Source organism: Salmo salar, chromosome ssa09 (genome assembly GCF_905237065.1).
Source record: "Salmo salar chromosome ssa09, Ssal_v3.1, whole genome shotgun sequence".
Taxonomy (NCBI): domain Eukaryota; kingdom Metazoa; phylum Chordata; class Actinopteri; order Salmoniformes; family Salmonidae; genus Salmo; species Salmo salar.
The window spans coordinates 61,885,322-61,942,552 of record NC_059450.1 but is presented as its reverse complement, the minus strand read 5'-3'; the positions used below and the strand labels follow the sequence as shown (position 1 = coordinate 61,942,552).

Here is a 57,231-nt window from a genome sequence, read left to right as displayed (position 1 = left end):
GGTATTGTCATAACCAGATAAATGTCAAAGAGAATGGCAAGCCCTCTTGAATTGTCTGGATAGTAGGAATAGACAATGAATAATCTCAGACAAACTTGTTCATTCAGATCAATTCCAATTATTCTCCTCTCTCACACACACAAAAACGTTGACCACACTTTGAGTCAGTGGGAGGCTTCTGACCAATCCTGACATAGGGGCTGCAGCAAGAGGTCATATGAGCTGACCCCACACATTCTCCCTCCCCTCCCCCCTAAAAGTGAGAACCTTACTATGAAGGAGTTCTAAAGTCATTTGGTCTGTCTGTCTGTCTGTCTGTCTGTCTGTCTGTCTGTCTGTCTGTCTGTCTGTCTGTCTGTCTGTCTGTCTGTCTGTCTGTCTGTCTGTCTGTCTGTCTGTCTGTCTGTCTGTCTGTCTGTCTGTCTGTCTGTCTGTCTGTCTGTCTGTCTGTCTGTCTGTCTGTCTGTCTGTCTGTCTGTCTGTCTGTATGCGTGTATGCCTGTGTGTGTGTGCCTGTGTGTGTGTGCCTGTGTATGCCTAGATGTGTGTGTGTGTGTGTGTGTATGCCTGTCTGTTAGCTTGCATGTGTATGTGTGTGTCTGTGGTGTGTGTGTGTGCGTGCACGCCTGTGTGTGTGCATTTGTAAATGAGTGTGCTTGCGTGTGTATATAAGTCTGCTTGTGTCAGTCACAGGCTCATGCTTTGAAGGCTGGGAGAGTGCAAGTGTGTGTGACGCTGAAACAGCTCTAGCTGCTCCCGCCACAGGCGTCCCTTTTCCGAGGGCCGTTGGCCGGCTGGCCGGAGCGTGTGAAAGCAGATAACCAGGGCAAATTTCATGACTCACACACTTCCTGTTCTGTGAAGTTATATTAAAGGCTGCAGAAAAAACACCACATCTCTGATGTTTTGGCTCCAAATCGATTGCTACACATTGAGCATGTTGGCTTCACCCTTGAAAGTGTTCAAAGGATCGGTACCACGGCCCTAATGTGCCTGGAATAGAAAAATGATATGATCCATGGCTGGATTGCTTAAATAAACAGCCCTGTTTTCTAACAGTCTTGTCTTCAGCCATGTGTTGTTATATTGAGTATTCACTTTTATTGTAGTCTTGTCACAAATATATGGACGGGTTGGTTGTTTAGCAACAAAACCGACTCGTGTGCAACTATGAGGTAAAACAGATGGGGTTGGCTTAGACTGTTGACAACATGTAAACTATATTTAGTCCCCAAATGTTTCTTGAAAACATAAATATGTTTGCACAATGAGCACTTGCTTTCTCTCAAATACATTGTTACAGTTGTTGGTTAGCTAACTAGCGAATTTTAGCCATATTAGCATAGACATGACATCAGCCAAAACAAGACATGGAATCAATTACAAGATACAACGAGCTGAAACGAGCCACCTACGATTCCCCATTTGGCAGCTTCTTGTCATTGTTGCTAGCTATCTGACCATACAGAATCATAACAAGGAACGTCTTCCAGCCACATCAAACACGTTCATAATGTTTGTGACGTTGTCAGCTAACCCGTCTACAGTAATGGGCAATTGCCTATTAGGGATGTGCACTAAGTGTCTTTTGGGTGCCATTGGGCCGGCCATATGTAACCAGCCAGGTCACCGTGATAGAAGTCAGTATTTGACGTCCATCCATGTCTGAGGATGTCGGGAGAGGACCTGGAAACCGGCCACTAGGGGCAACAGTGAGCGCTGTTACCTTCAACAAGGTTTTGGTCTTGCTAGGGCGTTGTGGGTGGGGATGGTGAAAGGGAGTAAGCATCTGATTCTCTGATTCCAAAGGTTACAAGTTTGAATCCAGCGTTAGAAAGTTGTTTTAGATATTGCTGTTTTAAGCCTATCCCAAACCTTAACGCTTCAAAGTTAATGCCTGGGCTTAAGATTTTGGAGTTAATGCCTAAACTTAACCCTAACCTTAAAAATTCTGAGTTAATGCCTAAATTGAACCTTAACCACTTCGAAATTTGATGTTTGGAACAACTTCGAAGTTAGATGTTTGAGAAACATGGATTAACATGTAATTCTGACGTGAGACTGTGAGAGCTAGTTGATGTATCAAGGAGTCTCAGAGTGCTGATCTGGTTTTCGTTTTTCCTTTTAGATCAAAATAAATATGAGCACATGGCCAGACGGGACGTGTGACACTTGAAACAAAGGAACCCTGCTCGTGTGGTGTCACTCTGCTTCCTGTGATTGATATAGGTCACAGCAGGGGCTTCAAACAACAACGATAATGTCTGAATAAATGCTTGAATGGATAGATGTGTGTTTCTTATGTCAGTGTGATGTACTGTAGTTGCTGTATGACCTGTGATCCATTTCATTGGAGGGAAAAACAGAGACAGAAAGACTTGTTTAACATGTCATAGGAATGTTTTAACGTCTGCTGTACATGATAAGACAAAACAAACGGTAATCCATACGTTATTGAAGCAGCTCAGACGAGCAGAAAGAGGATAACATTACATTGACTTTGCTGGTAGATGGGAGGAGTTATGCCTTTACGGTGTGAGGAGTTTTTAAACCTGAAACAAACTTTTGAAGACACATTTTGCATAGAGGTTGAGGTGAGAAAGCTGGTCACACTTCCTTTGAATATCCATTTCATAATGCATTTTAAGCACATCTATAGTGCCTTACTAGCAATGCATTATGAACAAAAAACTGTTGTGTCCCTCCATAAGAAGCCTAAAAAACCTATCTTAGAGCTATATTATCCAATGAACACACCTCCTACTGTAACTACCAATATCTTCCTCTTCATGTCCCTTCATGTTAACTTGACAAGCCTTGAGTCTTACCCTCATCTGAGTCATGTTCAGACACCTTTACTTTACACTGTCTGTCTGCTTTCTGCCCAAACAGCGTCACTCACTCCTCAATGTTCCTTTTTCTGTCACCTACTGTAACATTATATAATTGGCTATTACCTCTACCCCTACTGTCAGCCGCCCAAAGATTCTCTGACAATTACTTTAATACAGAGCATACTTTCATGCTGATTTAGAATTTTATCTAGGATACATTTCCTAGAAGGACAAAAATCTAATATTGTAAAATTGATTAAAACAAGTAATTATCGACTATGCATGAGCTTGCCTTTAATGTTATTCCTGTCAACAAATAAATGGTAAAAACATACATTTAAGAGAAATTCCAAGACAATACGAATACAACCCTTATTTGAACTGAGACATACCAGACACACTCACTTCACTGTCTAGAGGCCCCCCCCAGAGGCCAACCTAGGCAGTTGAGGTTGTCAGGCATTGAGTGGTGTTCTATGTCTATGGCTCAATTCCAAACCAAAAACATGTTCCCTTGCCCCAGGCCCTGACATTGTTTACTTACCCTTGCAGATCTGCAAATCATTGCAAGCTACATGTCGGAAATTACACATTGTCAATGAAAAGACCTACCCAGATCTTTACGATCATCAGAACAAGGGGAATCAACAAGGAGAGAGGGAAGGGAGCAATGGATAGTATTGGAACCCAGCCCAGCAGGGACTTATGCGCTCGAGCTATATGTCACAGATGGTAGGATCTCAGGGAGTTGATGTAGGAAATCCACTGAGTAATATTGATCTGTGGAAACATCCTCTCTATGCCTGATATCCACAGGATGTCCACTTCCACCGGGGTCTGCAGTGAGACAAAGCTACTGGGATCTCCAATAGTACCTACTGCCCTCTGACAGACACCTGCTACATGGACCACACCTTTCCATCTCTCCATCTAGATTCTACACTACAGCATGGTCGTACTGCAGTGAAACACAATGTCTGGTGATACTGCATGACTAATCTAATCATATAGAAATGTTTTGTTGTTTTTATACCAGTATATTAAAGTACGCATATGCAAAAATGTATATGGTTTGTCATGGCATGATGTACGCAATTAGATTAGATTGTTATTAGTAAGGATGATTATTATCTCAATAAATAAAGATTTCCATAAAAAAAATGAGGTTTAAAAAGGATTAATGCGACAGGGTGTTTATATTGCTTTATATTGGTTTAGACCACTTGGCAATTCAGATATAGCAACTGTCAGATGTACTATCAGACAACTATTTAGATAAAGAAAATCTTGAAGCGACTTTAAAATACTTCAAATTATTTAAGGCATGCTTGATTTAGCATGGAGTTTGCACTCCAATATTCCATTGGTTTTATTGTGAACATAATCAAGTGCACCTCAAGTATTTGAATGTATTTGACACAGGTCTGGAGAACTGTGACAACCAACCCATGTCTCAGTTTCCCCTACTTTATTGCCCAGCACTATGAAAAGCAGGAAGTGCAAGATATGAGCATTACAGAGAGTTTGTCTCACAAACACTAAAGGATAGTTCATCTTTTCACAAGCAAACATATTTCAACCCGCTTAACATGATCACACCTGGACTACAGTGCCTTCAAAAAGTATTCACACCCCTTGACTTTTTCCACATTTTGTGGTGTTACAGGCTGAATTTAAAATGGAGTAAACATAGTTTTTTTTATCACTGGCCAACACACAATACCCCATAAGGCCAAAGTGGAAATGTTTTTTTTTGTTTGTTGATTTTCTTACAAATTTATAAAAAATGAAAAGCTGAAATGTCTTCAGTAGTATTCAACCCCTTTGTTTTGGCAAGTCTAAATAAATTCAGGAGTAAAAATGTGCTTAACAAGTCCCAACATAAGTTCCATTGACTCACTCTGTGTGAAATAATAGTGTTTAACATGATTCTTCAATGACTACCTCATCTCTGTACCCCGCACATACAATTATCTGTAAGGTCCCTCAGTCGAGTAGTACATTTCAAACACAGATTTAACCACAAAGACCAGAGAGGTTTTCCAATGCCTCACAAAGAAGGGCACCTATTGGTAGATGGGTAAAAAAAAGCAGAAATGTAATATCCCTTTGAGCATGGTGAAGTTATTAATTACACTTTGGATGGTGTATCAATACACCCAGTCACTACAAAAATACAGGCGTCCTTCCTTACTCCGATGCCGGAGAGAAAGGAAACCACTCAGCGATTTCACCATGAGGCCAATAGTGACTTTAAAACAGTTACAGATTTTAATGGCTGTGATAGGAGAAAACTGAGGATGGATCAATAACAATTAGGTACTTCACAATGCTAAACTAATTGACAAAGTGAAAAGAATGAAGCTTGTGCAGAATAAAAAATATTCCAAAACATCCATCCTGTTTGCAACAAGGCACTAAAGTAACACTGCAAAAACTGTGGCAATGCAATTACATTTTTGTCCTGAATACAAAGTGTTATGTTTGGGGCAAATCCAATACAACACATTACTGAGTACCACTCTCCATATTTTCAAGCACAGTGGTGGCTGCTGTCACACCCTGATCTGTTTCACCTGTCTTTGTGATTGTCTCCACCCACCTCCAGGTGTCGCCCATCTTCCCCCATTATCCCCTGCGTATTTATACCTGTGTTCTCTGTTGGTCTGTTGCTAGTTCGTCTTGTTTGTTCGAGTCAACCAGCGTTTTGTGGCTCACCTTCTGCTTTTTCTAGTCTTTCATTCTTGCCCTCCTGGTTTTGCCCTTTGCCTGTCCTGACTCTGAGCCCTCCTGTCTGCCCACTCTGCCTGTCCCTGAGCCTGCTGACCTGTACCAATGCACCCCTCTGGATTACCGACCTCTGTCTTACCCAGACCCTGAGTCTGCCTGTCGTCCGGTACCGTTGCCCGACCTCTGGTTTTCTGACCCCTGCCCGTCTTGACCTGTCTATTGCCTGCCCCTGTTGGAACATTAAACTATTGTTTATTCGACGTGGTCTGCATCTGGGTCTTCCCTTCATACCTGATAGCTGCATCATGTTATGTGTATGCTTGTAATCGTTAAGGACTGGAGACATTTTCAGGATAAAAATAAATGGAATTGAGCTATGCACAGGCAAATTCTTAGAGGAAAACCTGAGTACCTCTGCTTTCCACCAGACGCTGGCAGATTAATTCACCTTTCAGCAGGACATTCAGCATCACAATAACCTAAAACGCAAGGCCAAATCCACAGAGGAGTTGCTTACCAAGAAGACTGAATGTTCCTGAGTGGATGAGTTACAGTTTTGACTTTAATATGCTAGAGAATCTATGGAAAGACCTGAAAATTGTCTTCTAGCAATGATAAACAACCAATTTGACAGAGCTTGAAGAATTTTGAAAATAATAATGGGCAAATGTTGCACAATCCAGTTGTGGAAAGTGTTTTAGACTTACCCAGAAAGACTCACAGCTGTATTCACTATTACATTTACATTACATTTAAGTCATTTAGCAGACGCTCTTATCCAGAGCGACTTACAAATTGGTGGATTCACCTTATGATATCCAGTGGAACAACCACTTTACAATAGTGCATCTAATTCTTTTAAGGGGGGGGTTAGAAGGATTACTTTATCCTATCCTAGGTATTCCTTAAAGAGGTGGGGTTTCAGGTGTCTCCGGAAGGTGGTGATTGACTCCGCTGTCCTGGCGTCGTGAGGGAGCTTGTTCCACCATTGGGGTGCCAGAGCAGTGAACAGTTTTGACTGGGCTGAGCGGGAACTGTGCTTCCTCAGAGGTAGGGAGGTGAGCAGGCCAGAGGTGGATGAACGCAGTGCCCTTGTTTGGGTGTAGGGCCTGATCAGAGCCTGAAGGTACGGAGGTGCCGTTCCCTTCACAGCTCCGTAGGCAAGCACCATGGTCTTGTAGCGGATGCGAGCTTCAACAGGAAGCCAGTGGAGAGAGCGGAGGAGCAGGGTGACGTGAGAGAACTTGGGAAGGTTGAACACCAGACGGGCTGCGGCATTCTGGATGAGTTGTAGGGGTTTAATGGCACAGGCAGGGAGCCCAGCCAACAGCGAGTTGCAGTAATCCAGACGGGAGATGACAAGTGCCTGGATTAGGACCTGCGCCGCTTCCTGTGTGAGGCAGGGTCGTACTCTGCGAATGTTGTAGAGCATGAACCTACAGGATCGGGTCACCGCCTTGATGTTAGTAGAGAACGACAGGGTGTTGTCCAGGGTCACTCCAAGGTTCTTAGCACTCTGGGAGGAGGACACAATGGAGTTGTCAACCGTGATGGCGAGATCATGGAATGGGCAGTCCTTCCCCGGGAGGAAGAGCAGCTCCGTCTTGCCGAGGTTCAGCTTGAGGTGGTGATCCGTCATCCACACTGATATGTCTGCCAGACATGCAGAGATGCGATTCGCCACCTGGTTATCAGAAGGGGGAAAGGAGAAGATTAATTGTGTGTCGTCTGCATAGCAATGGTAGGAGAGACCATGTGAGGATATGACAGAGCCAAGTGACTTGGTGTATAGCGAGAATAGGAGAGGGCCTAGAACAGAGCCCTGGGGGACACCAGTGGTGAGAGCACGTGGTGCGGAGACAGATTCTCGCCATGCCACCTGGTAGGAGCGACCTGTCAGGTAGGACGCAATCCAAGCATGGGCCGCGCCGGAGATGCCCAACTCGGAGAGGGTGGAGAGGAGGATCTGATGGTTCACTGTATCAAAGGCAGCAGATAGGTCTAGGAGGATGAGAGCAGAGGAGAGAGAGTTAGCTTTAGCAGTGCGGAGAGCCTCCGTGACACAGAGAAGAGCAGTCTCAGTTGAATGACCAGTCTTGAAACCTGACTGATTTGGATCGAGAAGGTCATTCTGAGAGCGATAGCAGGAGAGCTGGCCAAGGACGGCACGTTCAAGAGTTTTGGAGAGAAAAGAAAGAAGGGATACTGGTCTGTAGTTGTTGGGATCGAGTGTAGGTTTTTTCAGAAGGGGTGCAACTCTCGCTCTCTTGAAGACGGGAGGGTCGTAGCCAGCGGTCAAGGATGAGTTGATGAGCGAGGTGAGGTAAGGGAGATGGTCTCCGGAAATGGTCTGGAGAAGAGAGGAGGGGATAGGGTCAAGCGGACAGGTTGTTGGGCGGCCGGCCGTCACAAGACGCGAGATTTCATCTGGAGAGAGAGGGGAGAAAGAGGTCAAAGCACAGGGTAGGGCAGTGTGAGCAGGACCAGCGGTGTCGTTTGACTTAGCAAACGAGGATCGGATGTCGTCGACCTTCTTTTCAAAATGGTTGACGAAGTCATCAGCACAGAGGGAGGAGGGGGGGGGAGGGGGAGGAGGATTCAGGAGGGAGGAGAAGGTGGCAAAGAGCTTCCTAGGGTTAGAGGCAGATGCTTGGAATTTAGAGTGGTAGAAAGTGGCTTTAGCAGCAGAGACAGAAGAGGAAAATGTAGAGAGGAGGGAGTGAAAGGATGCCAGGTCCGCAGGGAGGCGAGTTTTCCTCCATTTCCGCTCGGCTGCCCGGAGCCCTGTTCTGTGAGCTCGCAATGAGTCGTCGAGCCACGGAGCAGGAGGGGAGGACCGAGCCGGCCTGGAGGATAGGGGACATAGAGAATCAAAGGATGCAGAAAGGGAGGAGAGGAGAGGAGGATTGAGGAGACAGAATCAGGGGATAGGTTGGAGAAGGTTTGAGCAGAGGGAAGAGATGATAGGATGGAAGAGGAGAGAGTAGCGGGAGAGAGAGAGCGAAGGTTGGGACGGCGCAATACCATCCGAGTAGGGGCAGAGTGAGAAGTGTTGGATGAGAGCGAGAGGGAAAAGGATACAAGGTAGTGGTCGGAGACTTGGAGGGGAGTTGCAATGAGATTAGTGGACGAACAGCATCTAGTAAAGATGAGGTCAAGCGTATTGCCTGCCTTGTGAGTAGGGGGGGAAGGTGAGAGGGTGAGGTCAAAAGAGGAGAGGAGTGGAAAGAAGGAGGCAGAGAGGAATGAGTCACAGGTAGACGTGGGGAGGTTAAAGTCACCCAGAACTGTGAGAGGTGAGCCATCCTCAGGAAAGGAACTTATCAAGACGTCAAGCTCATTGATGAACTCTCCAAGGGAACCTGGAGGGCGATAAATGATAAGGATGTTAAGCTTGAAAGGGCTGGTAACTGTGACAGCATGGAATTAAAATGAGGAGATAAACAGATGGGTCAGGGGAGAAAGAGAGAATGTCCACTTGGGAGAGATGAGGATTCCAGTGCCACCACCCCGCTGGCCAGATGCTCTTGGGGTATGCGAGAACACGTGGGCAGACGAGACTATCTAAGGTGATTCTAACATTTATTGACTCATGGGTTTGAATACTTATGTAATAAAGATATTAGTGTTTTTAATTTTTTAAATTTTTTTTTACAAATGTTAGAATTTTGTGTAAGTCATTGATAAAATATGACAATGAAATCCATTGGAATCCCATTTTGTAAAAAAAAGTCAAGGGGTGTCGATATTTTCTGAAGGCATTGTAAATTGGTTTGAAGTGGCTGAAAGGTGAGTTTTGTGGTCCAACAGGGGACATTCAATTGACACCCTATAGTTCCTCACTCAGCAATACTAAACCATGAATAGCAGTCTCTCCTAAACTGGCCATCTTGACATGACTCCCTTTAATTGTTTACTGTGAAATTGCACACTGGTTGAAAGGGCCATGTACTGGTGGGCCTACGTGCCGGACAGGTTGAGATATCAAGCATATACACTGAGTATACCAAACATTAGGAACACCTTCCAGATATTGAGTTGCACCGTCCCCCCCCCCCCTTCACTTGGATTCACCTGATCAGTCTATGTCATGGAAAGAGCAGTTGTTCTTAATGTTTTGTATACTCGGTGTAAATGTACCTTGCATTCCGTTTTATGTCCATACAACCATACACCCGTTAACAGCCAACTGGCCACCTCCAACCTCCCTTCCTCTGCCAATTATAATCTGTAATAAGGAAGGCACGTTCAAACCCGTTCTCACTCTAATAAACTCTGCCGAAAACTAATCTGCCCACGCTTCCATTCCAACATCCCTGCTCATTACCAGGCGCAGTGGGAGAACCACTGTGTGCGACACGGTAATCCAGGATGGAAGGTGCCACGATCACACTGTCATTAATAGAAAGGTAAGGCGAGACACACAGGGGATTGGAAGGATGGAAGACGGATGTGACTCACAACACATAACCGCAGATCAAATGCTTTGGTGTTCTCTGAGGGAGAATATGATGTGGTTCTCCTGAAATGGCCTAACAAAGATGTGTTCTCTTGACATGGGTGTAGGCAGGCCTACCATTGAGGCCTAGGCCTAATATGACATTTTCCATTAACATGTTCCTCGCTGAATCAAGTATGTCTGTGACCCATTTCTGGACTTCACTTAGCCTACTTGACTTATTCTTAGTGGGGGCAAAGGGCTCCAGAAAACCCTGGTCTGGCCGGTTTCCTTGACATCATTCCAGTTGGTTCCTGCTTTCTTCATCTCTTTCCTCATTCTACCTTCTCCATGACTTCGCCAACCTTCCTTTTGCTGGAGCTGTGAAGAAAAGTTGGGACAAAAGTTCCATTCTTAATAGGGCTGTATGCTTTAAAAATGTATAGGGCCACTTTTATTACTAGGAGTAGCTACACACACAACCCCTAGTCCTTGAGGAGCATGCTCAGTCTGTTGATGAACTCATATAGCCAGAAGAGGGCAGCAAAACTAGTCAAACCAATTAAAACGGTGTAATGAGTCATATCATTTGAGAAGTTCTGTGAGCTTCAGTGTATGGGTCATTTGAAAATGTCTTAGTTAACTGTGCTTGAAATTAATTAAACCACATAATCATCATCAATGATTTGCATTATAAACACGTTGTGAACATTGTAAAACGACACAATTTCTATGTGTTCATGTTATGGCTATTTCATCTAGAGAGTCACAACAGTGTGCCATGGTCACAGAAAACGTTGCCTCACTCGGTTGGACATGCATTCTGGAAATGTATCTTGTATCCTTCGGGGTAGTGAAGCAGAAAGGTCAGGCAAAATGTATTTTATCCTCTCTAAACCGATACATTATATTGCCACTTTCCCACAGCACAACCCTGTGACAGCACCTGATGTTTTTTGGTTGAAGCTCTCCTCGACTAGAAATGATCACAGTCGTTTACCTTGTTCAATCACACATCATATCACCCATTCTCATTTTTATTGAAAATGTCCCCCTTATTAGGAACATTTTATTCGGAGTAGAGTAATTCTGTGATGTATGGCAGAGTTACAGAGTTTATTGTGTAAATTGTATAGAGAACGAGGCTATATTATCCATCCTGTTTGTGGTGAGTAAATAGTTCTGTTATGCTCCTTGAAGTTCCCTGCTAATATACAACCAGCAGATGGCACTCTACTGGAACAAACCAATGACCATATGGAACATGCAGACAAGCTGTATACCGTTCCTTAATTGCCTTGCAGACTTGGGAATGGGAAATTATTGGAGGAGTTTAGCTGGGATTCCACAATTACAGGGTCTAACCATAAAGTACACATAGAACACCCATTTGGAGTTCATATAAAAGCCTATTCAGTAAAGTTCACACTACTGCAGGATTTCCAAAAGCAACCCCGCTGAGTTAGCTAAGTGCTACCCCATCTATCCGTCTAGGCATAGTTAATGTGGACCGCAGAAGGTTTTGGAGTGTTTCGCTTTTTCTTTAAAGGGTGCTAGATGGAGGCAGATATTACATTTTAGTTTCAATTTGAGTTGGATCCACATCATGTCAAGGTTTATTTCCTGTTCTGGTTTGTTTTCCTAGGACAAAAATTCAACACAACATGTGCTATAGTAGAGTGTCATAGATTTGTTATAAGAATTCAAAAGAGAATGTCCATTGAAAGCGCTTCAAGAACTGGAGACTTGGTCTGTGTCTGAGAAACAGGCCCATAATGTCTAATCAAACAAAATACTTTGTTACTACCTAGGCTGACTTATAGCTGTTTCTCTTTTCTGAAGGCCACACATTAAGGCACAAAAAAGTAAATACTAAATTCAATTAAAATAATACTCATCTTAACCCTAAGTACATATTTTGGAGGGGAGTAAGTAAATCATGTTGATATGAGGGTGGTCAAGGCAGCACTTGAATTCTTTTGCTAAGTAACAATATTCTGTACATCTGTCAATACTCTCTAGGAGTGGTGAAGTCAGGCGCAGGAGACCAAATATGCACTAGCAGAGCATTTATTCCTGAGTCCAAAACCCCATGAACAGGCATGTAAACCAGACTAAATACTCCACCCAAAAGGGCCGGAACACAGTCCAGAAAGAAACGCCAGTCCACATAAGACAAAGAAAATATAACGCAACCCCAAAACCACGACAGGTAAAACAAAACAATCCCGCACGAACCCAACCTGGTAGGGCGAGACTAAATAACCCACTAATGAACCTAACTCAAAACAGGTGAAACACAAGACAGACAAAACCAAACGAAAAGGGAAAACGGCATCGGTGGTAGCTAATAGACCGGCGACGACGACCGCCGAGCGCCACCCGAACAGGGAGAGGAGCCACCAGTACGGAGAGAAAAAATAAATAAATGAATGAAATGTATGCATTCACCACTGTAAGTCGCTCTGGATAAGAGCGTCTGCTAAATGACGTAAATGTAAATGTAAATGTAACCTTTCGGTAGAAGTCGTGACAACATCCAGGAGAAGATTCTAAAATTAGATAACACCAATCACATTAATTCTCTCTGACTCTCCACATTTGAGTAATGTGTAATCTTGAATCTCTAATTTTCAACCTATACCTCATGTTGAGTATGACATCTTCGGTTCTGCACGATCTCTGTACAATTCCATCTTAGTGCCACCTCAAGTACCCACAAAGAGGTGCTCAGTACAAACAAACGCAAGTGCATAACGGCAACACTGTATGTAGATTCCCCTATGGTCCACTTGAGCGTCCATCATGGTTCAGGTCACGAGCAGAGAAGGAAAAAGCAATACATCAAGTGTAATACGACCCCGACATTATTTATTTTTTCCTTCCCTCACTTTTTGCTGGAAAATCAAGGGGCCTTTCTCTCTCCGTTTATCTTTCTCTTTTTCTCTACCCCTCTCTCTTTCGTGTCAACCCCATCCGCTCCTGCCCCTCTCTCTCTCTTGATATCAGAAAATAACTGAATACATTTGTGTTAGCTGATGTTTCCTTCTACGGCTCCTCTCTCACTCCCTCCGTCTCTCACACCCTGATGAATTCCCTATCCCAGCTGTACAGAAAAAGTCTCAGATGCCTGGCATGCCTTACCAGAGCAGCTGGCTACTCACCCAAGGCCAGGGCCACACACACACACACACACACACACACACACACACACACACACACACACACACACACACACACACACACACACACACACACACACACACACACACACACACACACACACACACACACACACACACACACACACACCAAATCAGTTCATCCTCCCTTGGACTCTAGCAAAATGAACACAACTTAATGCCTTTTTGATTCTCCCAATTTGAGTTGACCCTAAACCTTGTTCTTTTTTAAAGCATTTTAAGGATCACTTGAAGCGAAAGAGTGCTTTGCACTTCTATTATCCCGAAGGAAAGAATGAACACAAACCACGCAGAACAAGTTTTGCAGGGTCCTTGATGTAATGAGCTCAGGCAGAGGGTCATATAGGTTGCATGCTGGGTCAGGATTATTCTTAAGGCCGGGGTCTGAGGATATGGTTACGGGCATTTCCACGAAAAGGCCCCTTGAGCACTAACATGTGAAGTTCATAGGAGCACATCAAATTTGGTGTCAAATGAAAGGTAAGAGTCTATTATTTTTTTATTTTTATTTAGGTACATACGCATTTTTTTTAAACAATTTTCCAAATTTGGTCGTGTTTAGTGTGTAGCTCATTAAAATAATAGCCAGTGTGTAGAATAACACCAAAACATGCAAAGGAGGATATTACATTTGTCTACCTTTGTGAACCTATTCAGGATACATCACCATGAGGATAATGACATTCAAATAAATAAAATAAAAAAGTATTTGTCACATGCGCCGAATACAACAGGTGTAGACCTTACCGTGGAACGCTTACTTACAAGCCCTTAACCAACAATGCAGTTCAAGAAATAGAGTTAAGAAAATATTTACTACATAAACTAAAGTAAAAAATAAAATAAAAAGTTACACAATAAAATTACATAACCGAGGGGTACCATACCGAGTCAATGTGCGGAGGTACAGGTTAGTAGAGGTAATTTGTAATTATGTTAATGTAAATAGTCCGGGTGGCCATTTCATTAATTGTTCAGCAGTCATATGGCTTTGGGGTAGAAGCTGTTAAGCAGCCTTTTGGACCTAGACTTGGCACTCCGGTACCTCTGTTGTCTGTGCTACTGCAGGGCAAGTCTATGACTTGGGTGACTGGAGATTTTTTGGGACATCCTCTGCCACTGCCTAGTATATAGGTCCCGGATGGCATGAAGCTTGGTCCCAGTGATGTACTGGTCTATACGTATTACCCTCTGTAGCGCCTTACGGTCGGAATGCCGAGCAGTTGCCATACCAGGCGATGATGCAACTGGTCAGGATGCTCTCAATGGTGCAGCTGTATAACATTTTGAAGATCTGTGGCTTCCAGTTGAGCAATGTAGAAAGAAGTCGCACGAGGTCTCTCCAACACCTTTTTGTAAATAATCTTCAATTTCGCCTAATTTCATACTTCCAATGATATCAAAATTAAGTTAGCATGAGCAAACCAGTCACACGCTTTGGAAAATCAACAGATCTTTTTTTTAAACTCCACCAAATCAACTTCAGCTAAAATGGCTCCCATGCCACCTTCATTGAAAGGCTTCAATAGCCAATCCGGGCAATACGGCTAATCCGATAACAAATCACGTGAAAGTTTGGGAGAAGAACTCACCGAATTGCTGAATAACTCACTGGCGGCTGCTCTGGCTTCCATTCAGGCAACCGTGAGAACCAACTGTAGTTCTGTGGCATCTCACACTACCACACCGGCCCGAAGTTGAGATCGGGCTGTCGGGCCACAGCGACCAACTCACTATGCTGGAAACCAGGATTGACAATGTGGCCGCCGCCGCCAACAAGTCACTGCAGCAACAAGTGGAAGACTTGATTTCATGTTCAAAATGCCAGAATATCCACATGATTGGGCTGCCAAGAGGATTCTGAGACAGGATCTCCAACCCAGTTCAAGGAGGATTTGGGCGATAAGGCTTTTCCCAATCTTCCTGAACTCGATAGATCCCACCGCAGCCTTGCACCAAAACCTAAGCCAGGTGGCCAACAGTGCCTAATCATAGCACGGTTCCGCCGATACAAAGAAAAGGAGCTCGTCCTTCGGTGGGCAAGGGAACACGGCGACATCACTTTCCAAGGCCACAAGATCAAGTTCTACCAGGACTTCATTTCTAGCTTTACGAAGAAACGGGCCGCATTCAATGACGTCAAGTCCACTCCCTACAAGAAGAGAATCCGCTTTGAGATGATTTATCCTGCCCGTCTCCGTGTTACCTTTAAAGATGACGTCAATTTTTTTTAAACTCCTTTAGAAGCCGAGTTCTTCTACCGACAGCGCATACAGTTGAAGTCGGAGGTTTACATACACCTTAGCCAAATACATTTAAACTCAGTTTTTTCACAATTCCTGACATTTAATCCTAGTAAAAAGTCCCTGTCTTAGGTCAGTTAGGATCACCACTTTATTTTAAGAATGTGAAATGTCAGAATAATAGTAGAGCGAATTATTTTTTTCAGCTTTTATTTCTTTCATCACATTCCCAGTGGGTCAGAAGTTTACATACACTCAATTAGTATTTGGTAGCATTGCCTTTAAATTGTTTAACTTGGGTCAAACGTTTCGGGTAGCCTTCCACAAGCTTGCCACAATAAATTGGGTGAATTTTGGCCCATTCCTCCTGACAGAGCTTGTGAGCTCACAGAGCTCGCACATGCTTTTTACGTTCTGCCCACAAATTTTCTATTGGAAATATGTGAGCAGAACTGAAAAAGCATGTGCGAGCAAGAAGGCCTACAAACCTGACTCAGTTACACAAGCTCTGTCAGGAGGAATGGTCCAAAATTCACCCAACTTATTGTGGGAAGCTTGTGAAAGGCTACCCATCCAATGTGCTTCTTCTTGAGCCACTCCTTTGTTGCCTTGGCCGTGTGTTTGGGGTCATTGTCATGCTGGAATATGCTGGAATACCCATCCACGACCCATTTTCAATGCCCTGGCTGAGGGAAGGAGGTTCTCACCCAAGATTTGACGGTACATGGCCCTGTCCATCGTCCCTTTGATGCGGTGAAGTTGTCCTGTCCCCTTAGCAGAAAAACACCCCCAAAGCATAATGTTTCCACCTCCATGTTTGACGGTGGGGATGGTGTTTTTGGGGTCATAGGCAGCATTCCTCCTCCTCCAAACACAGCGAGTTGAGTTGATGCCAAAGAGCTCCATTTTGGTCTCATCTGACCACAACACTTTCACCCAGTTGTCCTCTGAATCCTTCAGATGTTCATTGGCAAACTTCAGACAGGCATGTATATGTGCTTTCTTGAGCAGGAGGACCTTGCGGGCGCTGCAGGATTTCAGTCCTTCACGGCGTAGTGTGTTACCAATTGTTTTCTTAGTGACTATGGTCCCAACTGCCTTGAGATCATTGACAAGATCCTCCCGTGTAGTTCTGGGCTGATTCCTCACCATTCTCATGATCATTGCAACTCCACGAGGTGAGATCTTGCATGGAGCCCCAGGCCGAGGGAGATTGACAGTTCTTTTGTGTTTCTTCCATTTGCGAATAATCGCACCAACTGTTGTCACCTTCTCACCAAGCTGCTTGGCGATGGTCTTGTAGCCCATTCCAGCCTTGTGTAGGTCTACATTCTTGTCCCTGACATCCTTGGAGAGCTCTTTGGTCTTGGCCATGGTGGAGAGTTTGGAATCTGATTGATTGATTGCTTCTGTGGACAGGTGTCTTTTATACAGGTAACAAGCTGAGATTAGGAGCACTCCCTTTAAGAGTGTGCTCCTAATCTCAGCTCGTTACGTGTATAAAGGACACCTGGGTGTCACGATTGTCGTTGGTAATGGAGGACCAAAACGCAGCAGGTATGTGTAAGCTCATCTTGATGTTTATTAACTCAGAATGAACGTACAAAAATAACAAACAAGAGAACGAATGATCAACAGACAGTCTGGCAAGGCACAAGGCTAAACACAGAACAATCTCCCACAAATACACAGACAAACACACCCAACTAATATAGGACTTCCAATCAAAGGCAACACCACACAGCTGCCTTCAATTGGAAGTCCACCCCAATTAACTCAACATAGAAATAGATCAACCAGACTACACATAGAAATACATCAACATAGACCATAACTCAAAACCCCGAAATAATAAATCAAACACCCTCCTAACTAACACACCACCCTGAACCACATAAAACAAATACCCTCTGCCACGTCCTGACCAAACTAAAATGACAATTAACCCTTATACTGGCCAGGACGTGACACTGGGAGCCAGAAATCTTTCTGATTGAGAGGGGGTCAAATGCTTATTTCCCTCATTAAAATGCAAATCTGCTTATAACATTTTTGACATGCGTTTTTCTGGATTTTTTTGTTGTTATTCTGTCTCTCACTGTTCAAATAAACCTACCATTAAAATTATAGACTGATCATTTATTTGTCAGTGGGCAAACGTACAAAATCAGCAGGGTATCAAATACTTTTTTTCCTCACTGTATAAATATATATATGTATGTACGTGTGTGTGTGTGTGTGTGTGTGTGTGTGTGTGTGTGTGTGTGTGTATGTATATATATATATATATATATATATATATACACACAAAATGTATATATATATATATATATATATATATATATATATGTATATATATATATATATATATATATATATATATATATATTTTTTTTTTACTTTTTTTTTATTGTAAACGTTATTATTTTTTTAATGGACATTCTGAACTACTGTGGTTTACATTGGCCTTAACTGGTGATGTTGGTCACTGATAGAGCCCTCTAAGGACGTCTTTAACAATTTACCAAGACAGGGTCTAACCCCTTGCATAGCCTGCTGGTTAATTTCAAATGTTTTTATTATTCAGGCCTGTGGCATCACCTAGTGGCCGACATTCATATTACGGCCATTGAAATGACAGATTGCTGTTAACATTTTTAAATAACTGAAGCTGAAGGTTTATACTCTTTGTTTAAAGTGTGACCAAAAACCAAATTGTAGACTTGCCTACTACCATATTTTATTTTTGAATTTCAATGGTGTATGTAACTTCTTTCCGAGGTCGGTTTGACGCCATTGCACATGTTTAGAGTAATCAACGGATGCTGGGTAAGAGAGAATTCCTGCTGCTCGTCTCGTTCATAATGACGAGTTTAAGATTTGTATTTTTTCCTTTTGTTTTCTTTGAATGGTATTGTACTATCACTTTTATTTAATTTTTGAGTATGTTGGGGGTGGTTGGGGGGTGGGGTTATGTTGGCATTATCCAAAGATTCTTGTGCTCTTGTGTCTGTTTCTCTAAGGGATTTGAGTTTTATTTTTTTATTCAAAGTTTTTTTTCATGCTGTTCCTCTCTCAATGTCACGTGTGCTCCCTCTCCGGCCTCTAGGTCACCAGGCTGCTCATTATGGTGCACACCTGTCACCATCATTACGCGCACCTGTGCATCATCAGACTCACCTGGACTCCATCACCTCTCTGATTACCTTCCAGATACCTTCCATGATTCCTGCTTACAAGCAAGAATTAAAGCAGGAAGCACCAGTGACTCGGTCTATAAAAAAGTGGTCAGATGAAGCAGATGCTAAACTACAGGACTGTTTTGCTAGCACAGACTGGAATATGTTCCGGGATTCTTGCGATGGCATTGAGGAGTACACCACATCAGTCACTGATTTTATCAATAAGTGCATCGAAGACGTCGTCCCACAGTGACTGTACATACATACCTCAACCAGAAGCCATGGATTACAGGCAACATTCGCACCTGCTAACCCGGAAGCTTATAAGAAATCCCGCTATGCCCTCCGACGAACCATCAAACAGGCAAAGCGTCAATACAGGACTAAGATTGAATCGTACTACACCGGCTCCGACGCTCGTCGGATGTGGCAGGGCTTGCAAACTATTACCGACTACAAAGGAAAACACAGCCGAGAGCTGCCCAGTGACACGAGCCTACCAGATGAGCTAAATAACTTCTATGCTCGCTTTGAGGCAAGTAACACTGAAATATGCATGGGAACATCAACTGTTCTGGATGACTGTGTGATCACGCTCTCCACAGCCGATGTGAGTAAGACCTTTGAACAGGTCAACATTCACAAGGCCGCTGGGCGAGACGAATTACCAGAACGTGTACTATGAGCATGTGCTGTCCAACTGGCAAGTGTCTTCACTGACATTTTCAAACTCTCCCTGTTTGAATCTGTAATACCAACATGTTTCAAGCAGACCACCATAGTCCCTGTGTCCATGAACACTAAGGTAACCTGCCTAAATGACTACCGACCCGTAGCACTCACGTCTGTAGCCATGAAATGCTTTGAAAGGCTGGTCATGGCTCACATCAACACCATTATCCCAGAAACCCTAGACCCACTCCAATTTGCATACCGCACCAACAGATCCATAGATGATGCAATCTTTATTGCACTCCACACTGCCCTTTCCCACCTGGACTTAAAGGAACACCTATGTGAGAATGCTATTCATTGACTATAGCTCAGCGTTCAACACCATAGTGCCCTGTAAGCTCATCACTAAGCTAAGGACCCTGGGACTAAACAGCTCCCTCTGCAACTGGATCCTAGACTTCCTGAAGGGCCACACCCAGGTGGTAAGGATAGGTAACAACAAATCCGCCACGCTGATCCTCAACACGGGGGCCCCTCAGGGGTGCGTGTTCAGTCTCCTCCTGTACTCCCTGTTCACTCATAACTGCACGGCCAGGCACAACTCCAACACCAACATTAAGTTTGCTGATGACACAACAGTTGTAGGCCTGATCACTGACAACGATGAGACAGCTAATAGGGAGGAGGTCAGAGACCTGACCATGTGGTGCAAGGACAACAACCTCTCCCTTAATGTGATCAAGACAAAGGAGATGATTGTGGACTACAGGACATAGAGGACCGAACACCCTCCCATTCTCATCGACAGGGCTGTAGTGGAGCAGGTTGAGAGCTTCAAGTTCCTTGGCGTCCACATCAACAACCAACTAACATGGTCCAAGCACACCAAGACAGTCGTGAAGAGCGCACAACAAAACCTATTCCCCCTCAGGAGACTGAAAAGATTTTACAGCTGCACCATTGAGAGCAACCTGAGGGGTTGTATCACAGCCTGGAATGGCAACTGCTCGGCCTCCGACCGCAAGGCACTACAGAGGGTAGTGCATACGGCCCAGTCCATCACCGCAGCCAAGCTTCCAGCCATACAGGGCCTCTATACCACGCAGTGTCAGAGGAAGGCCCTAAAAACTTGTCAAAGACTCCAGCCACCCTCGTCATAGTCTAGGTCCAAGAGGCTTCTAAACAGCTTCTACCCCCAAGCCATAAGACTCCTGAACAGCTATTCAAATGGCTACCCAGACTATCTCCCCCCCCCAACACCACGCTGCTACTACTCTCTGTTATTATCTATGCATAGCCACTTTAACAACCCTACCTGCATGTATATAATTATCTCGATTACCTCGACACCGGTGCCCCCACACATTGACTCTGTACCGGTACCCTCTGTATAAAGCCCTGCTATTGTTATTCACTGCTGCTCTTTAATTATTTGTTTTTCTTATCTCTTAATTTTTTTCCCCAAAAATGTTTTTGTTGTTATTTTCTTAAAACTGCATCGTTGGTTAAGGGCTTGCAAGTAAGCATTTCACTGTAAGGTCTACACCTGTTGTATTCGGTGCATGTGACAAATTCAATTTGATTTGATATATATGTAATTCCCTTCGGTTCCTTCCCCCAGTTGTTATTGTTTCTGTTCCAGTGTCATGTCTGTGTTTCTTGTTTTGTATTTAGTTGATTTCATTTATTAAAACACTCGCTCCCTGAACTTGCTTCCTGACTCTCAGCGCACTCTTTGCGCTCAATCTCTCTTTTCCTCTTTCTTCTTCATTTGACTTCTCCTCTTATAAGGATAAGTGTCTAGTTCAACAACAAGTCAGGATGGTATTTTGGGGCTTCCAGTCAGACTGGTGACACGGAACATTCGCGGTTGTGGGGGGCAAATTAATCTCTCCAGAGTATTTTCCCATCTGTAGAGCCTAAATACTGATATCGCATTTCTTCAAGAAACGCACCTACAGTACGTGTTAACGACCATACTTGATCGCGAAGAGCAGGGGTTGGACAGGTTTTCATTCTAATTTGAATGGCAAAGCCAGGGGAACAGCAGTAGTGATTCACAAATGAGTACAGTTTTCACCCTTACAGATCATTTTAGGTCCTGGAGGACGTTTATACAATAGTTAGTGGCACCCTTTTCCAGACCCCTGTAGTACTTGAGAATGTTTACGCCCCTAACTGGGATGACCTTAGATTTATAACATATTTTTTAGCCTCTCTCCCTAGTCTTGACACCCACCGCCTCATCTTCAGCGCGGACCTTAACTGTGTTATTGAACCAAGACTCGACCAGTCTAATCCCAGAACACTTACTCTTTCCGGGATATCAAAAGCTCTTTCTACATTATTCATGTCCCAAATAGGTTGTGTCGATCCATGGCGCTTCCTCCACCCGGTCACAAAGGACTTCTCCTACTTTTCTCATGTTCATCAAGCCTACTCACAGATAGACAATTTTTTTTTTAGATAGAGCCCTTCTCCCCTCAGTTAAAAGTACAGATTATTCTGTTATTGTAATTTTGGACCATTCACCCACATTAGCTTTTACTCCGAATGCAAAAATTGTAGAATTGGAGATTTAACATGGCCCTATTGTCAACAAAGAATTCTGTGACTTTATTTCAACCAGCATAGACTAATAAAAATGACGATACCTCCCCCTCTCTTATTTGGGAGACTTTCAAATAATTTCTTACATTGCTCATTATGTCAAAATAAACTGAAACGTCAAGAATTGGTGGGCTCAAATCCAGGCAAGAGTTGACCGCCAATATTCAATTTCACCATCCCCTGAATTATACAAACAGAAGCTGAAACTTAACTCAATTTAATCTGCTTTCCACTGATAAAGCAGAGTATCTGTTGCAATGAACAAAGGGGACGTACTACGAATATGGTGACAAGGCCAGCCACCTTATCACTCAAGTATATGACTCTTCCCGTAATCTTACAAGTGATTCGTCTAATATTAATTCAACTTTTGTGTCATTTTATTCTAACCTCTACAAATCCGAACCCCCATCAGATAATACGACTATGGACAACTTTTTTTTAGATAACTTAGATTTGGATATATATACCTTTTTCAATGTCTTCCGATCTTTCTGCCGCAATCATTTTTTTTACCTAGTGGATAGGCTCATCAGTCATTTTATCTGGGCAGGCAAATCACCTAGAATACGTAGAGCAATACTTCAAAGAAGGAGAGAAGATGGAGGATTGGCACTTCCAAATGTACTGCTGTACTATTTGGCAGCCAACATTCAAAAGACTATGGTCTGGTGTAATGCTCAAAGTACCAACTGGTGCTCATTAGAAGCACGTTCCTGCCAATCTTCCTCTATTTCTGCTTTTACTTGTGCCCCACTGTCCTTGTGTCCTTCAAAGTATACTGGAAACCCCATTGTGCTCTCTACTTTGAAGATTTGGAGACAATTTTGTCAACATTTTAGACTTTCTGCCCCTTCTCATCTAAGCCCTATTTTTAACAAGCACCTATTTTTACCCTCAACTCGACCAGGCTTTTGTTTTGTGGCGAGAGAGAGGTTAGGTATGTTTCAACAATTTTTTATTCGATGGGAAGTTTGCCAGTTTTAATGATCTCATAGCTAAATGTAATCTGGCTCATTCTAATATTTCGCTATTTTCAGGCCCGTAACTTTGTTCGCTCTCATTTTCCCACCTTTCGTCAAATACCTCCCAAGACATTGCAAAATTAGTTTTTGTCCCTGCCGTGGATGACTGGTGGGAGGAGGCTCTTATTAGGGGTAACTTCACATCCTCATGTGCTCGGTTAAGTTTAATTCAGTTTAAGGTCTTGTACAGAATTCACTACACCAATGAAAAACGTTGTAAATTCCTCCCAGACACAAATGACACGTGATAGATGTTCAAACCACACTCATATATTTTATTCAAGTTCTAAGCTGTCTGAGTATTGATCATCCTTTTTAATAATCTCTCTAAAATTCCAGATCTTGACCTCCAGCCTAGTCCTTTGATAGCTATATTTGGAGGTCCATCTTTGTTGCCTAGTCTCACTAAAAGTAAAGCAGACATTGTAGCAATTGCTTCCCTCATAGCCCGCCGGCAGATCTTGCTTAATTGGAAATCCTCCAAACCTCCCACTGTATCAGCCTGGATGAAAGATCTAATATCTTTTCTACACTTAGATTTTTTTTACACACTTTGGGAGGTTATACTGATAACTTTTTCTTGAGATGGCAGCCTTTAATTTCCTTTTTTGAACAGTTGCATTCTATTGATCAGGAGTAAGTAATTTTGGCCAACAGGGGATACTACCACATATCTCCAACCCAAAATGTATTTGTGTGTATAGTGTGTATGTTATCATGTGTGTGTGTATGTGTGTGTCTGCGCCTGTGTATGTTTTTCTTCACAGTCCCAGCTGTTCCATAAGGTATATTTGTATCTGTTTTCTTTCAAATCTGATTTTACTGCTTGCATGAGTTACTTGATGTGGAATACAGTTCTATGTAGTCATGGCTCTATGTAGTACTGTTTACTGACCATAGTCTGGACTTGGGTACTGTGAAGAGACCTCTGGTGGAATGTCTTGTGAGGTATGCATGGGTGTCAGAGCTGTGTGCTAGTAGTTTATTAAACTGACAGCTCGTGCATTCAACATGTCAATACTTCTCACACATGCAAGTAGTCAATCTCTCCTCTACTTTGAGCCAGGAGAGATTGACATGCATATTATTAATGTTAGCTCTCCATCTACATTGTGGCACTTGACCACACGACTGGACAGGAGTCCAGGTAAGACAAAACTAGGGCCTGTAGACCTGCCTTGTTGATAGCGTTGTTTTTACTGCAGTGAGCTAAACCAGGGTCACACAGAGTGATTCTGGTAGTCTTAAACAAATCTACTCTGAAACAAAGTATACACCTCACACATATGGTTATCAGCAAGAACAACAAAAAAGAAGAGACCTGTACCATGTCAGATATAGTGTGGAAATGTATTCAATTTGCATCCCAATATTACACTTTATATACATCATAGAAAACTGAAATATAACAAAACTGTTTGACATAGAATTTTTAATTTATTATATTTTGTATTTATTATGAAATTATGAAAAATATTCGTAACAGTACACCCATAAGGCCACCGAAAGCGATTTTAGTAATTGACAGCAGGAAAGGGCTACGAAGGCAGAGTAACACTTTATTATGGACAGACTTCTCCCCAACTTAGCTACTGTTGGATCAATATGTTTTGACCATGACAGTTTACAATCCAGGGTTACTCCAAGCAGGTTAGTTTCCTTAACTTGCTCAATTTCCAGATTATTTATTACAAGATTTAGTTGAGGTTTATGGTTTAGTGAATTAGTTGTCCAAAATATAAAATATAATTGTGGACGAACTGTGCGAGGGGATTTATACTACTATCTGTACTTATTGATGGCACAGACGCTGTTTCATCCATTCCTACACTTAAATTACCCTTGCCTAACGATTGCGTCTGAAGCTGGGCTTGCAGCACGGCTATCCTCACCATAAGGCGATCGTTCTCCTGTATATTATGAGTACAGTGACTGCGATTAGAAGGCATAATGTTAATATTACTACTTAGCTTTGGCTAGCGGAGATCCTGTAGAACCATGTCCAGATAAGGCGTACGGGGTGAAAAAGTTGAATGAATAAAGTTGAGCGAGGGAATAAAAAATTACAAATAAAACAATAATTAAAAAGTAAAAACCGCGAAGTTGGCAGGTAGCAAAGTAACGTTTGCATCAAACCGCACAGCAGCACGTAAACAAGTCCAAAAGTTGTGACCGGAAACGACGCTCAACAGCTAGCTCAACAGCAAGCACAGGTCAGCTGTTTGAGCCAGTAAAGGGTGCTTTGCTATTCTTGGCTACCGTCATTTTTCTTCCCTCCAGGCCTGAGGTCACACACTTTCCTGTAGGCTTAGATTGAAGAGATGGCAAATAGAAGTGGCAATATCGTCAGCTATCATCCTCAGTATTTTTCCATCCGAGATGTCAGACCCAGGTGACTTGTCATTGTTGATAGACAGCAATAATTATTTCACCTCTTCCGCACTCACTTTACGGAATTCAACATTACATTCGGCTGTGCAGCCAGACTTATTTGTCATTCCTTTTGCCTCATCCCTACACAGTAAAATGTTACATTTTCATCAATCAAAGGGGATTTAACAGTTTTTATAGTCAATTGTTGCACGCTTATTAGTAACTGGAATAAGCAATTTCATAAATGTGTCAAGTGCAGCGTCTGGTTGCTACTCAATACACAAAACAAACCAGTAAATATTCTTACATATTCAACATGGAAATCACGACAAAACTTCTTATAGGACCTCTTATACACTATGTTAGGCCTAGCCTTTGGTACTTTGGTTTTCCTAGATGTGGTTACTATATTATGATCACTACATCCAATGGATTTTGATACTGCTTTAGAACAGATTTCTGCTGCATTGGTAAAGATGTGATCAATACAAGTAGATGATTTCATTACGGTGCTGTTTGCAAATAACACTTGTAGTTTGACTGATAATAGTAATGGTTACAGTTAATGGTTACAGGTAATGGTTACAGTTTGGAGTTTTACTTTAGATCAATCAGAAAATATGTCTCTATGTCGATCAAATCAAAATCAAATCAAATTGTATTTGTCACATGCGCTGAATACTGCAGTTGTAGACCTTACAGTGAGATGCTTACTTACAAGCCATTAACCAACAATGCAGTTTTAAGAAAATACCACAAAAAAAGTATGAATAACAAAAAATTAAAGGGGGGGGGCAATGCAAATAGTCTGCGTTGACATTTGATTTGCTGTTCAGGACTCTTATGGCTTGGGGGTAGAAGCTATTTAGGAGCGTCCTGGACCTAGACTTGGCGCTCTGGTACCGCTTGACGTGCGATAGCAGAGAGAACAGTCTATGATGGCTGGAGTCTTTGACAATTTTTAGGGCCTTCCTCTGACACCACCTGGTATAGAGGTCCTGGATGGCAGGAAGCTTGGCCGTGGTGATGTACTGGACCGTACGCACTACCCTCTGTAGTGCCCTGCGGTCGAAGGCCGAGCAGTTGCCATACCAGGCAGTGATGCAACCTGTCAGGAAGCTCTCGATGGTGCAGCTGTAAAATCTGAGGTCCAATGCGAAATCTTTTCAGTCTCCTGAGGGGGAATAGGTTTTGTCGTGCCCTCTTCACGACTTCCTCGGCGTGCATGGACTATGTTAGTTTGTTGGTGATGTGGACGCCAAGGAACTTGAAGCTCTCAACCTGCTCCTCTACAGCCCCGTCGATGAGAATAGGGGCGTGCTTGGTCCTCCTTTTCCTGTAGTCCACAATCAGCTCATTTGTCTTGATCATGTTGAGGGAGAGGTTGTTGTCCTTACACCACATGGTCAGGTCTCTGACCTCCTCCCTATAGGCTCTCATCGTTGTCGGTGATCAGGTCTACCACTGTTGTGTCATCAGCAAACTTAATGATGGTGTTGGAGTCGTGCCTGGCTGTGCAGTCATGAGTGAGCAGGGAGTACAGGAGGGGACTAAGCACGCACCCCTGAGGGGCCCCCGTGTTGAGGATCAGCGTGGCGGATGTGTTGTTACCTACTCGTACCACCTGGGTGCGGCCCGTCAGGAAGTCCAGGATCCAGTTGCAGAGGGAGGTGTTTAGTCCCAGGGTCCTTAGCTTAGTGATGAGCTTTGAGGGCACTATGGTGTTGAACGCTGAGCTGTAGTCAATGAATAGCATTCTCACATATGTGTTCCTTTTGTCCAGGTGTGAAAGGGCAGTGTGGAGTGCAATAGAGATTGTATCATCTGTGGATCTATTGGTGTGGTATGCAGATTGGAGTGGGTTTTTGGGATAATGGTGTTGATGTGAGCCATGACCAGCCTTTCAAAGTATTTCATGGCTACAAATGTGAGTGCTTCGGGTCGGTAGTCACTGCACTGACAAAACACCACCTCAGCTCCGTTCCAACATTGACTTTGTGGGATTTTGCCTCTCAGTCGAGGTAATTTCCCCACTCCACCCCAACACTGAACCAATCCACCAGATCCTAAATCCAACCTCTGCTGCCCAGGTAGAGCTCTTCAACCGGACGCTCAAGAATAGCATCAGGGCCCACCTCGCACAAGGGTGCACGTTTGCCACCAGGCTGCTCCAAACACTGTTGCACTACCGTGCCAAGCAGCACTCCACCAAAGGGGTCTCCACAGCATCCCTCATGCTGGGACGTGAGCTGCAGCTGCCCCTGGAAAGACTCCGCCCTTTTTGCCCTCCTCTGGCTCAACCACCCGTTCACAATGCTTGGGCCACAGTCGTGGCCCACCAACAGTGGATGAAAAACCATTTTGACAAAACACGGTGGGTTAGGCCACCAGTCATAGCCGCCTCTGACTGGGTCCGGATCAGATGGCCCAACCTCATCAACAAGCTCCAGTCCTTCTGGTCAAACCCTGTTCAGGAGAGACGGCAGCTTGTACCAGTCACATTCCATCTCTCAGACAGTTCACGCTGACATGCTAGCGGTCTTCACAAAGTGCAAACACCTCCCGGCCCAGGGGTTAACAAGCCCAACCCTGCAGCATTACCAGCCGCCTGGCTGGACGCCTCAGCGGCTCTGCCACCTCTGCCTCAGCCTGCTGTACAGTAGAAAAGTGATGTTATTGTTACAGTGTGTGACTCTGGGGTTATGTTCTACCCTACCCTCCAGGATCTGTATTGTTCAGTTGACGTTAGGATTAAAAGAGTACAGTTTAGCTCTGCCACTTGTGGTCGCATCTATCCTTCAAACTTAAAATTACAATTTTCACAGTTACGGGAAGGCGCATCAGTACACCACCCTGAATCCCAGAATATAATTGTGTGAGGAAGTAAAGTTACTCAAGTGGCTATTTGCTAATTAACTTGTACAAGGTTGGCCAATTGGGATTTAAATCCAGGACTCATACGCATCCCAAAACTGTGTTAGCCCACAGAACTAAAGCCTAGGGATTAGCTCAGGAAGCTAATGCAAGTCTTCAGGTCTCAGGTGAGGTTACTCATCAGGCGAGCTTAGTTCACCGTACCACCTCTGTTACACAGACACAATAATGCAATATGTGCAGAAAGAAATAGTACCTCTGTATCACACACTGATGACGACAGTATTTATTTCTACATCAGGTGATATTTCCTCCCCCTGTCAAATCTAGGACAAGGTTGTGGGAGTCCACTCCATATTGGATGACTGGATGAGGTAAGACAGAATGCAAACATTCAGTCACATCATCAAGTCAAAGGTACTGTAGACAACTCAAGCTCAGTCTGCATGTCTGAATGTGTGTCTCTGTCTGTCTGTGTGTGTGTGTGTTTCTTTTCATATGGTTGGTGAAGGGTGAAGCTACACTTCAAGAAATAAAATCAAGAGTGAGTATCAATGTATTACAATAGGAACTGATAATATATAGATAGGCCTATTTCCAGGCTAAGGTTCAACCCAGTCTGGCCAAATAATCATGCCCACTTATTGGCAAGATAATAGCTGCCAGGGTACACTCTGATTAGGCTGCTTTCCGGTGATCTGCCAACTCTTGTCTTGGGAAACATCACAGTTTGATTGCAAGAGTTCAGATAAGTTCAGCCCACTGCGAACATACGCAGGTGCCAACTGGTCGAGCAATGCATAATGATACTCCAGCAACCTTTCCACAGCCTACCACCCTACTAATAGGACATAACTCTAACTAATGTAGCGAATTTAAGGGACATCCAGGACCAGAATAGAACCAGAAATGTATAATGCCCTATGAAGCAAGTGTTAAAATTCCCTGTATGAAATGATCCACAAGGGTGTAACGACTTGAGAATCCATGCAGGAGTTCCTTATTCAGGTTTGGCCCTCAAGGCAGAGTTACATCTGTAAGGTCGAATGAGACTTTACCACTTATGATGGCATAATATGCATGTGCTCGTTAAGTGGTATAGTCTCATTCCACACTCTGCCTTGGTGACCAAACCTGAATACGGAATCCCTGCATGGACTGGTGAAGTCGTTACATCCCTATGGAGCATTCCATACAGGGCAGTATAACACTGGCATTATAAGTTGCAAACCTTGCAAAAATACATAACTCTTGCGTAGATTCGTTACACCCCTGTGGAGCATTTCATTCAGGGTATTATAACATCCACATTTACGGCCAGGCTTTATAATACCTTATGAAGCAAACTGTTATAATTTACTAGCAATAATGCTCTTTGGATGTTGTAATGTACGTTTATATGCAGTGTTATTAGCACCTGTTATGCATGGCTTATAAGGCATTAGGAATGTGCTCTAATGCAGCATGAAGAGGGTTTGCATATGAAGTGTTACCAAATGTTGATGCACTATTAGAAGGAAAGGAAACTCGGATTCATGTGAAGACTTATTTTTGCTGCACATTTCCCAATAGGCTGTAGTAAGCATGTGCAGTCTCAGTGACTGACACACAGGCCTTACAGTGATGATCTGCTGTACTTGGAGAAGTTAACTTAAAACGGGCTTTAGGACCTTGAATCCAACTCCTTCGTGGAGAGGGCGTATGCCGGCTCTAGGTGGAAGGCATATAGCCGGACATTCGCATTTATTTGGGAGTTTCTGGCAGTGGCAAGATCAATGCGAGAAAAGAGTTGTTGCTGAGATAGAGAGAATTCAGTTAAATATAACACATCGTCAGAATATAATTTTGTCTCCGTTTATAGGAAAGCTCACAGAGAACATGTCGGTGTTGGCTCTGCAAGAGTACGAATTTGAGAAACAGTTCAACGAGGACGAAGCCATACGATGGATGCAAGAAAACTGGTAGGCTGTATAAAATATAATATTGATGTTGGAATGATTGTTGGTGTATATGTAGCATAATGTCATCATATTATAAATAGAAACAGGAATTTCATTAATAAGAATAATATAGCCTATGTTTCTGGATGCTGCTAACGTCAAGTTTGCAAATAGTTTATGGTCTGCTTATAGGCTATCCTATAATAAACGCTCTTATGAAGTTAGAGTATCGTCCGCACACAGTAGTTTACCATGTTCACAGCATTGTTATGATGCATATATGCCTGCTGTGCATTAGTTACAATGAATCAAGGAAGGGTCCCTTGGTGTCAGTGAACTGACTGATCATAGCATCTTCTGATGTGACTTTCAGTGATTTGTCAGTGAAGAGAAGTAGTATGTTTATTTTAGGCATCTTACATTCACTGCTGCCCAATAGCTTGTGTGACAACTGGCAGGCTATGAATGAAAGAAACCTGACGTTGGAAGGCGGGGTGCTGACAGAGGTAGACCGTTAGTTTATTACTATTATATCTAGCCTACCGTCCGTCGCGCTCCGGTTTGGAGTCGCTAGGCACGTTTCTGTGGCCAAACGGTCAAAATAACTAAACAAACGTGCTCATTCTTTGAAACAGAGCGATACGTCTATGATGCTAACCATTACAACCACATTCCTAAAAAGAAGGTGATCAAATTATAGCCAAACATGAAACATAATAATGGCACTGCCCGGGATAGGCTATATGTTCATATTCTGGACATATGCTCACCAAAAATGGTTTAAGATCTTATCTCTTATCTTATAAGCAGGTTATGCTTAATCTGCAATCACACCACCCTCTTAATATTGGTAAGTGACTTCAGGAAATAAATCCCCATTATGCTTATTGATCATTTTTATAGCCATCGGTGTCCAATTCGTCCACTGAGTTTACCAGTGTTGTAGCCTGAAAGAGGTTACCACTCATGCTTTGGTTTAGCTGACTAAACTCAGTTCCACAATTTATGATGGAGTTGAGCGGCGACTAGTATGGGCGGACTGGAGCATTTTATTAAAAACTTTTCAGCACCCAAAGAATAGCCCGCAATTACACAGAACAATGTTGTGTGTTGTTGGCATGTGGACTAATATGTTGTTGAATTGTGTTCTTACACTGGTACAGTCATGCCCTATGAGAGATGTATGACTGCGCATGTGCGAAAATAAATAAAGCGCATTTTCCCCCGTTCTGGTTAAAACACCAATGATGAACATGTGTGTTTATTCCTCCGTTAAGTAAACCGGTATTCCTGTCCTGAAGATGTCAGCACCAACAGGTTATGGGCCCAGGAGGGAACATGGAAGCCGATGGAATAGATTATATTTCGACGGAGATGAAAAAAACTACGAGTTATGGGAGACAAAGTTTTTGGGGCACTTGCGTTTGCTTGGGCTAAAGGCCGCCATATTGAGCGTGGATGAAGATGAAGAAGACGGAGAGAAAAATGAAGAAGCCTACGCCGAATTGATACAGGTTTTGGATGATAAAAGTCTTTCCCTGATAATGAGAGAAGCAGCAGATGATGGGAGAAAAGCGTTAAAGATATTGAGGGAACATTATGCAGGTAAAGGGAAGCCACGTGTGATTAGCCTCTACACTGAACTAACTTCTCTTCAGAAAGCCGCTGACGAAAGTGTTACGGACTATATCATTCGTGCTGAGACGGCTATTACAGCACTGAGAAATGCTGAAGAGACTTTAAGTGATGGGCTGTTGATTGCAATGATTCTGAAAGGTTTGCCCGGATCATTTAAGCCGTTTGCCATCCACATTACGCAGAGTGACGAGCCGACAACTTTTGGCAAGTTCAAAACCAAGTTGAGGAGCTATGAAAGCACCGAGAAGTTTAGCGCCATTTCCACTGACGACAACGTGATGAAGGCAAGTAACATTAAAGTTAGCTGGCCAAGAGGGAGAGATAAAGGGACCGAGATAAGCTGCTTCAACTGTGGCCAGAAAGGGCACAAGGCCCGGGAATGTACCGTTACTGGAGAGCGCAAAGAACGGAGACAGTGGTGTAGTTTTTGCAAGAGATCCACTCATACTGACGCAAATTGCAGACGAAAAAGAAGAGACAATGTGAAACAAGCAACAGATGCTGAAAGCCACACATTTGCATTCAGAATAAGTGACTGTCAGGTTAGTGGACTGAAACAGAAAGGGCTGATGGTTGATACGGGAGCAACGTCACATATAGTCACGGACATCGGGAAGTTTAAGGAGTTTGACGAGACTTTCAAACCGGAAAAACATTCCGTGGAGCTGGCTGACGGAACAAGAACGAATGGTGTCGCGGAGAGGAGAGGTGCAGCGGAGGTTTACCTGAGAGACAACACGGGTCGTCGGGTAAAAACAACGCTGACGAAGGCGCTGTACGTGCCGTCGTTTCCACAGGACATTTTCTCTGTTAAAGCAGCGACAGCCAACGGAGCTTCAGTCAACTTTCGACAGGGGTGTAACAAGCTCATCCACAAGAACGGTACCACTTTTGACATCAAGGAGTACGATAGACTTTACTATCTTAACACTGTAAGTGATGAAAATGATGATGGATGTCATGGGTGCTATGATATTCACACATGGCACAAAATTCTTGGCCACTGTAATTTTGAGGATGTGTCAAAGTTAGAAAATGTGACAGAGGGAATGAAAATCACAGGTAAGATTGACAAATCTACCCTCAACTGTGAAATCTGCACTCAGGGAAAATTTGTTCAGAGCAGAAACAGAGAGCCTGATGAAAAGGTAAAAGCGGCTCTTGAGCTTGTGCACACTGATTTGGCTGGCCCTATTGAGCCAGAGGCGAAAGATGGGTTCAGATATACTCTAGCATTTACGGATGATTATTCAGGGGCAGTTTTTGTGTATTTCCTAAAAGCAAAGAGTGATACTGTAAAAGCTACTGAGAAGTTTATTGCTGATGTGGCCCCTTATGGGAAAATAAAGTGTGTCAGGTCAGATAATGGCACAGAATTCACAGCCAAAGAGTTCCAGTCACTGCTCAGTAAGAACGCCATAAGACATGAAACTTCAGCCCCTTACTCACCCCATCAAAATGGGACCGCTGAGAGAAATTGGAGAACACTGTTCGAAATGGCAAGATGCATGCTACTTGAAAGCAACCTACCAAAGAACTTGTGGACATATGCTGTAATGACTGCTGCAGTAATTCGCAATAGGTGTTACAATAAGCGTGTAGGACAGACTCCACACTACATGTTTACTGGGAGAAAGCCTGATCTTTCAAAGATGAAAGAATTTGGATCTGTTTGCTATGCATATAGACAGAACAAGAAAAAGTTAGACTCAAGATGTGAAAAGGGTATTTTTGTCGGGTATGATAAAAATAGTCCAGCATACCTAGTCTACTACCCAGACACTGGGAAAGTTCTTAAAAACAGATTAGTCAAGTGTGTTACAAAAGGTGTAGTCGAACACCAAACTCAGACAGATTTGGAAAACAGTGATGATCTTCATGGGGAGAGATTTGAAAACCCCATGCCGAAAGCCAAGATGGCAGATCAAAACTCAGAAGAGACACAAGATGTGCAAATTGAGACTTCAGATGGTCAGAGTCCACGCTATCCAGACAGAGCGAGGAAGAAACCCCAGTACTTAAAAGACTATGAGTGTAAAGTGAAATGTGATGACCAGATACCACCTAGTGTTGACTACTGCTACAGAGTAATGTGCAATGCACCACAAACCTTCAAAGAAGCAATGATTTCACCAAAATCAGAGATTTGGGCTACTGCTATGAAGGAGGAGATGGATTCCCTTAGGGAAAATGATACATTCACATTAACCACACTGCCAGAGGGTAAAAATGCAGTGGGGGGCAGGTGGGTCTATGTGGTCAAAAACAATTCAGATGAGACTGAGACATACAAGGCAAGATATGTTGCAAAGGGGTATAGTCAAGTGGCAGGAATAGACTATAAGGAGACTTTTTCTCCAACTGCAAATATGACATCAGTACGCTGTTTGATGCAGCTAGCAGCTCAGTATGACTTAGAGTTACATCAGATGGATGTCAAAACAGCATATCTACATGCTCCTATTGACTGTGAAGTGTACATGGAGCAACCAGAGGGTTTTGAAGTCAGGTCAGATACAGGTGAGCAACTAGTCTGTAAACTGAACAAGTCATTGTACGGCCTGAAACAGTCAGGAAGGAACTGGAACAAAATGTTGCATGATCACCTTAGTGAAAATGGTTTTACACAGAACCCAGCTGATCACTGTGTTTATAACAAACAAACTGCAACAGAAAGGATCATTTTGATAATTTGGGTCGATGATCTAATTATCGCTGCTAGTGATAGTGACTCACTCACAAGTGTAAAAGAAATGTTAAGTGAAAAATTTAAGATGAAAGATCTTGGGAGGCTTGGACATTTCCTAGGCATTGATTTTACACAAAGTGAAGGGAAAATAACGATGAACCAAACAAGGTACATAACAAAGATACTGGAAAGGTTTGGTATGTCAGACTGTAAGACAAGGTCAACACCATGTGAACAAAAACTAAACTTTGATGGTGATGGTGAACTTATTGATTCAAAAAGGTATCGTGAAGTGATAGGCAGCTTGATATATGTGATGACATGTACAAGACCGGATATCAGTTGGATTGTCAGCAAGCTGTCACAATACCTATCAGAACCAAAAGAGCAACACTGGATAACAGCTAAACATGTGTTGAGGTACTTGAAGGGAACAATGAATCAGGAGTTGTGTTACAAAAAGGGGGTGGAAAAACTCAACCTCGTAGCATATAGTGATGCTGATTGGGCAGCAGATCAAAGTGACAGACGAAGCATAACAGGGTATTGTTTTAGTTTAACTAAATGTGGACCTGTCATTTCATGGAGGTCTAAGAAGCAGCCAACAGTAGCTTTATCTACATGTGAAGCAGAGTACATGGCACTGGCTGCTACTACACAAGAAAGTTTGTACCTTGTACAGTTATTGGGCGAGATGGATAGTGAGTGCCAATATACACCAGTAACAATCTTTGAAGATAACCAAGGTGCAATTGCTCTGTCAAAGAACCCAGTATGTCGTCAGAGATGTAAACATGTCGACATCAGATATCATTTCATTCGATCTGCACTCAGTGATGGTAAAATAAGTATTGAATATTGTCCAACGGCAGACATGGCTGCAGATGTTTTGACTAAACCTGTAACGAAGTTCAAAAATGAAAAATTCTTGGGTTACATGTTTGGAATATAAACTGACATTTGTGAGATGAATAACTGTAAGCTAAATGTGTTGATAAAGTTAGGTTGAATACGACTTGTACAGTATAAGAGCAAGTGGGGGTGTTGGCATGTGGACTAATATGTTGTTGAATTGTGTTCTTACACTGGTACAGTCATGCCCTATGAGAGATGTATGACTGCGCATGTGCGAAAATAAATAAAGCGCATTTTCCCCCGTTCTGGTTAAAACACCAATGATGAACATGTGTGTTTATTCCTCCGTTAAGTAAACCGGTATTCCTGTCCTGAAGATGTCAGCACCAACATGTGTATTTGCGGGCTGGTCTTTGGGTGCTGAAATCAGTCGTGTTTTATGTTGTTCAACTCCATCGTAAATCGTGGAGTTGGGTTTAATGGGATAGCATTGGTTATAAATTGACGTTCAAACAGATGCTCCAAGTATTTATACCTTTTGAAAAACCTTCAATGGACAGTGAGAAATCAATGTTGTAACGCAGCAACAGCAGCAACCTACACTACTGCCACATGCTGGTTTATGGGTAGGCTACAAAACTATAAAGTAGCTAAAATAAGTGTGGTCATTTGTTATAGTAGAAACATTTATGTTGCAATAAAACACTTAATTTAAAATGGAAACGTTCCTGGGTGAGTACAAATGTGATCCTTGTCAGAATCAACTGTGTGGAAACATTGTGCAGGAGCTGTCCATGAGTTGGTACTACCAACTGACCAATAGTGGAAACATTGTGCAGGAGCTGTCCATGAGTTGGTACTACCAACTGACCAATAGTGGAAACATTGTGCAGGAGCTGTCCATGAGTTGGTACTACCAACTGACCAATAGAATGATGTCTGCTGACAGAGTGCTAGCCAATCACATCGCAGCTGATCTGTGCTGACTCTTCTGGGAAGCGTTTGCAGCAGGGATGTCTGCCTGGCAAGACTGTATTGCATGGTTCTCAGAGGAAATAATCATTCATGAGTGGTTAGTCATATTCACCCAAAAGAAAATGAAATAGAAAGAGCCCTACAATAGGTGTATGAACATGTAACATGGTTTGAGAGAGATTTTAGAGTAGGAAAAGTAGTTGTAAATAGTTGCAGCCCTTCAACATAAACTCCTAGAGTGGAAAATAAGCATTTCATTTTAACCAACCTGTTTCTTTCTCTGCCATACAGATACAATAACAATGCATTGCTTCATGTGTGATAGATTTTTTGGCAGATTTGAACTGCCTTCAATCTTTGGGGTCCTATTCAATCAAACCAAATACCTTAATGACACGTTCTGATCCATGTTCTCATCAAAAGAACACTTTCAAACTCTGTGGCACTGTAATTGAAATGTGTTCTCACTATGTGGGAAAAACCCCTTCTCTCTCATCAAATTTCTTGAATGGGCTATGTTGAGGCCTACCAAACACCAATGGGAAAGAGGAAATGTTTAATGGTAGGCTACTAGGCTGCTGTAGTAGCTGTCTATTGACTACTGTGTGATGAAATGGTTGCAGGGATGGACTCTGTAGCAGCCAGTACTAATATAGACTTATGGAAAGTGCACCTGAGTCCAGCGAGAACAAAACCCCTGGGGGAAGTGAGGACAGATGATAAGCTCTTTTGTGAACAACTGCGAACAATCAAGCTTATGCAAACCTTGCCTCGTTGTTGTAACAAGGGTTGTTCTCTGCTGCCTCTCAGCTATTGGGGTGCTCAATTATACAAACAGGAGAGAAGAGTAATGGTTGACTCAGCATTTCTGGAAATGGCGTCTGGCCAATCCAGGCTTGCATCACTGCAACGGCTTCAGGGCCAGTGTGCTTAACTTGACAATCAGCATATAGCTACCCTCACTTAATGGCTAAGTAAGCTGCCCCTGGTGTCATATTTTGTTTGCATAATTGTTTCTCAGGAATATATAGACATTTCATGGATTAAGAAACCTTTTCTCTTGCAGTGAGCCAACAAAGTGGCACTGTGACATTTAGATGATGATATTAAACAGATTTTTTTCACAAGAGATCACCGTTCAATTGCAATAGGATAAGCATAATTGTAAACATGAGTGTATGGCTCTGTGCCAGCAAGTGTCCAAACAACAACCTTACAGATCAGCTCACAGCTGGCTATCTGCCTGCAATTAAGATTAAGGTTGGTCTCAATGTCCAGCACACTGTGGCTGCCTGCCACTGAAATACACATATATTCCATTTACCTGCTGAGTCATTCTCACTCGATTCCCCACAGATGTCCCAATTGCTCAGCGTCAGTGATGGTTGCTCAAGTTGTGTAGTGTATTCAGTCGTTGAAACCCTCAATGGGCTTCCAAGCAATTGGATACCATCCTCTTGGGTGACTGCATGTCATTGTAGAATCAGTTGTTTTGTGCAATTCTGAAGGAAGTGCTGTAGACCCCAACAAAGCATGATGGGATACCATGTTAGCTTGTTGCGTGGACATACAGTATTTATTGTGCTCTTTGTTCAAATTTTGGATGGTTCTGTCAGAGCATTATGATGATAGATTTGTTGCTCTTATTAAAAGTTAGTTGAGGTTTAGATGTGCAAGACAAATGGTATTGTCTGTATGCTGTACTATTGAGGATGTGCCCATTAATGAAAACAGACTTGTAGGTCTTAGGAAGATTACTGTTCCTCCTGCAGTCTCATGTTACTCATGTTACTGATCCAGTCCAACTTGTCTGCTTATTAAATCTTTGTTCAGCTGCCAAGAACATTTGCAGCTTTTGTCATGGATTCCTAGAGCTCTAATCACTGGGTGGAGAATGCACTCTCAATGGGTTCATTCGAAAGGGACCCCTACCTCCTAGGAACTCCTATACATTTGAAGGGATTGGAAACTGTAGGTGTAAGCAATATGCGTCAACTTGCCTTCTGATAGGCTGGATGGAAATTATAGGTTATTTTAAGGTTATTAAATAACATTCTGAGAACATTCTCTAAATGTTGTGATCATTTTGTTATGGTTATTATTTAAAGTTTTCTTAACACTGTAAGAACTACATTTAAAGGTTATTTGCTATCTTATTTGGGATTCACTTTTCTGAACTCCAAGCACAGATACAGTAGGACAACATGGACATTAATTTGTTTTGGCATTAGTAATGAAAACATATATATAACATATATACTCATTAAGTCAGGTGTGCCCAATAGGTGGGCATGGCCAACACACCTAGAGTGAGTTTGGTTGACGCTGAGAACGGAATGTACTATATGTTTTCAAACAACATTCTTAGAAACATGTTCTGAATGTTGCTAACGTTTCCTTATGATTTTTATGGAATGTTTTCTTCATGTCCTGAGAACGGAATGTAAAGCTTATTAATGTTAATGTGTAGATTTACATTTTTTTAGAACATTCTCAGAATATTGCCAGGAACTGACATAAAAGAGAAACCATATATTCTCTGAATGTTCTGAGAACTGTGCTTCAGTCAGACAATTTTTTAAATATTCCCTGAATGTAGTAAAAATATGACATTAATCAGAACCACATTGGAACTTGTATGGAATGTTCTGTGGAAGTACTGAAATTCCCACAGAAGAACATTGTTTCTTGACGTTCTCGGAACAATTTGAGAACATTACCAATGTCAAACCAGTTGCAGAACGTTCCTAGAACATTCCTATAACATTTTTGTGAAGTTCCTTAAATGTGCTGAGAATGTTTCAAAGCTAAACAACTATCCTGCACCATTCCCAGAAAGTTGTGGGAAGGTTGTATGCAAAATAACTACAGAACTACCACGCTCTCACCAAGCTCTAACATATGGTTTTCAGAACATTGTGTACTAGATCGGCTTCCTCTCCCCTCGGTAGCTAATACTACATCATCACTGATTGTGACTCTCTGACAAAGGTTAGAATTTTCCTTTCTCTAAGGTTAGGCCAGCTAGCTGGTCTCCAATGAGTTATGGTATCGACTCCTGGGAGTAATGTTTTGCATGCTGCTTTTCCCAGAAGGACAGGCTGCAAAGATGATGATTGCTGCTGACTGCATCGACCCAGAGCACACCCCATGGCTTGACGTTGATTCACCCAGCAGCTCATCTGAATTGGGGAGACAGAGCTGAAGATATTGGGTGACTCCCTGTGAACGTTTCTCAAGAGAAAAACCCTCTCTCAAATTTGACTCTGCCATCTCGTCACAGTCCCAGCTGAGAGTTAAGATGCTAACAGAGGAAAGAGCAATAAAGCAATAAAACTGGCCTTTAGACTAGTTGAGTATCTGGAGCATCAGAATTTGTGGGTTCGTTACAGGCTTAAAACGGCCAGAAACAAATAACTGTCTTCTGAAACTCGTCAGTCTAAAGGCTTTGTTCTGAGAAATGAAGCAAACTATTCGAGTTTCAGCAACTAGGAAATAGCGGAGCGATTTTGGCGAAGTACAACTTGAAATAATCATATAATTTTGGAACTCATTCTTCTTCCCCTTTTCATGAAATACACTGCCGTATACATAAAGTAACACTTTTTAGTGTTAGATTTTGTATAATCTTGTCCAACAGATGGCTCTCTCTCTGTCAACCTGTCTGGTTTCACAACACCACAGAATGGAACTTTAATGGGAGTCTATGGCAGGAACGGCAACAACTGGGTGATCTCTCAGTCTATCACTATCTAGCACAACCTTTAGAACCTTCCCCCTACTTTGTGGACTTCAAAGCACAAGCAGTGCAAGTGATTTAAGCAAGGAAGTGAGTTCGGAAAATCTGAAAGTACGCATCTTAGAATTAGTTTTCACGTACAATATCAACATTATATGCCTGAACTCAGAATCAATTGGGCTCACCCAAATAATATGGATAATGTGATTTTCATAATCTAATACAACTGTCGGAGGCTTGCTCCCTCTCGGTTTCCACTAGCTTCCATAGCCACAAATTTAAAACTAGTTAATTTAAGCTTAATTTAGGTTTAAGCATCAGGTTATAGTGTGGTTAGGTTTAAAATCAGATTTTAAGAACAGAAATTGTAGAAATAGGCAGGGTTTATGACTTTGTGTCTGTGTTGATTAGTGACGACTCTCTCCTGCCTTGATTTAGAGCCACACCTCATAGTCGTGTGATTTTCTCAGAATACAAATTGATTAGCATGTCACTCAGTAGATCCACACCCACAATGTTCCAAACATTCCCACACTGTTACCAGGCTCTATGGGCCAGAAATTCGAGCCTGGTGACAAGGTTCGGTTTTGTTCGATGCAAGAAACACTGTATATTCCTTTCCAAGCCCATAGTACTCGTACACCACTGAAATAGACTCAGAATCTGTAATATTCAGGACTTATTTATAGCTTGGCCTTACGTATCAGTTTGTTACGGAACCAAAAGTTTGGCGTACCTGACTTAAGGGATCTGACTTAACACCACTACTGATTCCTCTGCTACTGTCCAACCTACAAACAACCAAAGATAGCCAGGAGACAAAGCTGTTCACCCTAAACTCAGTCACCTTACTGTGAGGGCAGCTCCAAGACTGAACACACATACACACTCATCCTCACACTGCAAAGTCAGTGTTACATAAGGGGAGAAATCTCCTGCTCCAGCTAATACAGATCTAAGTTACACAGCAGGATAGCTACCAGCTTTCACCAACACAGCTAGGGGGAGGGGAAGGGCCACTTATTGTGAACTGCTTGGAAGGTGTGTGCAGATCTAGCCAGCAAAATTGAAAGACTGCTTTGTATTACAGAAATTGAGCCAAATAGTTCCTGCCATTGTACAGTATCTTGCTCAGGTGTGATTTGTGCCTTCAGTTAAGATTTGTTTAGAAATGTTCACACTTTCCCTAGTCTCTCGCTCTGAAAAAGGCCTCTTATACTGTTTAAATATTTGCAGAGCAAGATAATTACTTCACCGATTTTTCAATAAAGCCCCAAACCAATGGACATATTCTTCCACAAGTAAACACACAGAGTTGCAGTATGTGCTTGTCGTTATGATCCAGTGTTGTGCGATCCTACATTATGATTAAAACCAGGTTCAGTCATTAGTTCTATGACCTAAATATTAAGTCATCAACGTTTTATCTATATATCTATCGATCGATCTATCTATCTATCTATCTATCTATCTCTCTCTCTCTCTCTCTCTCTCTCTCTCTCTCTCTCTCTCTCTCTCTCTCTCTCTCTCTCTCTCTCTCTCTCTCTCTCTCTCTCTCTCTCTCTCTCTCTCTCTCTCTCTCTCTCTCTCTCTCTCTCTCTCTCTCTCTCTCTCTCTCTCTCTCTCTCTCTATATATATATATATATATATATATATATATATATATATATATATATATACACTGCTCAAAAAAATAAAGGGAACACTTAAACAACACAATGTAACTCCAAGTCAATCACACTTCTGTGAAATCAAACTGTCCACTTAGGAAGCAACACTGTTTCACATGCTGTTGTGCAAATGGAATAGACAACAGGTGGAAATTATAGGCAATTAGCAAGACACCCCCAATAAAGGGGTGGTTCTGCAGGTGGGGACCACAGACCACTTCTCAGTTCCTATGCTTCCTGGCTGATGTTTTGGTCACTTTTGAATGCTGGCGGTGCTTTCACTCTAGTGGTAGCATGAGACGGAGTCTACAACCCACACAAGTGGCTCAGGTAGTGCAGCTCATCCAGGATGGCACATCAATGTGAGCTGTGGCAAGAAGGTTTGCTTTGTCTGTCAGCGTAGTGTCCAGAGCATGGAGGCGCTACCAGGAGACAGGCCAGTACATCAGGAGATGTGGAGGAGGCCGTAGGAGGGCAACAACCCAGCAGCAGGACCGCTACCTCCACCTTTGTGCAAGGAGGAGCAGGAGAAGCACTGCCAGAGCCCTTTAAAATGACCTCCAGCAGGCCACAAATGTGCATGTGTCTGCTCAAACGGTCAGAAACAGACTCCATGAGGGTGGTAATGAGGGCCCGACATCCACAGGTGGGGGTTGTGCTTACAGCCCAACACCGTGCAGCACGTTTGGCATGTTCCAGAGAACACCAAGATTGGCAAATTCACCACTGGCGCCCTGTGCTCTTCACAGATGAAAGCAGGTTCACACTGAGCACGTGACAGACGTGACAGAGTCTGGAGACGCCGTGGAGAACGTTCTACTTCCTGCAACATCCTCCAGCATGACCGGTTTGGCGGTGGGTCAGTCATGGTGTGGGGTGACATTTCTTTGGGGGGCCGCACAGCCCTCCATGTGCTCGCCAGAGGTAGCCTGACTGCCATTAGGTACCGAGATGAGATCCTCAGACCCCTTGTGAGACCATATGCTGGTGTGGTTGGCCCTGGGTTCCTCCTAATGCAATACAATGCTAGACATCATGTGGCTGGAGTGTGTCAGCAGTTCCTGCAAGAGGAAGGCATTGATGCTATGGACTGGCCCGCCCGTTCCCCAGACCTGAATCCAATTGAGCACATCTGGGACATCATGTCTCGCTCCATCCACCAATGCCACGTTGCTCCACAGACTGTCTAGGAGTTGGCGGATGCTTTAGTCCAGGTCTGGGAGGAGATCCCTCAGGAGACCATCCGCCACCTCATCAGGAGCATGCCCAGGCGTTGTAGGGAGGTCATACAAGCACGTGGAGGCCACACACACTACTGAGCCTCATTTTGACTTGTTTTAAGGACATTACGTCAAAGTTGGATCAGCCTGTAGTGTGGTTTTCCACTTTAATTTTGAGTGTGACTCCAAATCCAGACCTCCATGGGTTGATAAATTGGATTTCCATTGATTATTTTTGTGTGATTTTGTTGTCAGCACATTCAACTATGTAAAGAAAAAGGTATTTAATAAGATTATTTCTTTCATTCAGATTTAGGATGTGTTGTTTAAGTGTTCCCTTTATTTTTTTGAGCAGTATATATATATATATATACTTGCTAGCTCTGTTTGACAGGATGACCTGATGCATGATGCAGACATACGAGGGAATGCGATCCCCGCCACTGCTTTGCTCGCTCTATCAGAAATGCTTTCGACCAGCCCCTAATGTTTTCTTAGCTCCAGCAGTGGCTTTGGTACACAGACTCGGCTACCGCCCAGCAAGTCTCACCAAATGATAAGGGAATGCATGGGAGCTGGCTGGCTCTCCACGGATGGTGATGATGACTGGCAAAAAGAGGAGCTCTGTTGGATAGTTCTCAGGGATGTGAGAGGTGTGATATACTGATGAAGAAAAATGTCTACCACTGGTTGAGTTGTCAACTAATGGTAATTCAATGTGAAATCAACAAAACATTCCACAATGTCATTTAAGTTAAAAGTTGGATGGAAAAAAATACATTCAATCCCTTACGTTGATGACTTCTAAAAAATATGATCAGTTTTCCACATCTATTCAGCTTCATTACGTAACATTTTTATTTTTCAGATGATATGGAAACAACGTTGATTCAACCAGTTTTTGCCCAGTGGGTTGTGCCATTGTTATTAGTCAGCAACAGCATTCATGGTGTACAGTGTCCTGTCATTTGGGGTTTCCAAATAGCATTGCATTTACATTTAAGCAGACACTTTTTTGTTATTTTACAAACTGAGTTTTCACCTAAATATATCCTGTCTCATGTCGCTTTGTGGTTCAATATTGTCAGAAAGGAGTAGAGAACAAATAAATCAGTCATGAAGAAATGAGTCCAGTGCCAAGAAAGTCTATTTTTTGGGAATTGTTTGAAGTGCAGTGCATAAATCTTGTTTCAGGTGAAGATGGATTCGTACACCTTCTCTGATGTTGTCATTCAGAGATGATTGCATATCCTGACTATAACCCTGACAGAGCTGCTCTGTTATGAGTTGCTTAGAGGCACAGATCTAGGATCAGCTTATACTCCCCCAATCATAACCTTAACCATGATGATAATGCTAAACTGACCAGTGATAAGCATCTAGAGGAATCTTCAATGTACTCTGACCGAGGAATAGAGAGGCAGCAAGAGACACATTCAGCCCTAATGGAAGCTCCGACTTGAATGCTCTTGCCACTTGCAGCTACTACGAGTCATGGAGACATGATGTGAATTCACACTGACATCTCAAATGAATTTCCATTCCTGGAGGCATAGTTTGGCCACAGCTGACCTGATCAAGCAAGGAGAGAGACAGCCCCCTTGAACGCATTTGTAGACTTTGACCATGCCTCAGGTTTTCTCTGAACTTTGTGGGTTTTTCCCAATAGCAATACCTCCTCTCATGTTATTGTACCTCATTCAGACCGTACTCTGTAGGGCTTTTCACACTACTGAGACAAACCGAGCTGAACCAAAGCTGTACTGAGCTGACCTGGTTACCTGGTTTCTAGGAACTGTGCTGAAAAGGACAATGAAAAGAAAATAAATAAATAAAAGCAGAGTTTGGTTTGGGTTTGGTGCAATAGTGTGAAAAGGGTATTTTGTCCTCTACTTCATAATATCCACATCTCTGAAGCTTCGTACTGTTATGAGGAATCACACTGAAGGCCATTTATCATTGTGACCTTTAACCTTTTTTCAGTCTGAAGACAGTGTGTGAGGAATGTGGGGATTGTTGCTCATCTAGAATTCGCTCTGCCTCGCTAAGTAGGGTTCTTACTCTGAGTCGCTCCGTTCTTCACACTTGTTTATTTACATCGAAACAACGAGGACATTCTGCGCTCATTGTGTGAAAGCAGATTCTTTGGACTTTAACTGCACTGCTTTGTCCTTTGTTCAATCAGTTATCAAGCCTGTAAGCTTTCATTTCGTGCATTTTGCACAAAGAGTGACATGTCGTCAATAACAGTAATGTCCTTTCAAGATATTGTTTGGTGTAAGATTGTTCAGAAGTGTTACAGGAGTTCTGTCAGTATTACATTATTCACATGGTCAACACAGGCTAGTTAGGGAGTGTCCCTATAGGAAGTTAGGATCTATTACATTTCTATAATGTCAGATTTACTTTGTTTACAGAGCCTTTTTTTGTTGGTCAGGAAACAGTTCTTCCTTCACTTCAAAGCAAATGGATCTATCCATAAATGTATATAGCTTGTGCCTAAAGGTAAACTTCCCATCTACTTCCTAAATGTACCTCTGGTTCATGGAAAGAGGATGTTCGTGGTTATATGGGGGGAAGTGCATTGACCAGAAAGGGGGCATATGATCCCTATAATGCTTCTGGGAATTGGTTCTGGAAACTTGTGTTATAAGGATGGGCAGAGCAAAGAAGGTGGTGTGAGTGGACTTTTTAGGTCATATCTCTCCTGCATTGAATTGACAACTCCAAAAACAACTCCAATCTGGCTGGGAGGATGGCAGATGGGCCGAGAGGCGACGCCTTTGCTATCATAGTTAGAGAACTCAAGCATAATGACAAGCCACATTTTCTTCCTCAACCTAACTTTGATCGTCATTACCCTAAATGAGCTTTCTCCTTTTTCCTCTCCAACCATTTTTCACAGGGAAGCTACGCAAAATAGTGCACTTATCTCCTGGTTCTAACCTAGTCAGCTGAAAAGAGCAATAAACAGTGCTGTTGCCACCATACGAAGCTGATGGTGCAGAATGGAGGGAAGTTATTGCCATTTACGTTTTGCAAGGTCTAGGGTTTTCAAAGAAATCTCATCAAATCACATTTTATTTGTCACATTCGCCAAATACAACAGGTGTAGACCTTACCGTGAAATGCTTACTTGCAAGCCCTTAACCAACAACGCAGTTCAAGAAATAGAGTTAAGAAAATATTTACTGAATAAACTAAAGGAAAAAAATGTCATCATAAAGTACTACTGCATATTTTACTCCCCCTGTTCTTACACTACTTGACTGTCCACCACAGGTAGCAGTGAGTGTCGAATGCGTAATGTTCACAAAACTCCATCCTTTACAGGAAGAAGTCATTCCTTTTCTCAGCCTTCTACGCTGCCTTCATACTAGGCGGTCGCCGTGTGATGAAACGAAGGGAGAAGTTTGAGCTGAGGAAACCGTTGGTGCTGTGGTCCCTCACTCTCGCAGTGTTTAGGTAAGTGGCAGCAGATATTTTCAACACCGGTCCAGTTGTTATGGGTTTTCGGGGTTTTGCTCGATTTCAATTTCGAGGTTGGCTCTGTTTGGGTGTGGCTTGCCCTGATTTGAAATGTCCTCATTGGTCAGGATGTGTTGCACCTGTCGCCTCATTAGTCAGTCGGTAGTTTCACCTGTGCTTGCAGAGTGGCTGGTGGAGTTCTCAACTTGGCATGAGCGATGTCGGAAGAGCGACACCGCTGTTTAGCTCTTCCTCTTTAAGTTTTTATCTCATGTCTCCCCTGTTTGGTTTGCTCCACATTTATTTGCACTCCATTACCTAAGTTGTTGTGGGTTTTCTTTTCCATTAGTTTGTCTGATGTCAGGCAAGTCTAGTGGATGTCCATGGTGAGTGTTTGTTAAGACCTTACTTGAGTTGGCTTGGCAAGCACCCAGTCAGTAAGTACCCCTATGGATGCCTTTTAGAACCCATTTTAAAACCCCACCTGTTTCGTTCTGGTTGTCAGTTGGTCATTTGTTAGTTCCCTATTTCTGTTGAGTGCCGATTTTTGGTTTCTTGTTGGGGAACGTTAACACAGTCAATGCACATGCTGTAAGCATGTTGTATAGCATTAAATAGCTATATATAACTATCAGGTAAATTATAAAGGTATGTTCCGGATAGTTTTGAGTAAAGAACTCACTGTGTAGAAGTCCTCGTGCTGCAAATTTTCACATGTGTGCATAGGCAGTAGTTGTGTAAACAACGATGCTGTACAAACTTTGCTGTGGCAGGAGTGACCGTATTTCAGGGTTCTTGGGCTTGACTTAGTGTATTCTGCTAACTGTTTTCTCTGTCTCTCTCTCTCTTGTCCAGTATATTTGGTGCTGTCCGCACTGGGAGCTACATGACATACATTCTGATGACTAAAGGGCTCAAGCAGTCAGTGTGTGATCAGAGCTTCTACAATGGGCCGGTCAGCAAGTTCTGGGCCTACGCCTTTGTGCTCAGTAAAGCACCAGAATTGGGTAAGATGACTGACTTCTACTACTACTACCACTAGTATACTACTACTACTACTACTAGTATACTACTACTACTACCATTATCTGTAAGAAAGTGTTTGACATGTGAATGCCTTTTTGTGTCCATTGTGGTTTATGAGACTTTGTGGTATTGGACATATGAAAATATGTTAATAATTTACATGAAATATCTCTGCTCCCATGTGGCTGAAATAACCCATCCGAGGATCGGCACACGGATCTGTAGGCATGAAAATGCTGCCATGTCAGACATTTCACACACAGTAGCTCAAGAAACAAATGACATCTTCGATGATCTTTTCTGTCCTCAATGCCCTCAGCGACAGGCGTGCCCTCTCACCCCAACGGGTGCAAGTTTGGATGACCTTTCTCTCGTCGCCAAAGTCTGTCTGGGAACGCATTTTCTTCCTGTTTTGCTCTTTTGTATTTGCCCAGTCCTGCGGTCACTGGGGCTCCACACCCTGTCAGCTCTGAGTACGAGCCCATAGCAGGAGCTCCATCTCAGGGGCACATGGAGGGGGATAGAAGCCCCTATCCTTAACTTGGCTCTAGCGCTTTGGTTGGGTGGAGCCAAACCTGCTGGCCCGTGACCAACACATTGAGGCCTGCAAATGGAACATAGCAGCCACTTAGCCAAGGCACTGCTTGCTGTCACAGAGGCATATGGGAGGCAGAGAGATAGAGAGGGAGAAAAGAGAGAGAAAGAGAGAGAGAGAGATGCTGTACAAACACACACTCTCTCACACACACAGACGGGGGCACAGAGCTAACTCTGAATCCTCTGGTAGTTTTCCACTTTCAAGCAGTGGGTTCACCAATTAGTCAGGTATGGTGGGCCCCGTTTCACAGAGCAAAGTTTCATTTTCTTCCCCAAACCTTTAAAACCGATACACCCCGGAGACTGCTCTGTTCGCAGACATTGTTATTATATGTTGACGTGAAAGTACACCTACAGCATAAAGATTCTGAGTGAACCCATAGTGCATTTCAGACCTAGATGTATTAAACAGGACCAGAGATACAGTATCCACTTATAAAGACAAATATAAAGCCAAGTTGTAGAGCACAGTAAAGATTTATTTGGGTCCTCACTTTGTCTTATCATGCCTACATATTGTCATCATGATCTTACAACATTGATTTGCCAAGAACATGGTATTAGAAGATAACATCGAAGTCGAACTCAGTGCTAGTAATAAGTGTTACCTGAAATGTCTTAGCTTTTGTTCCTTTCAATTTGTAACTGTGAAATGTCCATTTCCTTCCCCTTTTCTAACTCTTTCTCTCTCTCAATGTCTCTGTCTCTGTCTCTCACTTTTTGTATACTTTCTTTGTCCTTCCCTCTATATTCCATCTCTCTCACTCTCTCTCCACACCCACTATGCAGGTGACACCCTGTTCATTGTGCTGCGGAAGCAGAAGCTCATCTTTCTCCACTGGTACCATCACATGACTGTTCTGCTGTACTCCTGGTATTCTTACAAGGACATGGTGGCCGGCGGTGGCTGGTTCATGACCATGAACTACCTGGTTCACGCCGTCATGTACTCCTACTACGCCCTGAGGGCGGTTGGCTTCAAGGTCTCAAGGAAATTCGCCATGTTCATCACGCTCACGCAGATCACCCAGATGCTGGTGGGCTGCGTGGTGAACTACCTGGTGTACTCGTGGATGCAGCAGGGTCAGGAGTGCCCGTCGCACATGCAGAACATTGTGTGGTCCTCGCTCATGTACCTCAGCTACTTTGTGCTCTTCTGTCAGTTCTTCCACGAGGCCTACATTGACAAGACCAAGGAGGCCGCCGCAGCTAAAACAGAAGCCACCGCAGCTGCAAGGAAGACCCAGTAGACGCGATTGGGAGGAAAAGAAAGAAAGAAAAGGATGTACTTGAGACGCGGTAAACAATGACTGAGGAGATGGGGAGAATTATCCAGGAATGGATGAAGAGATGTATGGGTGACGGATAGATGGGTGGGTGGAGGAATGAAAGTGGGAGGGTTGTGTGGAACATGCAGGATCAAAAGGCGGGCTGCTGGCTGTTTGTGCTTTAGAATACTACTAACGTGCAAATGTCAAATCCTGCACTGTAGAAGGAAGCACTACCTACCAAGGCGACAAACAGTCAGTGTGTCCTTCACCTGATGTTCCTTTGGCTCCCACTTGATTCTCCATATTTATTATAAAAATATAAAATAATATCAAAGGGACAGTTACATATATACCAGATAAAGGAAGTACATCTACCTGAAAGGTGTTACTTGATAAATAGGAAGTGTATTGGTACTTATGAAGAATGAGGTGGCTTCAATTTACGATTGAAACCATCTAGGTGTTTTTTGTCAATGTCTTTTCTTCGTCATTCTTTGTTTTTCTGTTTTGCTATGTCAAATTGTTTTAGACACTGGGAGTGTGTGAGAGGTAGACTTTTGTATGACGGCTGATGTATGTTTGGTGGATGACTTGGAGTGAACGACACTGTAACTTCTGTATCCATCTTTGCAGCACAATATTTTCTCAGGTCTTAGGTTTCTCTCTATTCTTTCATAAAATATGCATATCATCTTGATAAAGATCAGATATGGGCTTAAAGATGCTAAAAGGCATCAAAGGGGAAGGCTGCTTAATTAGATACAAACATCTGATCTGAAGGCCAATTGGAGAAAATAAATCATGTGACCACACTGTATGTATGTGGCATGTTCACCAGCCTGTAATGACCTCACAAAGTCACCGACCACATTGGAAAGTGAGACGCCATACATTTCCAAAGAGTTTAATGAAAGAAAGGGTCTCGGAAAAAGGCCTCGAGACTGGTGGACATCGAAGTGAGTTGAATTTAAAACATATTTTTGTTTAAGAAAAAAGCATGCACTTGTCAAAATTCACTGTTATAACTTTAAGTAACCTGTATCTTTTAATGGTGTCTGTCATGCTATTGTTCATGGGATATTAACGTATGAACCAAGAGTGCAAACAAAGGAGTATTATGCTGCCGATGGTGTCATGTCTGTTTATTTTATTCTCAGCAACGACTGTCTTGGCATCAGTCATTAGTGGTTTAGTTGTATGTCAGTGAAGGTAAAGAGTACACATCAAGGGGAAATCATGCCACAGCCATAAGCATCTTGTATTACCACAGCCGTAAGCAGCTTGCACATGTGTGTGAGAGCTGCACGTGTATGAGAGTGTGTGAGAAAGTGACCTTTTGCACCTCATATATTTTGCATATTGTTATTTTTCTTAACCAAGAGATAAACTGGTTAAATTGCATATCAGGAGCATGGTCTGACCAAATGATAGCAGAGATTTCACCTGCTAGTTTTGGCTGAGAAACCGAAGCCACAACAACATCATAGTAGTGTCTGTTGGATACTGAGAACAGCTTCACACACAGCTACACTACATACAGAACATCATTTGAAACATGCCTCATAGGTACGACGCAAATGAGGTCGTTTAAAGATAAGACAATTAAATGACCTGAGGTTGGGGGAATTTTGTAAACCACTTGCAACTGCATCTCACAAATTATAATGAAAATAATTGAAAACATACATTATTCTATAACATATTGGTAAAAAGTAAAACTATAATTATCTCCTAAGTGAGAAGATTTCATTGCTCATTACAACTAAAGCGAGAGAACACCCTTGCAATTGATGGCAACAAGCGCATCTGTCTGTACAAGTGTCACAAACCCAACAATCAGGTTTACAGTAGATGCTATAATATTGTCAACTTTGTAAGAGCACATGAGTATCTACCCTGCAATTGGTTCAATTATAGTCCAGGTGGGTGATAAGCGATCATGCAATATTTATGGCTACTATCGTCATAGAGATTAATCTATGGCTATCTACTTGAAGGCGCTTCGAAAGATAAACAAGTTATTGTCAGATAAACTATCCTTTCTATTCCATCGTATCTCTGTTATCATAAGCACTCCATTTTAGAGAGTTGAGATTAGGGTGTGTGCATGCGTGCGTGTGTGTGTGTGTGTGTCTGTGTGTGTGTGCTTACAGTGCACAGGAATTCATTTCTGTCACTGCTAAAGTATCATACAGTACAGCGTTTTCAAAAATAGACCTACTCTGCATAAGCCTACTTCACATTGGCTTCATTTTATTGGCGAGAAGGATCACGTAAGATGAGGAATATGAAGTTATAAAAATTCTATGAAGTCAGTGTATGATCAGTCTATGTTCAGCCTGAGTCTTTTAAATGTATACTTATGCTGGTCTAACAAATGGTTAAACATTGCATGTTCCCAATGCATGTTCCCAATGCATGTTCCCAAGCTCCACAATTGTAAAATGATTCAAGCTCATACGCATCATGAAGCTGATTTTAAATAAGACCATCCAAAATGCAATCTATCCACAATATGCATATTGCGCCATGATGAACGCAAAATTACTTGATACTGGATGACAAAAAGGTTGCATTTGGATTATTACCTTGCCTGCAATGGAGATAGAGCATCTTACTCAGCCGTAAATACACTGCCACTTGGGTTTTTATATTCTAAAATATATTCATCAGATTAGTACAATGCTGAATTATGTTATTTATACCTTAGCTTTAAAGTATCTCTACTTCTTAACTTGAACTTTTATTATACCACCCCTAAAAACAGGAAGGACATACAAAGACATACATACACATCCCAAATAACATCACCTATTCGACAATATAAAGGGTGACGGTTCACATGGCTGGGATAGCAATGGTGTACCAAGAACCAATATGAGCCCTTTCACATTACCCTCATTAAATATTCACAATGAAGCTCTGAAGCTAATTAACTAGTGGAGATAACCAAGTGGCCTGATAACACCAACTATGAATTACCATCTAATGCAACAGGCCTTCATATTTGCGTTGGTATATACCTCCCCGAAATATGTGCTTATGGTGGCTCTCACTTTGCATAATCAAAGGAAGATTCGCCATGAATTTGCATCCACAAACGTGCACCTCTGCCTAGACATCTCTCTGAGATGAATCAATCTGTTTTAAGACCATCCGAGCGTATAATGGGAAATGCATATTCAAAGGGGGAGATGCTGGCTTGTAGCTGTCGCTCACGGCACACACCATATATAAGATATGAAGACTAAGAATTAAATATCATAGAATTTATGTGAAATAGTGAGTACTTGCCTAACATGTTACAATGCTATTGGCACTACATAAGGCTGGCTATCTACACCATTGGGGTCAATAGTATTTCAATTCCAGTTAAGTTAGGAAATCTAAATAAGAAGATTTAGGCAAAAAAGGAAAAAAGAATGGGAGACAGAAAGAAATGGCACTTGACCAAGGTATGAACTGAGTTACAGTTATTTCACCATTTGATCTGAGATACAGTAGCAATGGACTAAGGTACTGATACTTACTGTGGGAAACAGAAGACTTAGAGCTTCCATGTGGCCTCCCACAGTTCACTATAGAATGCTACAGTACTTACTATAGAATTCTATAGTAAACTGTAGTATACTGTAGAATACTATACTACACATTGTAGTATCCTTCGATAATGTGTAGTACTTACTATAGAATGTTGTAGTATACTGTAAAAACAACAGTATTATATGCAACAAAAAAAACAGTCAAAATTATTGTAGTAATGTCTACAAAAACACTTCAGTCCGCAAAAGCACTACACGTTTTGAACTATAGTAAATACTATGGTAATTAATTAGTATCTACTCTGCACATTCCCCTCGCCCATATGACAATTTGTGCCACCCATAAGTAAGAAACCTACATGCCAGTTATAGACCATTTTGTGTTCCCTACAGGTTATTGAAAAGAGCAGAATCTCTGATCTATTTGTTCAGACCCCAGTCCTACCTACCTACCTACCTACCTACCTACCTACCTACCTACCTACCTACCTACCTACAGCATATGGAACACATGCTCTTTTAGTTCTTCTCCAGTAGGTTTACAGTTGTCTGCCAAAAACACTACAGTAAATACTACAGTACACTACAGTCTGTAAAAACACTACAGTAAATACTACAGTATATTACAAACTGCAAAAACAATACATTAAATACTAAAGTATATGCTACAGTTTTATTTACTACAGTATATATACTATAATTAACTGTAAATATTACAGTGTACTACAGTAAATACTATTTTTACCATCATCCACTATAGTATTTTTTCATGTGAGCTAGGCGAGGGGTCCAGAAATCCAAGCATTGAGGCTGTACTGATGGTTTTCTTTCCTCCCTTAAGGACATTTATTGATTGATGCCACTGTAGAGTTCTTTATAAGGTATGTGGGTGAATTTCTGCGTGGACAAACACTGGATGGAGACAGATTACACTTCTGCAGATTTTTGAACTGGCCACATTTACAGCCAAACATCAACTTCCTGTTTCTTCTTCAAGAGGTAACAACATCTGGCCAATCAGTATTAACCACTTACACTTGTGGAAATTGGCCTATATGGATAGGGCCAAATTGAAATGTTTCAAACAAGAATAACTATAAAAAACATATGCATGACCATGGTAGTGATCAAAAGAGAACAGTTTGGAGATTTTTGGGAAATTATCAGACTAAAGGTGAGGACATAACACTTCACCTGACACAAGACTGCATCCAAACTTTGCACTGTTGATTTTATGTGCATTTTACATTTGCTGTACTTGTGACAGCATTTGTCAATAACGAAATCTGAAAATACTCCGGATACATTCAGTAACATAATAATAATAATTTAAAGAAAAAACTATTACAAGGGTTTGAGTGAGAGGTCTAGCTGGTGTCTTTAAGTGGCCACACACCTCTCCAAACTGGGCGTAGTTCAAGTAATTTCAATGCGCATTTATGACTCAAGAACAGAGCCTTCAACTATAACCTGTTTTTTTTTTAGGTATCCTAGCTTTGCCATTGAGGAACTGAGGCAGGCACACTTGTAGTTTTTGTTTGAAACACAGCCCTGCTTCACCACCATCACACAATTACTGTTGTTTTTGCAATCCAAAAACATTCCATTATAAATCACAATCTGGGTCAGAATGGCATAATTTGAAAATGTATTATATTGCCAACATGGCTAGCTAAGTAATAAAATATGATTTTACAGTGTTAGGCTTTCAAAAGGGTCTTTAGACAAACAGATTGTAATTTTGGTGTGCACAGAATGGAGTCAGGAGTGCATTCAAGAGTGTGTTCCCTGTCTAATTTTCATCACAATACCACCAATATACTGTAGGCTCATTCTGTTCAGGACAACCCAGGGTTTAAATGCATGTCATCCTTGTAACTGTGGATCAAAAATAGCCATTGAAACTGTAAACTACATGAGTTTTCAAATATGGAAGTGTGATGTGCATGTTTGGACAGGTGCGTGGTTTCCTTGTATGATTTGCGATATTTATTATAATCCTCAACATCTCACCTTTCAGAACACATCGACTCCTTGCAGATTTATAGCATTTCCCTCTCTCAGACAACAACAAAAGTGCTAAAGTAACCATTTAGCGGGAGGGATGGGGGCATCTTCTTGTCCCAAGCAGTGCTCACGTTTATAACCGCTGTCAGTCAAAACACATACAGCGCTGTGAAGTAGAGAACCTGAGCTCAGACTTCATGTATAGCATGTTATTCTACATCCGCTGTGTTCCAATTTAGGAGCTTTGTACTTTGTAAATAATCAATTAGCATCAATATTTCTAAATCCTGATTCCACAGATTTTAGAAATATATGAATGAGTCTTAGGAAACAAATATCTCTCCTAAATTAATCCTACACCACTTATTGGCCAGAGATTGTACTCACCTGATGGTCCCAATCTGAATCCCCCAGGTAAGAAAGAAAATCTTTAGAGGTGGGGACCGTCTGGTCTGTCTGGAGTTGAGAAAGTGGGACCTAGGCAAATGGATCTTTGAATATCAGAGTCTGATTTATTCTCAGCCACAACCAATGGCCTAAATGTGAACATGTACAGTATATAATATCAAGATTGGGCAAAGGAACACCGATGGGTTTTAGACATAGGCTTTTACTGTGAATGTGTGACCTGGACAAAATACACTCATGAGACCATAGGTCGACTGGTAAAATACTTTGGGTACTCCGGGTAGAGCAAACCTCAGTTGGTGGTACAGTGACCAAAAAATGTTGGGAACCACTGGAAGAGTATGGAATTGACTAAGAGCAAGGGCTATGAGACACTGTGAACTATTGTGAAGGTTTATGTAGCCCACTATCGCCATCTTCTGGACAAAATACACTTATAACCCAGATTCAGGTGACAATCTGCTTCATTGGCCTTGAGAACTGCATACTTCACCTGACATTTCAATCTCCATTTCACCATTGATATCAAATTCAATGATCAATCTCCTACTCTGATCCTGCATCTGTTTAGTGTTAATTTATTTGTGTTTATGTACATGTTTTCACAAATGTAGACATTTAAACATCTGGATATTTTATCATACAATGAATCAGTTTAGTTTTCTTGGATAGGTGAAGTTGCTTGACATTCGGTGAATATGTGTGCTTCTTTGCGTTACGTAATCGCCACTCGAAGACACACCGTTGCAGGCACGCCGATCTAGATGACCAGCGTGCCAGCTTTCCACGGCTTAGCCCTCGAAACGGGTAAACACACTACACCTCATTCTCTCATCAATCCCTCTGACCCCCTCTATCACCTCAACAACTCCATCAAGGGAGCACCAAGACATAAGGGCTCTCACTCACTCACTGTTTGATAGACCACCAGCTTTTGAGCACATGTGTTCAAGCCTAAATACACTAAAGACACATTATCCCCAATTCTTTCTAAATCTGCCCCAAAGCCTTGAAAAACAGGCCTGAAGGGCCCAGGTCAGATGCCAGGGGGTCGAATTAGTAACCTGAAGGATAAGGGTAAAGCCTTTGAGTGGGAAGCTAATACTCTGTTTAGCCACCCTCATCTGTGGACCTAGCAGAGTGAAGAAACAACGGCCATCTTGGGCAACGACTCCCATATACCATCTGACTGGGAAATTAAGGGGAAAATAATAAGATACAGTCATCTTTTGTCTGGGAAGGCAAGGTGTGTGCATTGGTGTTGTCTCTTTCCATCCCTGTCTGTCTGTCTGTCTGTCTGTCTGTCTGTCTGTCTGTCTGTCTGTCTGTCTGTCTGTCTGTCATTGCCTGTCTTTCTCTCACTTTTTTCCTCTCTCCCCTTTCGCTCTCCACTTTCTCTCCTTTTTCTGCCCTCTCTCTTTTCTTCCTCTCTCTCTTTAGCTCTCTCTCTCTTTTCCTGCTCTCCCTCTCTCATTCTCTCGCTCTATCCCTTTCAGGTGGATTACCTCCCTCATCCCTTGATCCTTCCTTTTTAATTCCCAACAGCTGAAGTGAAAATGGGACCTGACTGTGGCACACACACGCACACACGCGTACACACACACACACGCGTACACACACACACACACACACACACACACACACACAGAGCTCAAATGCTCCAGTTTTTGCCATCCATCAGAGGAAAGGGAGGGGTTGGGCTGCTTATACGTCCTGTACATCTTGAGGTGCACAGATGGAAGTGTAAGACATCTGTCACATCCTGACCAAGATGTTATTTTCTATGGTAGAGTAGGTCAGGGCGTGACAGAGGGGTGTTTGTCCGTTTTTGTATTTCTATGTTTAGTTTCTAGTTATGTATTTCTAGATTGGGTTTTCTTTGGCATGACCTCCAATTAGAGGCAGCCGGTTGTCGTTGTCTCTAATTGGAGGCCATATTTAAGTTGATGTTTGTCCCACTTGGTTTTTGTGGGTGATTATATTTTGTGAGTGTGTTTA

The 57,231-nt window shown here is 42.5% G+C and overlaps 1 protein-coding gene across 1 annotated transcript; it reads left to right on the top strand.

The window, feature by feature from the left end:
- Positions 1-29,896: 29,896 nt before the first annotated feature.
- On the top strand, positions 29,897-50,401 carry LOC106611586 (elongation of very long chain fatty acids protein 6). Its single transcript, XM_014211954.2, has 4 exons — positions 29,897-30,148; positions 46,248-46,379; positions 47,238-47,389; positions 48,795-50,401. Exons 1-4 carry the CDS (start codon positions 30,066-30,068, stop codon positions 49,253-49,255), a joined length of 828 nt encoding a protein of 275 aa, XP_014067429.1. The 5' UTR covers positions 29,897-30,065; the 3' UTR covers positions 49,256-50,401.
- Positions 50,402-57,231: the final 6,830 nt, after the last annotated feature.

What these genes read in the sequence shown, in the direction of transcription:
- LOC106611586 (XM_014211954.2), top strand. Translation starts at nt 30,066, where the DNA reads ATGTCGGTGTTGGCTCTGCAAGAGTACGAATTTGAGAAACAGTTCAAC. An exon ending in CTCACTCTCGCAGTGTTTAG is followed by an intron (nt 46,380 to 47,237) that starts GTAAGTGGCAGC and finishes TCTCTTGTCCAG; the next exon opens with TATATTTGGTGCTGTCCGCA. An exon ending in CAGTAAAGCACCAGAATTGG is followed by an intron (nt 47,390 to 48,794) that starts GTAAGATGACTG and finishes CCCACTATGCAG; the next exon opens with GTGACACCCTGTTCATTGTG.